This window comes from Ctenopharyngodon idella, chromosome 14 (genome assembly GCF_019924925.1).
Source record: "Ctenopharyngodon idella isolate HZGC_01 chromosome 14, HZGC01, whole genome shotgun sequence".
Lineage (NCBI taxonomy): Eukaryota > Metazoa > Chordata > Actinopteri > Cypriniformes > Xenocyprididae > Ctenopharyngodon > Ctenopharyngodon idella.
The window spans coordinates 21,415,640-21,487,728 of record NC_067233.1 but is presented as its reverse complement, the minus strand read 5'-3'; the positions used below and the strand labels follow the sequence as shown (position 1 = coordinate 21,487,728).

Sequence of the window (72,089 nt, the reverse complement as noted above, 5' to 3'; positions counted from 1 at the left end):
GTTCACTCATGAAACATGAGACGAGAGCAATGTGACTGTTAGTCGTCTTTTAATGCAGCACATAAACACAGTGCCATAAGGTAACCACTTGCCTACATTGTAACACTGCCCTCTAGTGGGACGTTGCTGTAATAGCATCAAACTTAGACAATTACTTCAATAGACTATATGCACATGCATATACTACAAAGACAGACATTTGCAACAAGGTTAAGCTCATGAGAGAAAACCTTCAAGGTTCCTTTGTCTGCATGTTCCAGATTATTAAGGATCTTCTGCATCTACTTCAGCCCCTCATCTGAATGTTCCAGATTTTTGGACCCTTTGGTGCTCCAGATGATCAGCATCCCACAGAGCTTCAAGTTCAAGCCTGTTGAAACAGATTCTGACTCCTTTACCGACTGAATTTTCACCCAGAACAACCAGTGGAAGACGTCACTGGCATCAGACTGCTCACTCAACCACGTGGAACATAAATATCACTTAACCAAACCTCTTTCCAGAGTCCTTGACATTGTTGTATATTATTAATATATGATTTTCTAATGTACATTACAGGTAGCTGATGCTAGTTAATAACAAATAATCTTTCATTAATTTGTTTGATGAATAATAAGGTTCTTCACCTAATTAGTTTCAGAGGAACAACAGTTTATCTTTCCATAAAATAATGTAATTCTGCCATAGCCACACCCAAATTAATCAATAGTTTTTGTTTTCTTTTTTGCATCTTATGCACTTTATTTATCATTCATGGTATTCATTTAGTAAAGTTGATTTACTCTTGTTGATCTTTTTGTTTATAAAATGTATTTTATTACACTCATGTCTTCCTTGTGCTGAATCTGATAATACAGAAGAGGCAAATCATTACATTTCTGAATGGCTGTTAATGGATAAAGATGTTCTTTGCAGTCAGATGAAACATCACAGCTCACAAACAACACTCTCAAAATCAATACACCACAACCACTTATAAGAGTAAGTTATGTAAATTATTAATCTAGAAAAAGAGATATCGATAAACGGATCACTGGAGAGAACAAACCTGAAGCAGAATGAAATGCTATCTTGATTTGAACAAAGACAGCTCAGCTAAATATATCTTCTATGTCAGAGACAGAAAATTTACAGAGACATTATTTCAAGCTCGAGTTGTCCTTGCATTTTCCACAGACGTTTCTGGTGTGAAGGTAAAAAGGAAGCACATATACACTGCTTATCAAGTCCACGTCAAGTCCAAAGATGATGAAGATAAGCCTGGGGTTCAAAAATAGCAGTTAGGTTAATTTAAGCATGCAGAGGTGAATAAGGAAACAGGAAACAAATATGAGCAAACTAAAAGTCCTTGAAAACGAAACCAAAACAGATTAAACTGAGCATAATTGTGACATAACTACCCCTCCCGGGAAATGACGTCCACGCGCAGTAAAGTCCAAGGAGGAAAGTTAGGTGGGGGCTCTGGAGGTGGATGAAGGGATGATAAAGGAAGAGGCTCCGGCAGAAGAAACCAGGGTGGCGATGATGGTAGGTGGAGCTAGGAAGGCAAGGATAGGAGGAGTAGCCAGGTGAGAATCCAGAATGCAGCCAGGATGAAAGCCCACGGCGAGGAGTCAATGGAGGGAGGAGCCATGGTGGAGTTTTGGCTGATGACACCAGGGGGGTAACTGATTACAAAACTCCGCCCCGCAACATGTGCACAATGCGAGCAATAACAGCCAATGGCGAGTTTTCCCAATTTCCGTACTTAAAGTGCTGTATTTTCACACACTAATTTTGTACTTTAATATACTAAAAGTTCTTCTTTAGTACAGGCGGTGTACATTTCTGAGCGTTTTCCTGTGTTTATTGCCTGCCTGTTACTGATCCTGTTTGCCCCTCGATTACGATTCTCTGCCGCCCGCCTTTTGGACTGTTTATTGTTATCTGGACTGTGAGTGTTATCCGCCTGCCCTGACTCTTTGCCTGTACCCTGACTACGATTCTGCCTGTCCTACACCATTCCTGTTTGCCCCTGTTTGACCCTGCCTGTTGTACAACGCATTTCTCTAATAAAAGCCTGCTTATGGATCCCAACTCGAGTGACGACCCGTTACAATAATAGTATAAGTACCTCTTAGTTCTAAAATACTTACAGTATAAATAATTTGTTATTTTCCTGGTTGTTCCCCCTTTATTCCCAAGACTTTACATATTGTTCCCCTATACTTACACGTACTTACTTTATAGGTACACTATAATTATTGAAAGTTATGCTGTAAATTCGTTGTAATTACGCAGTACTTTCCGGGAAGGAAGTTTAGATCATTTACTGGAGAATTTCAAGCACGAGGATACAAAAATAACTAACACATACATTTCTTTTCTATCCTGCTGAGGGTTTTCCATCGACTAATGCTTCTGCAGTTTTTCATTTTCATGAAGACATTATCATGTTAATAAGCTGTTTTTGTCACCCACTGGTTATTTTTTATAACCACAGGATCCAAAATTAACACTCGACAAGCATCGACCGTGGTTTGGTTGTGCTAAGCATAAAAACATTGACGACTAACAAACATCTACTAAAACTTTACACACGTTTGAATCCACAAGGCCTGGAACAAAATCATAATGGATGATGTTTCCTGTTACCTTCACTGACAATGGAAAATTTACCATCAGAAGTTTATCTAAGATAAAATGTTTTTCTACAGACACAAATGAGGAATATTCCTAACATTAAACCACTGAAACTGAAATATGAGGGACACAATGACCAGTGCTGCAAGTCAAATATAAAAACAAACAGCTAAATAAGCATATTAAGTATATTTATAATATCAGTTTTAAACCCTGCGTTTGTTGTTGCATATGTGTGTGTACTAAAACATTTTCACTGGTAAAGAAGTACTCATTTGTACTGCTGAAATGACACTCATTACTCGAGTTCACCACACAAGGTCTCCATCAGCACACTTACCAATCTGTTGCCATATTAATAAATGAGGCTTTTATCATGCAGAAAAAAAATATACCTAGTCAGAAACAGTTGTGTGGTACATGACTTCCATAGTATGGAAAAAAAATACTATGGAAGTCAATGGTGCCACACAACTGTTCTTCATTCTTCAAATCATCTTCTTTTGTGTTCAGCAGAAGAAAGAAATTCACACAGGTTTGGAACAACTTGAGGGTGAATTTATGTGTTGACAGACTGTTCATTTTTGGGTGAACTGTCCCTTTGAGATAGCTTCATCTATATCTTTAACAGCTTAATGTGATGGTGGTTTAATACATACATACGTATGATAAACATTGGAATCACTTTCAGAATGTTTTTTTTTTTTTTCAGCCAGTGAACAATAAAAACACTGACAGCCAATCAGAATCTTCCAACTTTAGAGAGTCGTAGAATTATCAGAATGTTATCGTCTGCTGGTGTGGATGCTGATATAGTTATGGTTCTTGTTGCAAACGGGTCTTTATTCCTTAAAAATATGCGTTACTTTATCTGTATAGTGTCTAAATAATCATTTTGAGGCGGAACTACTGTTCTAGAGACAAATAAATAAATAAAAAATGGTATCCTTGCACTATTGTATGAAAATTAGATAAGGGCTTCAGCGTTAGTTAAGTTTTGGGTTAGCACCGTATTTTGCAATGCAGAAAAAAATGTGGGAAAAGGGGAACAAGACACTGCGCCCAAAGACACATTGGGGAATGCCTCCGGCGTGACGGTGTCTGAAGCACGTGATTCAAACGCGACAACATCATTGGCCGGTGACAGCCCATGACGTGGCTACGTGTGTAACCGTAAGTACAAGAGGGCACCTGTAGTACACGTCAACAACTTTTTTGTCTGAAGGAGACATTACTAGGTATGCTCGAAGCATGGCAGCGAGACGCAGTGTCTTGTTCCCCTTTTCAGGGAACCATGGTTGTATGCGGAACACCTCCACGTTTGAATGGGAAGACATATTGGGGAACGAATACCCACTCCGCCATGCTGAGGGAATGACTGTCTAAATGGCTAAGATAAGCAAAAAGAAGACTCAACGGACTTAGATGCTGGAGACCAATCCCTCACTCAGGTCAAACACAGGGCTGGCAGTGACACTATTCCCTAAGGCACCAACCAAGGCCCAAGTCCTATGCAAGGAAGAACCCTTACCGGGGTGAGCAAACAGCGCCTGCCCCAGGGCAGAGCTCAAGGTCTGGTAATGCCAGTCCCAGACAGGCATTATCTTTAAGGGAATAAAGGCAAAGTGAAAAGGTGAGTTCCTTCGCCTTGTCACGATACTGGGGGATCTGGTTCAACCCCTGAGGACCCCAGGGGAGCTGAAAAGACATATTCAATCCTGCCTGACTCGAGGTCAGCATCTCTGGGCCAAATAAAAATAGGGCCCCGAGACGGGTCTAACGAAAAACAGTTTACCGAACACTTGATGTCACCGTCTAACATGAGCCCAGGTAAGCGGAGGCCTCAGCAGAACAACTCTCTATAGTGAGAGGAGGCCAAACACACTCGATTTCAAAGACAGTTTACCAAAGTGGCCTTAAAGAACAATGAACACTTGATGTCACCATCTAACTTGAGCCCAGGTGAGCAGAGGCCTCAGCAGAACAACTCTTTATAGTGAGAGGAGGCCAAACACACTCGATTTCAAAGACAGTTTACCAAGGTGGCCTTAAAGAACAATGAACACTTGATGTCACCATCTAACTTGAGCCCAGGTGAGTGGAGGCCTCAGCAGAACAGCTCTTTATAGTGAGAGGAGGCCAAACACACTTAATTTCAAAGACAGTTTACCAAGGCGGCCTCACATAGGGCCGAACACTTAATGTCACCTGTCTAACTGGAGCTCGGGTGAGCGGAGGCCTCAGGAGAATGACTCTCTATAGCGAGAGGAGGACAAACACACTTAATTTCAATAACAGTCTACCAAGACTGCCTTGCGGAGGGCTAAAGTGAGCTGCGACCTCAGCAGAACGACTCTCAAATAGCGAGAGGAGGCCAGCCCTACTCAACCTTAGAGACAGCTTACCAAGGTGGCCTACATTGGGCTGAACACCTGATGTCACTGTCTAGCTGGAGCTCAAGTGAGTGGTGGCCTCAGAAGAATGACTCACGTAAGCCAGCCAAACTCAACTAAAAGACAGTAATCAAGGCGGCCACACAGAGGGCCGAACACTTGATGTCACTGTTAAACTGGAGCTCAGGTGACCGGTGGCCTCAAAACTCTAAAAGAGAGGAGGCCAAACACATTCAACCTAGAAGACAATCTTTCAAGATGGGGAGCTCAGATGAGCGAAGGCCTAGACAGAATGATCCTCAGATCATGATGAGGCCAAACAACACTCAACCTTAAAGATAGCTCACCACAGCGGCCCACAGAGGGCCGACACTATAGAGATACTGTCTATATAGAGCCCAAGAGAGCAGAGGCCTCAATCGAACGATCCTCAGATTGGGATGAGGCCAAATGACACTCAACTTAAAAGACTGTCTTTCAATGTGGGGGGCTCCGATGAGCAGAGGCCTAACAGAATGATCCTCAGATCAGAATGTGGCCAAACTATACTCAGTCTTAAAGACAGCTCACCACAGCGGCCCACAGAGGGCCGACACACTTAGTGACATTGTGTATAAAGAGCCCAACAGAGTGGAGGCCTCAATCGAATCATCCTCAGATCGGGATGAGGCCAGATGACACTGAACTTAAAAGACAGTCTTTCAATGTGGAGGGCTCCAATGAGCAGAGGCCTAACAGAATGATCCTCAGATCAGAATGTGGCCAAACTATACTCAGTCTTAAAGACAGCTCACCACAGCGGCCCACAGAAGGCCGACACACTAAATGACACTGACTATATGGAGCCCAGAGCGGAGGCCTAATGAGAACGATCCTCAGATCGGAATGTGGCTAAACTACACTTAATCTTAAAGGCAGCTCATCACAGCGGCTCAGCATGCTCAATCTCAGCCAACAAAGTGTACTACTTAACACTCAGAGGTCAGCTGGTCGCGCCGGCGATACCACCGTGCTTTTTTCTAATCAGTATGAAAGAGACTCAAAATACTCCGTCAATGTTGCACATACAATTAAGAGTTATACACCATTTTAATTTGTGAAATATCTTCTTTTATTTGTGTACACTCAGAGTAAAAATAAAATGTTGTGCTTTTTGCAAAATAAAGAAAACAAACATGATGCGCGAGCCGCAGTCTCTCTCTGAACGAAGTCCAATCTGATAGTTCTCATAAAATGAGCTGTAACTTAGTGAATACTAATCACAAAAAAAATTAGACTTATGTCTAAAGAAACATTGAAATGTCAGGTTTTAAATCATGTAAGTCAAATCGAAAACAAAAATTCTCTGTTTATGTAATCTGAATGAAAAGAGACACATGTCAGACGCCCGTGATTCAGCTCATTATCCGCTAATGCGGCCACGCCCATGCCTACGCAGCGAGCGCTATTCAGACGCAAATTCTGAGGCAATACATGTATACATCGTCGCAATCGTGTATTTATTATCTTCAAAAGTGTCTATCTGCATGTTATAGCCATGGTTAGCGATCTCTGGAAGCCTCTGTTAGTTCCTGGAATGTCACATGGTATGGCTGTTCTTCACTGAGACATTTGTGGACTAAATGTGCACAGAGCGCCCTCCGGCTGCAAGTATGAATTGAAAACACAGTATCCAGTGCCCATAGTGATGACAATAAATATTGAATAAATATTTTATATTACTCCTCTGTATAGAAAATTGACATAAACATATGAGAATCCATCAATATTTCTCCAAATGTGCATGCTTTTAAGATAAAGCCCTGATGGATGTTGTTTTGTCAAAGGTAACAACTCCGTTTTTCATATTCATAACTCCTGACGCATAGGCTATTAATAAATTATGGTCACTATAAGAGTAAAACAGAGGTCAAAATGTGAAGCTTGAGTCTTAGATCTTTTTAATGATGTATATGTAACCGGGTGATGTATGGGTTTGGTACTGCAATTCCCATAAGTCTTTAGGGCAATCATAAGACTTGCGTCATTACGTAGTTGGCGCGCTATAAATAGAAGCATGGAAGTATAGCGCGTCCTCATTTCATTCATTCATTGACTCTGGAAACAAGCGTGAGCTAGCATCAAGTAATTTATGGTCTGTGTTTATAAAGAGATGCACGGAAATGTAGTGCGCCCTCGTTTCATTCTTTCATTGAATCTGGAAACAAGTGTAAGCTTGCATAAGGTAATTTGTTTGTTCTTAATAGTTATTTTAATGTTTTAATTGAGGGCTGTTTCTATTTGAGCAACGAGACACTTATATTGCTTTATGCTGCTCATGCTTAGAATTGTTTGTGTGTTTCTAGGTCACCTTCATGTGATTTGAACGCAGGGCATAAGGTAGTCGTATGTATTTGTTTTATCGAGGTGATGGGTTTATGCAAAGACAATAGTAGGATAATTAGGGTGGGCAGAAAGTCGTTTTATCTTGTTGTTGCATTTCAGAAGTCCTTGTGTGTTGATGGTGATTGGCCTGGTGACACAGTCTTCAGAGTGTTGAATGAGTTGAGAGTGAATTAGGTAAGAAGTACTATTTAGTTTTTGTCTATTTATGTGTTTGAAGGTGGTTGTTTTCATGAAAGTTTGTTTTGTAGGTTTCTTTTAAAGAACCGTCTGGTTGACTCATTCTTCTCTTTTCTTAAATCCAGTTAATTTAAAGGTATTTGATTAGATTAAATAATTTGATTCATGCAAATGTGTATTCTAGTTATTAATAAAAGGTTTTTATTTTGCAGGACTAGCACGACTATTGTTACTATTTATTTTCTTTTAATTTTGGTGAATTACCCCAATCTTCCTTTGGATGTTGTGTGTTCATATTATTGTATATTTTTGACTGTTTTCTTTGTTTTCTTCCTTTAGTTTTTCATGTTATTTCCGTGGCAGCTGCAGGGTCTCCTCCAAGGGTGTGACTGGCACTGGAGAGGTGGTGGGCATTCTTCTGTGGTTCCTGGTGATTTGTTTATCCTTTTGAGTGTTGTGGATTTTGTGCTGCATTTGGAGTGTGAATTGCAAGTAGTGGCTATATTTTTCTACATACGTATGGTTGTGAGCCCTGTGTTTTGTCATAAATTTGTTTTGTTTTTCTTTTTCCTTGCTGAATGATATGTGTACTAGTGTTTTAAACATTTAATTGTTTTTTATACAAAATCTGGTGTTTATGAATGTGAATAAAAGCTTGTACAAGCGATACATTTTCACTAGTCTGTGGCCAGTTATTAGCCCACTTGTGGTGGGTTACATATAGTTTGTCAACTGCACATTAACATTTAGGCTATATAATATAACAAATATAATAGCCTATATGAAATGCCATAGAGGTAACATTAATGTTCAGATGCTTTGCATCACAGAAATACATTATATTTTAAAGTATATTAAAATAGAAAACCATTATTTGGTTAGAATTCTTTTGGTAGAGACTTCTTTTAAAAACATTATAATAGTAATGCGTCCAATCTTTTGACTGGTACTGTAATTTAACATAGGCCTATACAAAATTTTCTTCACATGTGCAATAATACGTGCATGCATGAGATCACAAAAATCATGTTTTTTTTTTTGTTTTTTTTTGTCAAGAGTGGACATTATATTAACATATTCCTGTTATTAGCTTGATCACAGAGGGTTTTTTCACATAGCCTACCTGACTGAAAGGGCTCATTATGCGGGTCATTATGCAGGTCATTATGCGGGTCTATGTCTTCTCAGGTGTGAATCACAGCATTATTCATGAAGATTCACTCCTCCACACATCCACTTCCACTCCACTTCTTGACAAAAAGTGTCTTACAAAATTTAAATCAATATATTGTTTTATATGAACGAGTAGGCAGGATCATTTTTACATCATTTTGAAGCAAAAACTCTAGTCTACAACCTCCAATACCTAGAAGTCTTGTGAACACATATATAATATTAGTTTTGTGGCCTTATTTCAGTGACTTAAGTTTTTTGTTTTTTTTTCAATAACCACGCATAAACGTTATTCCTTCAAAAATACAAACATGTACATACATGTTGCTCACATATTATGGTAGCCAAGTTCGTGCTGAATACAGTGTAATGACACTTTTTCCATTAATACGTTTATGAACAACTGAAAAAAGCACAAATGTCAGGGCATGTCAAAACTTCTCCAGGGCCCCAAAAATCCTCAGACCCCAGAAGGTTAATTTAAAAAGCTCATAATTCTTCAGAATTACGTAAATAAAATTAAATAGCAGTACCAGAACTAGCAAAGGAGATCTAACAATAATATTCCTGTTCGACTCCTGCTGGGCTCCACCTACAACCCCTGCACTCGATCGCGCCTAACCGCACTGGCAGCCGCGGGATCCAAGACGCAGAGAGTAGGTGCTTAACTCTCATCCCTCAAGAGAGAGTAAGCCTGTGTGGAACAAAAACACAGCGACCGCATCACACAACACGCATTTGACCCCCTTGGGAGTAAATCACGCTAAATTCAAACGCTAGAAACGCTAAAATAGAGTATTCAGCCTCTCTTCCAGACCGTTTTTACTTGTCTGGCTGATATGGCTGCATTTAATTTGTGAGGAATTAAATGGTAAATACTTTTCAGAAGTTAGATGTTTGTATTAATACACTATATTCAGCCTTTCATCCAGACCATTTTTACTTGTCTGTTTGATATTTGGCTACATTTAATTCCAAGGATTAAATGACAATTACTTATCTGTTTTTGGGGAAATTAGATGCCTGTTTTATTCACTTATTCTGCCTTTAGTCCAGACCGTGTTTACTTGTCTGGTTGGTTTTGGCTGCATTTAATTCTCATCAGTGGTGTCAGACCTCTGAGGGCATCCCTTCTGGGGGGAAATGGATTACACCTCATTTCACGGTGCCCATCTCCCTTCAGTGCCCTCAGGGGGCAATGCTGCCAACCCCGCCACCTCGAGGACTGTCATTATCTCCAAGAATGCTGCGTGAGGGCAATCTCATCTGGGGGTGGGGGGGAAGCGGAAGCTGCGTTGTCATCATATCTAGAGGCAGGTCCTCGATCTCACCTGGATACGGCATGGATACGGCTGACTACGGTAAACCTCGGGTTAAACAGAGAGACTAATATTAGCATAGATGCCATTCTTCTTCTGATGTAATGAGTTCCCGGTTCTGGCTGACCTAATTTATGCAACCTAACAATCCTTTAATGGATTTGAAAACATAAATTGATAATGTGTCATGTGTATGCCAGGTTAAAGAGATGCGTTTGTAGTCTAGATTTAAACTGACAGAGTGTGCCAAATAGGAGAAGGATCTACCACCTGTGATTGATTTTGATATTCTAGGTATTATCAGCTGGCCTGCATTCTGAGATCGCAATAGACGTGAAGGACTATAATGCATTAAGAGCTTGCTCAGGTACTGAGGAGCTAAACCATTTAGTGCATTGTAAGTAATTAGCAAGATTTTAAAATCTATACGATGTTTAACAGGGAGCCAATGCAGTGTTGACAGAACCAGTCTAATATGGTCATACTTCCTGGTTCTGGTAAGAACTCTAGCTGCTGCATTTTGTACGAGCTGTAGTTTGTTTATCAAGCAAGCAGGGCAACAACCCAGTAGAGCGTTACAGTAATCTAGCCTTGAGGTCATGAATGCATTTGTCATTGAGAGCATATGTCGTAGTTTAGATATATTTTTAAGATGGAAGAATGCGGTTTTACAAATGCTAGAAATGTGGCTTTCAAATGAAAGATTGGTATCAAAGAGCACAACCAGGTTCCAAACTGACGACGAAGACTTAACAGAGCAGCCATCAAGTGTTAGACAGTATTCTAGGTTATTATGTGCAGACGTTTTTGGTCCAATAATTAGAATCTCTGTTTTTTCTGAATTTAGTAAGAATTTTAGTAGAATTTTGGTAGAATTTAGTTTTTAGTAATTTAGTAGGCACTGAAATGGTTATTCAGAAACTCCGGAGGCCAGTCTCGAGAGACTGGTTCCCTTAATAGATTTTTGATAGTGTGAAGACTGCCAAAATATCTCAATGGGGTGGAGAGTGACGTCACAGCTCCTGAATTATATTTGTTATTACTAAAGAGGGGAAATAGATACAGTGTTCATTTTAACGGCACAAACCGGCACAAATCGAGCACAAACCAACGACACCGGTTTTGTGCAATTTAGACGAAGTGGGGTGGAGAGTGACGTCACAGCTCCCGAATTATATTTGTTATATCCATGGAAGGAAAACAGTTACAGTGTTTGTTTTAATGGCACAAACCAGCACAAATCAAGCACAAACGAATGGCACCGGTTTGGAGCGATTTGAACGACATGGGGTGGAGAATGACATCACATGACCAAAAAAATAATGCTCAATATCGCGAACACCAAACCAGCACAAATGTTCATTTTTGCGGCACAAATCAGCACAAACGTAGCACAAATGAATGGCATAGTTTTGGGGATTATTTCGTTTTATGGGTGCCAACTTCACGGAGGTACCCCTAAACCTACCCATCACAGAAAACTGTCTGCATTTTTACATTTTCAAAAAAAAAAAAAAATCATTCTGTATGATTTATAAGCTTGTTTCCTTATGGGGACCAAAAAATGTTTTTTTGGTCAACATAAACATTTGGTCCCCATAACGTAGGGAATACACACACACACACAAGCGGAAATGACTGTGACTCACATCCGCACAAACATTGTAAAGCAGATGCATTGGGCTTAAGGATCATACAGTATCCACATCATGTCCATGTGTCCCTGTGTGCTCATGCCATCTCAAAGGTCACTCATAAACAGATCTGAGACTATAGAATTACAGCAGTTTGACCTTTGACCCCATGATGTCCAACAGGTCTGGAGTGGCCATTGGAAGAATCTGTAGATTTCCCAGTAGGGCGCTCATAAATTGGGCCAGCAGTAATACTTTGACATTAAGGCAGTTTCACACGGGACACGGAAGATTCAAGTGTCTAGTTAATTTTCAATGAAAGACAAACCAAATCAGCAAATCACAGGTGTTTCCAGCTGCGGCGAAGACGGTGTGCAAGCAGTGCTCGTACAGCTGAAATACAGCTGAATTCATACATGCATTTATACAAACATTTGAAATTTTGAAATAAATATATAAAATAAATAAATATTTCTTTGAAATCTAATCTAACAGTTAATTCAACCCAAGGCTGCTTGGAGAGATAACAGGTAAAAAAAAAATGCAACATTAAAATTGCAAAACATCCGTTATGGAAAACTCAACTCATTGTTGTGCTTCAAGTTCATCATTCTAGTGAAGTTGCTTTATTTTTCTTTGTTTTGCAACTTGCTCAAGTCACTGGTGTATTTATAAAACTTGAGCAAATAACATGTAGACAACAGAGATACTGCTAATAGCTATAATACAATTTAATGATGTCAAATGAATATACAAAACAAAAGTAAATGCACTAATAGGCCTATAAAACAGTATTTATTCCATGAACACAAAGATATTCCAAACAAGGAGCCGATGGCAATAAATACAAACATGATGACAAACAGAACACAGGAGCTTTACAACAGATGTATGACAGATGTAAGACAATGACCGACAACTACTGACTGAAACATAAGGGTATAAATACACAGAGCCTCTTGAAGGCAAGCCTGCAGCCTTTTGAATACTTTCCTGTGGCATGCTATGCTTTAATGATTTAACTATAGCGAGGATTGCGTGGTGCATGATAATTCCTCTTTAAATTGTTTTGATTTAGCAGAAAATATTTTTGCGTGAATAATAATCAATGTTGCACAGATAATATAATGACTGAAAGACTCGCTCTGTGATCTCGGATTCTATGTTGAATCAAATAAAATGTTTACTTTTTGTAATGTCTATTTGATGCTTTTCTCATTTAACACAATAATGACTTTAAATGATCTTTTGGAGGTAATTTCTCAGCCAAATGTTATGTGTGATTACTTAGATTAATTAATTGGCACATCATAAAATATCAGAATGAGTGTGCATACAGCTGATAAAAACATCAATCAACGTCAATAATCCACACGACTCCAGTCCATCAATTAATGCCATGTGAAGCAAAAAGCTGTGTCTTTGTAAGAAACAAAAATGAAAAAGCTCATGTTTATTAGAAACAAATCCATCAAGACATTTTTAACTTCAAACCGCTTTTTCCGGCTTGTTTTTGAATGTTGAATTATCATTACAACTAAAAATTTTGGGAGAACATCACATAAGTTGACTTCATAAATTCATGTTGATTTCCTAAAATTAAAAAGTGATCTAATTTGGCACTAAATCTTGACTTCATGTAGAATTTATCAGATTGTATCGCTAACACATATATCATAAACGCCATTCTACTGTGAAACATCAGACATTTAAGGGGGTTGATTCCTCTCTAGTTGAGCCAGTGCTTTGCAATCGACCTTGCTCAAGTCACACACAGACATCAACATTCAGCATGCAAAACACAACAATGGTAACAGTTTTTTTTTTTTTTTTTTACTTAATAAGACCATTACAATTTTGTTTGCTGTCGTTGTTGGGGTAATACTGACACAAGACAGCAAATAAAATTGTAAAATAAAGCCAAAAATAGTAAAACAAAGCAGTTACTTTATTCATACTTTACTCACTCTGGGAGAACACTTCCTCAGATCACAGATAGAATTAAGTTGACAAAACTTAAATAGTTTAAGTGAATGTGACTCAAAACAAGTAAAGAGCATCCTGATACAATTAAGTTAAGCTTACTTAATTCAATTAAGGCAATGAGTTTGAACAATTGAATTAAGTGAACTGAACAAATTTGTTTTTACGGTGAAAGTCCATAATCCATAATATTGTTTTCTCTAGTGAAAAAGTTGTTTCATCTGAATCAGGAGAGAATTAGAGATCTAGCAATGTTTTCAAGTGAAAACCATCCAAAACAGCTCTAAAGAAACATTTTGGTGGATTTTGATGTGACAGGACAACAGAGGAGAGAGCTTTTTCACTGGAGGAAGCGTTATTATGAATTATGGACTCATATTTTGGCCAGAAGCAATGGTTTAAAGTTCAAATGCCTTAATGATGGATTTGTTTCTGACGGACTGGAGTCGTGTGGATTACGGACACACATGCTGAAGAACAGCAGACTGTTCTCTGGCATCTGAGTGCAGAGTTCACAGCTCGTCTGGTTGTCCGTGACCTGGCAGGGGAAAGGTTGGAGGTCAGCAGTGGACAGAAAGCCGCAGTGGGTGATGAAACATTTGAAGAGTTTCAAAACATCTGATATGAAGACGTCGATTCATCATCAGAGTAATCGTTGTGCTTCAGCTTATAGCGATGGTAAGCCTATCTTGAATATCTTTCAGTGAGTCAGCTGTCACTGAAGGAGAAGTTGGCTCTTTTTGCAACCTGCTCAAATCACTTGTATCTTCGTTAAAAAACATTAGCAATTAACCAGTAGACAGAGATACTGCTAATACAGTGCAATTTAATGATGGCAAATGAGAAGTACAAAACTGACTAAAGTAAAATGCACTAATTTAAAAACACTTAATTTTTCCAATATTCACTCAAAATTAATTTTCAAAACAGAAATTGTGCATCTTTCCATTTACAAATCTAAATTTGACTCTGACATGCTGCTCAAAAGTCGGCCTGACTGAGAAAAGTCTCAGTTCTATTACCAGTCCATGGTTATAGTCCAGATAAACAAGATAAACAGTACATCTATATATATTTCAACAGGGTTTTACATTTTTTAAGGAAAACTGAGCCTTGAAAGTAATATTTTAAAGTAAACCTTAAAGCCTGAATAAGGAATAAATTACTATAGAAAACAAGTACATATATTTTTGCATGGTATGATGCATGACGTAATCACACGAGTTTGCAGAAGTAGAATGTGAGACACTTTGGTGACACGCGAAGTGGAGCGGAGATGAGAAATAACCTGAGAAATGAACGATGATTGCTGATTTAGAAGCAGATACGAACCGATCGTGGAATCTCGTGACTATGTGAGAGTGTTTATTAGAATGAGAAACTGGATTGGAAATAGCAGAGATGTGAACACAAACTCCATGAAACTGAGATGGTGGGCCACCCACGAGTTTAGCTTGGGACAACTGGACGAGAAAAATCTTCAATCTTTTTCCCTACTAAATCATCTGTTCTCCTTACGAATCTAGATATCTGGTCCACCCACCCTTTTATGTTTTTTCCTGTTAGGCCATAGCAGATCGTGCACTAGTCAGCCAAGGGGGTCTTACACGTTACAATTATCTCTTCATCACGGCACCTGTTAGTGGGTGGATATATTAGGCAGCAAGTGAACATTTTGTCCTCAAAGTTAATGTGTTAGAAGCAGGAAAAATGGACAAGCGTAAGGATTTGAGCGAGTTTGACAAGGGCCAAATTGTGATGGCTAGACGACTGGGTCAGAGCATCTCCAAAACTGCAGCTCTTGTGGGGTGTTCCCGGTCTGCAGTGGTCAGTATCTATCAAAAGTGCTCCAAGGAAGAAACTGTGGTGAACCGGTGACAGGGTCATGGGCGGCCAAGGCTCATTGATGCACGTGGGGAGCGAAGGCTGGCCCGTCGGATCCGATCCAACGGACGAGCTTCTGTAGCTGAAATTGCTCAAGAAGTTAATGCTGGTTCTGATAGAAAGGTGTCAGAATACACAGTGCATCAGTTTGTTGCGTATGGGGCTGCAGAGCCGCAGACTAGTCAGGGTGCCCATGCTGACCCCTGTCCACCGCCGAAAGAGCCAACAGTGGGAACGTGAGCATCAGAACTGGACCACAGAGCAATGGAAGAAGGTGGCCTAGTCTGATGAATCACGTTTTCTTTTACATCACGTGGATGGCCGTGTGCGTGTGCGTCGCTTACCTGGGGAACACATGGCACCAGGATGCACTATGGGAAGAAGGCAAGCCACCGGAGGCAGTGTGATGCTTTAGGCAATGTTCTGCTGGGAAACCTTGGGTCCTGCCATCCATGTGGATATTACTTTGTGTTGCGAATCAGCTCAAAGGGGAAATATTAATACTTAATCATAACTCATTATGATTATTCATTATGATTAATTATGAATATTTGAAACAGTTTCATCAGATTAACATGATGTAGCTATGTTAACATTACACTTAATCAATCAGTTTATCCTGTGAACACTCAGTATTGATTATTAATTAATTCTAAGAGAATGGTATTTTTCATGGCCACAGAAAAATAATTCTTTCTTAGCATTGACAGTGCTTAGAGCTGGTAATAAGATCTAGATCATTTAAGAGACAATCTATTGCAGACAGGGAGTCAGAACCAAATATGTATTGTGCACAAGTTTTATTAACTAAATCACGAGCACATAACTAAACTAACAAACACATACATACAATTCACGCATACATAGGAAATGAGAGAGTGGAAATGAGTTGGAACCATATCATAACAGTGGAATGGAGCGATGAGAAAAGTAAATTAAACAAGCTGGAAGGACCATCAGTTTTCTCAGTAATATAGCACCTTTGCTAACAAAAAGGGGTTCACAAATTAAAACTAAATCGCTGTTTAGTGTTTAAATGTGCAATACTTGCAAAATGCCTTCAGCTGTTGAGGAGCATTGGATCTGCAGGCTGAGGAGAAATCCTTGATGGTTCGGTCCGAAGTTGTAATCAATATCTTCTGAGTTGAATGAAGAAAAATGAAACAACTTAAGCTGTTAATTTGACTCTTGTAGTAGGAAAGAGTTCTTTCCTACTACAGGCCCACAGGCAGCACCCTGCAGCTGCAGTGTCGTCAGAGTAGGCAAGCGAGAGAGAGAGAGAGAGGAGCATTGTGTGCTGGCTTTTAAGGTCCGGCAGAAGTCACACCCCTGAGGGTTGACCTGACCAATGAGATGGGTAGGATTTCTGAGAGGCAAAACTCCTCTATGGGGGCTTTTATGAGCCTTTGTGTTTCTAGCAGGGCACCTGCATATGAAACTGGCTGAGTTGTTCTGAAGAAACTATTAAAGATTCTTGTAATACTGCTATGTTGCACAGGTATCAATATATCATATACACGATCATCTAAATCTTCAAAATACAAACTCATAGACTCCAAACTTGGTGTAGGTGAGGATACGTTAACCACTGGTTCTTATCATAAAATATGCATAAAAGAAAAATACCATCCAAAACACACTACACAAAACAGTCATAATCATATACACAATGTCATGGGATGCAAGTTCATTTATAGATCAGTTCATCTATAAATTAATGCAGGAAAGTCTGTTTTGAGGACTATGGGTCTCTTTGCCTCTGTTTTCCATGTGGCCACATATTTCAGGACAATAAACTAAGCCTTATCTGATGGTGTCCATGGTAATTGAGGCCCTTGCACAGGCTGGTCCGTGGAGGAGGGTCCCACAGACCTCAAAGTGAGTTTTAAAGATTATTTGTTAAATATGACAAATAATTGTGTCTGATTTGTCTCAGTCGTTACATTTGACACGTACCACCTACCAAACACAATATTAGGAAGGTGGTCATAATGTTATTCCTGATTGGTGCATACCGTATATGTTGATTTTGTACTTTGAAATCCATTTTGAAATTTTGGATTTCTTCTCTCTTCAATTTAAATCAGTTTCTTTGAAATCTAACCTCAATTGTTATTTCAACAAATGTTCACCCAAGGCTGCTTGGAGAGATAATTGGTCGAAAAAATTCAACATTTGAATTTCAAAACATCTGTTATGAAAAAGTAAACTCATTGTCAGAGTCATTGTTGTGCTTCAAGTTCATCATTCTAGCGAAGTTGCTTGTTTGCTGTGTTTTGCAACCTGCTCAAGTGACTGATATCTTGCCAAATGCCAAATGAGAAGTATACAAAACTGACAAAATTAAATGCTCTAATATAAAAACACTTATTTTTCACCTAATGTTCACCTAAACATTTGAAAACAAAGATTTACAAAGCTATCAGTAGATTTTGGAAATGTTACACAAACAAAATATAATTGTATCTAGTTCTTTACTTGTTCTGGTGTTCAGGACTATAGTTTACTGTTTAATATTGTTTACTCAAATAACTTATAAGATTCTGTCTAATAATGGCAGAACTTTTTATCCCTTTAAATCTTTGTACATTTACACTCTACTGTAAATTTGTCACGGGTGTAGCAAGGACGGGGAGAGGTGAGGATCCTTTAGAAAGCAGTATTTATTCCATGAACATATAAACACAAAGATAATCCAAACAAGGAGACGATGGCAATAATCCAAACATGATGACAAACAAAATAATGGATCTTTACAACAGATGTAAAGACAATGACTGACAACTACTGACTGAAACATAAGGGAAAATACACTGATGCTGCCTTCACATGCTATCAGAAACTTCCTACTTCCCACTTCGGAAATTGTGATTATGAGCTTGTCACAGTCAAGTGCATCATTGTCGGAAAGAACAGGAATCATAGAGGACACCAGGTTTATTATTGCCTATTTATTGGAAAAACCTTATTAAAGCCAAAATTATAATTATATCTTGCTGACAATTCTGGAATTTCTGTCAATGTAAATATGCACTAGTTTTTTTGTATTTACTAAATCGGGGAACAGACACAGTCTCTATATGATGATATCTAGGTGAAAGAGTTTCTATGTGTTGGGATTTATCTGACTTCTGTGACGTGAGACAGCTAGCAGACAGTTGGTTTAGCCAGTCTGTCTGCTTCCTGACCTGGGTCCCAGTTTGTCATGTTTCAGCTCTAAGACTATGTGCCATATTACTAGAGAAAAGAGCGGCACCATCCCAGGAGGGATGAATACCATCTCTGTTCAACAGGTGAGGTCTGCCCCAAAAACTTTTCCAATTGTCTATGAACACTATATTATTCTGCAGACACCACTTAGACCACCAGCCATTGAGTGATGACCATCTGCTAAGTATCTCATCACTGGAAGGGGACCAGAGCAAATTACAGTGTCTGACATTGTACTCGTGAGTTCACACACCTCTTCAATGTTAATTTTAGTGATCTCCGACTGGCGAAGTGTCGATGTGAATAATAATCTTAGAGAATTTACGATTAGCATTAGCCAGCACTTTTAAATTTGCTTTGATATCAGGCGCTCTGGCTCCTGGCAAACATGTGACTATGGTGGCTGGTGTTTCTATTTTCATGTTCTGTGTAATAGAATCGCTGATAACTAGGGCACTTTCAAATAGGATTCTCAGTGGGTGTGTCACTGAGTGGGGAGAACCTGTTTGCAGTTCTAATCGGAAGGGAAGAGCGGTGTTTTGCCCCATGACTATGCCGTCTCACAGTCACCCAGTTGCCCTGCTGCATGGGCTCTACAGCTGGAAACGAACAATGTACGGGGTTCACTAAGCTAGTCGCATCCAAAACAGTATCTAGAGCCCTTGCATTCTTACTATCCTCGATTAAAGTTGGATGCATTTCTCTAATTCTGAAATCTTCTCTGTCAGCCTATTTCCCTGCATTTATGACATGTGAATCCCTCATTGCTGACAGAGACAGCTATACTAAATGTGACAGGCAGTGCAAGTGACAATAAAATGAGAGGATGACATGACTCACCGTGTTTGTAGACTGATTCCGATTTACAACATCTGTTTGATGGACTCGTAGAAAAAGAGCACGGGAGAGAAAAAGACGGTAGGCACGGATGACAAGTTAATAGGCTAACAAAATGCTAAAGCATTGTGATAGAAATTTAGATTAAAGATTAAAAACTTAATGTGATGTGCAATATTAGGCAAAATCAGATTTATAGTGATGAGTAAGTTATACTTAGTAATATAAACAACAAGGAATAATAGTAAATAGAGATTCAAAACAAAGCTATACGGAGCTACAGACGCAAGTAATCCAAGTAATCCATATGACTCCAGTCTATCAGTTAATGTCGTGTGAAGCGAAAAAACTGTCTTTGTAAGAAACATTAAGAGATCATTAAGATGTTTTTAACTTCAAACCGTTGCTTCCAGCTAAAAATTCACAATCCATAATATTGCTTTTTCCAGTGAAAAAGTTGTCTCACCTGAATCAGGAGAGAATTACAGAGATGTTTTCAAGTAAAAACCATCCAAAACAGCTCTAAACAAACATGTTGGTTGGTTTTGAAGTGAGAGGACAACAGAGAATAGAGCTTTTTCACTGGAGGAAGCGTTATTATGAATGATTTAATGATGGATTTGTTTCTGATGGACTGGAGTCGTGTGGATTACGGACACACGCAGAACAGCAACGGTTTGTTCTCTGTGATCCATGTGCTGAATTCACAGCTCATCTGGTTGTCTGCGTCCTGGCAGGGGAAAGGTCAGAGGTCAGCAGTGGAAAGGTCGGAGGTCAGCAGAGGACAGAAAGCCACAGTGGGTGATAAAACATTTGGAGAGTTTCAAAACATCTGACATGAAGAAGTTGATTCAGCTGTCACAGAAGGAGAAGTTGGTTCGTTTTGCAACCCACTCAAATCACTTGTATCTTCGTTAGAAAACTTTAGCAAATAACCAGTAGACAGCAGAGATACTGCTGATACAGTGCAATTTAATGATGGCAAATGAGAAGTACAAAACTGTCAAAAGTAAAATGCACTAATTTTAAAAAACTTATTTTTTCCAATATTCACTCAAAATTCATATGAAAACAGAACTTGCGCATTAGATTAGATGCAAATCTAAATTTGACTCTTACGTGCTGCACAAAAGTCGGCCTGCCCACTGGGAAAAGTCTCAGTTCTATCTATCGCCAGTCCATACCTGGTTACGGTCCAGATAAACCAAATAATTAGTACATCTACATATATTTATATATGTTACTAGCTTCCTCTCATAATGATGTTTTATTAACAAAGTTCGGGAGGAACATGTTCAGATAATTAACCTAATTAACACGAGAGGAGTGTGTTGCTGAATTTTTACTGATACCTCATCTCAGTTAATGTTAAGAGGTATATATATACAGCAGACTTACCTCTGTTTGTTGACAGTTTATCAGCATTATTCCCCACCCCAAATTCCCAACATGTCCGAAATCGAGCTATTGCCGTCCGATGAAAAATCTTTCATCCTTGAGGAATCTTTACCGCAATCCTATGGCCTAAAGAGCGATTATCCTCTGCCTAGCACCATCGCCGACTGTAAACATCAAACAATGATTACAGTATCAAATTGAAGCCTCAGAGGTGAAAATACACAGGTTATAATACGTTTTAAGCTTCTCGTCATGTACTGTAAGCACGTTATCGCTTTGAGAAAACCAATGAAAAACCAGAGAAAATAAGACTATTTACAAAAATGTTTAATGATTGAATTCTCAGCCCCGCAGGGTTTCCAATGAGCTCGGGATTCCAATTGACCAGGATAAAACCATGGGTCCTGCCACGTCCATTGAATTCTGTGCATTAACTTGGATACAGTTAATTTCCAGGCCTCACTGCACAAGGAAAATCGATAGGATATTTCTGGTCATGTCCACCTTCCTAGACAGTGTTATGAGCCGGAGTCACTTATTTATTCCATCCTGTCCTGTGTGTATCTTGTGTATCTCTTCTGTGTATGTGCCTGTGCATGTTTGTGTTACTGGTGGGCGGTGTCTAATCTGTTGGAGGCTGAATTGGTTCTTCTTCACCTGATCCAGATATAAGGACCGCCCCAAACACTCAACTTCCGCCATCGTGTCATTGATCGAGTACCTCTTTGCCATTACTTCGTATCGTTTTGTTTAGTCTAAAGTGTCGTGCCAGAGAAATTGATTGTGAGTGATTATTTGGAGTTTAAAACAGTTCACATGAACTGTTTTAAATATGTCTTTCTGGGCATTGAAAGTGTTAATTGTCTTGCTGGAGATGCAGGCTTCACTGAGCCATCAGATTTTATCAAAAATATCTTAATTTGTGTTCTGAAGATGAACGAAGGTCTTACGGGTGTGGAACGACATGAGGGTGAGTAATTAATGACAGAATTTATATTTTTAAGTGAACTAAAACTTTAAACTTTAGACATTTTTACTGGAAAACAATGAAATGAATTAAAACATAATGGAGCTCTGTTGGAAGTTGCATTTTCAAACTGTTTACTAATACTGTAAATTAATACAACTCCTTTTCTGCTCCATAGACATTTATGTTTATGAACACATTGACATATTATATTCCCTTCAATTTGGTTTTATTTACTTGGTCTTCAAGAGGTCTTTAAATTACCTTTATAAAACCTGCAGAAACCCTGAATAAACTATTTTTCTAATTCATGTATGAAGCCCACATTGAGTATTGTCTATTTAGCTGGTTAATACTTGAAACACAAAGAAACAACATATTGCTTTGAGAATAAACTTTTATTGCTTCAAAGTCAAAGCAGACAAAGCAAGAAAAACTCATGAACCCAATTTCGACACATTTGTATTTAAAAGGAAAATGGATGTCAAATTATTCTCTTTTTTTTTTATGTGCAATTTTCCCTCACTGAAAGCTGATGGGACATGCTGGTCACCATATTTTAAGAAAGATCCACATGAATGCATAATAGTTGTGGATATATGTGCACAAGCTGCAGTCGTGAAGCATTTGTAACCCCTGGTCTACATCACACGTGTGATCTTCATGGTGATGGACTTCAGAGATTTCCTGTTGTTCTTCCAGTGGTACCAGTTGGTCGAAATAAACAAACTACCATCATCTTTCCCCCAGAAATACAGACCAGTGGGGTTTGTGTCATAACAAGTTTTGTACCAAAACCCTCCTAGAGAGTGTTTTAAAGCACAGTTATCATTGTCCCTAAGGTCTTGGTCTTTGTCAAAGGTGGAGAACTTCATTTGATTGTGGTTACTTAAAGAGTCACCTGCAGAAACGAGAAACTTTCATTAAGACATCTTAAAAAAAAAAAAACAGCATTAAACATGGTTAAAACATTCTCTTCCTCCTTCATTACAATAATCTAGTTTGTGTAGATTCATCATTAGAGTCACACAATTGAAAACTGGAAAATGAAACATTTGTAGATTGTTTTACCTGCTCCTCCATCTACAAAGCCGCTGACATGCAGTTTGTACCCATCAGCCTCAGAATCCACAGAGAAGGACTCGTACACAGCGTAAGCCTTCGTCCCATCAAAGTCCTCCAGATCTACTCTCAGTTTATACCGATTCCTGCGTGTCAGCAAGTGAATAAACTCTAAACCTGTTAAAAACATGAAATGAAACCAGTTTAGGCTAACTAATGCCCAAATAAATCTGCATTTATACTATGGTGCAGATTAAGGTCACATTTACATGACAACAATGTACTAAAAACGTAAAAAAAATTCTCATTTACACAGATCCGCAGTAATTACTAAAAACGCTTTATTAAGCTGCCAGGCCAGTAGTTGGTGATGTGACAGTTTTCACAAATTCGTGTTTTTTTAGTTTCCACAGAGACGATAACAGTGTTGTTTTCAAAAACTTGCACTTTTGAATACATTTTCAAAAGTTTGTGTTTTCAGGCCCCCAAAATGCCGTTGTCATGTAAAAAAATGACCAAAATGCATCAAAAGTTTTCCATTTTTAGTTGAAAACAGTGTCGTGTAAGTGGCCCCTTTCCATGTGTCTCTTTGTTTGCTTTTTTTTTTTTTAACCCAAAACATCACAAAAACACTCACCCAGCCAGTATTCGCCTTATTTATTACCAAAACCCCGTTTATAACTGTCCCATGGCCTAAAGAAATTCACCTCACCGTCCATTCGCCTGAGAATCACCTGAAACATTCAGAAATCATTCATCGCTTTCACACATCATTAAACATCATTCATCTTTTTAAATTAAGATGTTTAGGGTGTAAAGCATTTACATAAAGTTTTGCATTTTTTAAGTTGACAGGCTTTCTTTAGCAACAAATGTAAATTCTGTTTACATCACCAAATGTGTGACAGACTTTTATGGAAATATTTCATACTTAGATACTGTATAAGTAAAATAAAAGAGCACAAATAAAGCACTAGGTGACAATTTGGATAATAGTATATGTCACTATAAAATATGCAAGTGGTATCATTCACGCTGCTAATGAAATAAGGTCTCAAGATAAAACACTGTTGCTCAGATTGAAACACTTTACCGTCCAGTGGCCTCTGGCATTTTCTCCTCTGGAGACCATGTCACAGTAGACCTGCACCGGTCCATCTATTGAGAAGACGGTGTACACACCACTTCTGGTTTTCCCACTTGAATAAACATCAGAGCAGTCAGTGGCAAGAGGACAATTAGAGTTGACCACATTCTTACGCACAAAAACTCACAATCATGTTTGCTTCAGAGGTCCAGCTCAGAGGATTCAGTGAGATTTGCTCCTGAAATACAGTTCAGACAAATGAAAATTGCCTTTAGTTGAACATGAACACGTGTTCTTTCATTAAAGAAAAAAGACCAGAGATCTGAATCATTTTCAAAATGACCAAAAATAAAACTCACCATATGAACTGAGAATCTGTTGAATGTTCAGGTGAGAGATGTGTCTTTAAATATCTCTCTGACTGTCAGGATCCTCCTCTGTATTTGCAAAAAAAAATACATGTATTTGCAACCTTCATATCTTTATAGGACAGTCATGGGTTAGATGCCATAAAAGGAGAAGTTTTTGTTTATTTTCGCCCCTTTCTTTGGCAACCTGCTTTATCATCATCAGAGGAATCAAAAGACAAATTTATTTCATCTGAAAGTGATGATAAAGTGATTATCTGGAACCGATTGCAACAGACCCCTTAAGAAAAAGAGTTAGAAAACCCTTAGTGATCATTTGTATTTTCTTCGCTTAAGGTGTTTGTTCCAACCAGGTCCTGATGACTTTTTGACATGCAAACATTCAAAAATCTTTAACACGATGTTGGTGACTAAACATGCAGTGACAAATCAAACTGAAGTACTTTGTGTTCAATGCACATTTGATTAGTGTTACAACTCTGCAATCGTCCCAAGTACAGCTGCTCTTTATAGGAGTCAAACCTCCTGAATGTAAACATTCATAAAGAAGTTAAAATTATTGTTAAGATCAATGAATTCAAAAGACTTGATTGTAAGTGTTAAAAATGATTGTTTTGTTCTTTCCTACCCTTATTTTGATGTGCTTTTATCATAATTGTATGTATTAATGTATTTTTATTCTGTCTGGTTCTCATACCATTCTTTGGTCAGCAGGTCTCTCTTGTAAAACACATTTAAATCTCAAGGGGACTAACCTAGATAAATAGGGCTTAATAGTAATAATTAAAAATATAATTAAAAATTGCAAGCAGCAATTAAGGGGCCAAGCACAAAGAATCATGCCAGCATGGCTGGAAGCATCAGACCAACTGCAACAATGAGCAATTAAAGACATTAAGATGATTTTAGGCAAAGCAGCTTAAAAATCAAGAATACAATCACTGGTAATATGATTTAATGGTTTATAACTTTCCAACCAATAGGTGGTGCTGTTATGAAATTGATGTGGTGTGGTCAGAGTGAGGTGATAATAATGACATCTGCAAAGTTTGGTGTCAATATGCCAAAGCATTGCAGAGATATATCCTCAGAGTTTTTTTTTGGCATCACGCCATCAACTTTGTTCATCAACATGAAATCCATAACTTTTTGCCAGCATGGTGTGAAGATGATACGATTAAATTTTTGTGAAAATTGGAGCAACGGATTTGAAAAAGTGTCGGACAGGAATTTCGGCCGACTATGGCAAAATTGGTATCTATGTTCTCGGCATGACAACATGGAATCTATTTAGACCAGTTTCATTATAATAGGTAAAATTAATCAAAAGTTATTAGCATTTTTGGAAATTTCATTACAACTTTGGACCACAAGGTGACGCTGTCTCAAAACCTTTTGAGTACCTTCAGGGCATGGTGCCGATGGCACATAGCGAGCTTTTAATGATACGCTAATGAGTTTATAAAATATAGCATTTTACAAAAAAATTGAAAATAGCCGACGGCCAAAATGCTGCACTGAATCTAAAGAGACCAGTTTTGTGATATTTGGCCCAGGGTTCCCACTCTAAGCCAAATGTCAAATTCCTTGACTTTTCCCCTTCACTGACTAAAAAGCTGAATTTCCATGACCTATAATGAACGGAAAAACAGGCTGTTGTTGTGCTGAGCACTGAGCAGACAAAAATCAGCCACAGGCAGTGTTTTAAATCCATCCATTTGCAGGCTTTATTTACTTCCTCACAGACGTTTTTAGTACAAAACTAAGTTAAACACTCACACACACTACTTTTTTTTGCGCTTTTACCCGTTAAATGCACTTTGATATTTTTCTGTACTATTTCTACAGAAATTAATTTATAGTTTTTATAATTTCAGGGGTTAAACACTTTAGAGGATTTTCTGACCGTCTTAGACTGTTTGACACTAGGCTATTTCTGTAAATGGTTATGATTATTTAAGTTTTAAATAAATAATTAATAATTATTAAATAATTAAGTCCCATAATATTTTTACTTCAGAATTAATGTTAATTCTGTTAGTTTATCCAATGTGCATTTATTAATTTATTCATATTTATTCATTCTACCGTGGTGGATAAACGAAGGTAACGGCTACGCACGACCAGTTTGAAAATTCTGTGCGATTGCCACTAGGGGGCGAAATGCGACAATCGTGCAGTGAAAAGGCAGCTTACCTAACCAGATGTGACATAGCTACAAGACGACAAAATCAATCATAAATCGCAGCCAATCATAACAGCATGTGGGCGGGCTCTGTTCGCAGCTAAACACGAAAACCAAACTAAATTAAACTAAATAAAATTAAATCATAAAACATTATTCAAAATACATACTCAGTGACTGATACAATCTTTGTCATGAAATACACTTGTTTGAGCTTTGCTTAATATTAAAATGGTTTGAGCTTGAATATCATTTTGCATGACTTTAATAGCCACTATGAGAGCAACAATGGATAAATTACCTCAGAGTTTAAAAAGAAGTAAAAGGAAACAAGAAGGTTCAAACTGTAAGTAATAAATACTTTCTTTGTGCATTTATGTCCTTGTTCCCTCTCTATGACCTGAACTATTAGCTGCAAAATCCCAGAAATATAGAAACCATTTCAAAAATAGAATCCTTTGTCGTGTCGCGACTGGTTAGGACAGTCTTTGAAGTGGTCATTTTGTAGCCAAAGCTCTTGAAATTTTCCTTTTCCTGGCATGTTTCGTCTTAGTTAACAGGTACAGGTGACTGCATTTGACTTAAGTTGACGAGTGGGAAGGGAATAAAATGCTGCTGAAAAATAGCCTAACCATAACAATACGCAAAACACGTGAAACAACGCAATAAAAAAATGCGGTATAGAAAAATTACATTTTGATAAATGGAAACTAAAATTTAAAGCGACGAACAAAAATTCCTGATATTCCATGACTTGGACAAAAAAAATATAGAATTCCCTGACTTTCAATATCTGGAATAGACCTTTTAAAATTCCATGATATTCCAGAAATTCCATGACCTGTGGGAACCCTGTTGGCCAAACCGTTCAGAAGTTATAAGCAAAAAGAGCAATATTTCGTATCTCCTGACCACTAGGTGGCACTGTGCTGAAACTCTGCAGGTTCCCTCAGGTCATTGTTGTCAAGTTTGGTCAGAATTCGCTAAAGAGCTGCGGAGATATAGCCTCATGTTCATTTTGGCGTGCTCTTCATCGAATTCATTTGCGCGCTATTCGAGAACGGTTTGATTAATCGACTTGAATTCTATAACTTTTTGTCGGCATGGTCAGAAGGTGATCTGGTTCAATTTTTGTAAAAATCAGAGCAACGGCCTAGGAGGAGTTCAAAAAAGTAGTTTTTTCGGAAATTTCAAAATGGCTAATCAAAATCTCGGCATGGATGAAGGAACATCATCTACAGCTCAACCTGGCAAAGCTTCTCGTCTTCCCTTCCAATCCGACTCTAAATCACGATTTCAGCATCCAGCTAGGCACATCTTCTATTACCCCATCAAATTCGGCCAGAAATCTTGGAGTAATCCTTGATTACCAACTGACCTTCAAAGACCACATTGCAAAGACCACTCGGTCATGCAGATTTGCACTATACAACATCAGGAAAATCAGGCCCTTTCTAACAGAACATGCAACACAACTTCTGGTCCAGGCCCTGGTCATTTCTAGGCTTGATTACTGCAGTGCTCTTCTGGCTGGACTGCCATCATGCACAATCAGGCCTCTACAAATGATTCAGAACGCTGCAGCACGTCTCGTCTTCAACGAGCCCAAAAGAGCCTATGTCACGCCTCTCTTCATCTCTCTTCACTGGCTACCAATTGCTGCTCGCATCAAATTCAAGGCGTTGACGCTTGCTTACAGATCTACCACAGGCTCTGCACCCTCCTACTTCTACTCACTCTTACGAGTCTACACTCCTACCAGAAGCCTATCTCGTCTGTGCGTAATCAAACTCATCAAGACTGATGCAGGAGCAATTGTTAGATTTTGCATCGGACAGAAGACTTCCCGTGGCAGTGTTATTTTTGTTCTGGAGGCTGAACTCATGCTCTGCCACCAACTGGACAGGGTGGGAATTACAGTTACAGTTACGATAGATCACCCCCTGTGTAATCTGTCAAAATGATGTACGGCCTGCAGATTTAAATCAAATTCTGTCAATAGCCAGGTTTCCATCCAAGGATTTGTTGCGAAAAAATGTTTAGTGCTTTAAAATGTTTAGCAATATAGCTGATGTTGATAAAGTTAATCAAATGTCGACACAGTCTTTTTCTGTTTATTTTTAGGACATAAAATCTATATCGATAGTTCAAATGAGTTTGGAAACACTTTTTGTCTTGAAAAGGGGATTTTGATGACAGAATTAGCCTATACGTACAGCGTCCGCACATTTGTGTAGCTCCCGTTAAAGCTCTGTACTTCAAAGGTGCATCACAAGGAAGAGGAAAATAGTGTCTTGAAAATCTCTGCAGCTCGAGAAAATAAGCGGGGTGTCTGTTAAATTAAGGAAGACTGATGGAGTTTTCAACGCTGACAAAAAGAAAGGTAAAATAAAATACAGAACGTATCTGAAAAAATAAAAGTAATGTCATAAAATCATGAGTCTGTTTCGATTTCATGATCAGAAGCGGTTCTGGGCTACATGACAAATCAAAATCACAAACATGACACTTGTAAATAAAATAATTTTATAAGTGCAATTTATTAATATAGAATTTTATCTCAAATGAAGTCAGACAAGCTGTTCCAATTTGCCCTCGTCTTCTTATATTTCCTATTTAATAATATTATATGTGAAAATACGCAGTAGGCTACTGGCAGATTTCAATTGTCTCATTACTCTGTACATTTTACAAATGGGATTCAACCTTAAGATACGAATTTGCGATATACGCAAAATTATGTATGGAAACGGCTCAAGGGCAGATTTTTTTAGCAATATAAAACTTATGCGACAATGCATTTCTTTTAGGGATGACGTCATTATGCACACCATTTTATCGGTGAACGGCCAAATGGATGGAAACAGCAAATTTCGCAATTTTTTTTTTTGTTGTATATTTGCTTTGTTGATAACAAAACAACAAAAACTGGATGGAAACTTGACTAATGATGGAAAATATTTGATTAACACGACCTTGGCTTCATGTCCAAGTTTCATTGTTCACATTGCTGACAACATTTTCATTGTTGTCAGCACATCTCCTTGAATTCCAGACTACACTCCTAGGGCTCTATCATACACCCGGCGCAATGCGGTGCCAGGCGTGACACAAGTGTTTTTTGCTAGTTTCAGCCCGACGCAGTTATCATTTTCACGTCTATCGCCACATTGTTTAAATAGCAAATCCATTTGCGCCCATGGGTGTGCTGGTCTGAAAACGAGATGTGTTCAGGCACGTTGTTGGCGTGTTGCTATTTTGAGGAACTCAATTAGATTGACTGACAAAAACCTGGTCTAAAGTCAATGGTGCAGTATTTGTTTTGTTATTTAAAGAGCGCGTTAGTAATATGCGTCTATATGCGGGTGCACAACACACATACACTCTGCTTGTTACACACACAGGGACGCGCAGCAGCACACAAACATAAAAAATAAAAGGATTACAATGTAAAAGATTATTATTGTGTACATAAAGATAAAAAATGCTTTGGTGGAATCCAGCTTGTCCTGTAGATGGTCTGCTCGCATGCTTTAACCTCGCACATGGGCAGATTCGTTCCCTCACTAGAGAAGCGTTCAGTTTTTCCACTTGCAAATTCTGCCATGTAAACAGCGAATCTGCCATGGCACAAGCGCAGGGGAATGGGAGATGAGACTCTGATTGGTTTATTGCACGTTACGCCCAAAACACACCCATTACTCATTAAGTGAATAGGGACAACCCTTTTAGACCACACGCCGGGCGGACCATTTTTCCCATCATAAAACTAGCAAAAGTGGATTCGGACACACCCTAAGTGCACTTGCACCGTGCGCTTTAGACCATGCGCTTAGATCGTTAAAATAGGGCCCCTAAAATCAATGCACCACAACCTACTGTAGTAGAATAAAGAAAATGATTAATCTAGAAAGAGATATTTACATAGATCACTGGAGAGAACAAACAAAAACCCAAAGCTGAATGAGATTCTATCTTGATCAAAACAATGTGTAGCTAAATATCTCTTCTCTGCCAGGGACAGAAAAGCTGCTAAACAAAATCTGGATTCAGTGACCACTAGATGGCCATAAAAACAGGAAGGCATAAAAACACATCTGCATATCTGCAGTCTCTGCACATCACGACAGGTCGAGAACCTGTTTAAAGGGTTAGTTCACCCAAAAATGAAATTTCTGTCATTAATTACTCACCCTCCTGTCGTTCCACACCCGTAAGACCTTCGTTCATCTTCAGAACACAAATTAAGATATTTTTGATGAAATCCGAGAGGTTTATGACTCGTCCATAGACAGCAATATAATCAACACTTTCAAGGTCCAGAAAGGAACTAAAGACATCGTTAAAACAGTCATGTGACTGCAGTGGTTCAACCTTAATGTTATGAAGAGACGAGAATACTTTTTGTGCGCAAAAACAAACCAAAAATAACGACTTTATTCAACAATTCCGTCTCTTCTCTGTCATTCTCATACGTTGTTTACGTCCAACACTTCCAGGTTCTACGTCAGAACGGCGACTCGTTATTGGCAGGCTCCTGCGTCAGCATCACACGCATGCGTCATGCTGATCACGTGATCAGCTTCGGCCAATACTGAGCCGGCATTCGGACGTAAACATGGAAGCCTTCACTGTGCTTACTGCGTCACCTGCGTAAGGATAATGACACAGAAGAGTAGAGATTGTTAAATAAAGTTGTTATTTTTGTTTTGTTTTTGCACACAAAGTATTCTCGTCTCTTCATAACATTAAGGTTGAACCACTGCAGTCACATGACTGTTTTAACGATGTCTTTAGTACCTTTCTGGACCTTGAAAGTGTTGATTATATTGCTGTCTATGGACGAGTCATAAACCTCTCGGATTTCATCCAAAAATATCTTAATTTGTGATCTGAAGATGAATGAAGGTCTTATGGGTGTGAACTTTGAACTAACCCTTTAATATGTCTTTGTCATTATCATTGACAGTTTGAAATAGAAATGCTTCAGCAGCTTCACATGATGGTGGTTTGATACAAATTGGTCTTCAGCAGTTCTCAAACTATAATATTTATTGTTAAGCCTATAATTTACAGTATTACAAAACAGCACACATTCATCGTTAAATTAATTCTGTTTTCCTTTAGCACTCCCTCTACTCCACTTTAAGTCCATCAAAATGTCCAAAAAGTGAAACTGAACCATTAATAATTTAGATGCAAATTAGATGCAGCAGCGCCCCCTAGCGGACAGATCTGGAAAGACAGATATCAATACAGTTCCTACAAAAATATTTCAGTGCCACTTACAGATCAACACAATCCTTCCTAACAGTTCAACACAACAGCTTCTTACAATGGACGTAAATGAAGGAATCATTCTGTAGGGTTTAAAACAGAAATGTGATTCTTGTATTTTTGTTAAAGCACTTACATTAATTATTCCCTAAAAAAATATGCATTATTTGAGCTGTCTAATGTCTACATCAACATATTTGAGTTCAGATTACTATTTTAGCCGGATGAACTTCTGGTGATACCGACAAAATTCCCATGTGTATATTTTTCTCAATGTATAACAAGTGCTTTTTCTTGTATCCTTGTATCGTGCAAAGGTTCCAGGGTTTATCAGATTTTGGGTTAGTCTACAGTTCCATCACACAAGGCTTATGTTAACACATTTGGGCTGTACTTACATGTGTTCATTTTAAAGTGTATCGTGTTTGCCCATTTAATTCTATTGTAAGTGTTTCTACACCAAACCCTACCAGATGTAATGCGACACAATCACAGCCAATCTGGAGATATTTGATGCTTAATCGTGTGCGGTGGACTCCAGTGTGTTTATGCACATTTTCCTGTGTTTAATTGTTTCATTTGAAAAAGAATTTGCCGATTAACGGTGCAAGTGCCTTGTTCTGTTTGCCACCCTCATCATGGGGAACCTCTGCTGGACAGCGAGTCTCTGCGGCCTGACGCTAATCGGCATCCTCCTCCTCCTCCTCTTCCTCAGCACAGAGATGATGATGAGCACGCTGAGCATCGACACGCTGACGGACACGCACGCGCTGAAGAACAGCAGCGGTTTGTTCTTTGCGATGTGCGTACAGAATTCACAGCTCGTCCGGTTGTCCGCGACCTGGCAGGGGAAAGGTCGAAGGTCAGCGGCGGACGGAAAGCCGCGGTGGGTGATGATGTCACGGTAAAGGCTGACGGACGCTTTGGGTCGAGAGTGATGAGCGGCGGAGCTGAAGAGGCCAAACTGAAGGTCGTGATGGTCTTGAAGCTTCCAGATATAAAACCCTCTTAGATTGACGCCGTCCAACTCACGAGCTGCTCGCAGAAAAACAGAGAGAGGTTACAATCATCACTAGCACTAGAGCTCATATTGCTATGCAACAAAGTACAGTTTGCATGCAACTTTGATTCACATATGTAAATACAATTTTAAATACAAAATTTACAATTTAAATACATTTAAATATAGAGATGCTATTTTATCTCTGTCTTTCCACAGTCACCGATCGTGAAACTAGTCTAATGACACACTCTTCAGGAACCTTTAACTCTTTCCCTGCCATTTACGGGATTTTCCAGCAATCTACGTTTTCACTGTTATACAGTAGAGGGCGCTATTACACATCTTTTAAATACAGAATCTCCAGATCAAAACACAGGCGAAGAAGCAGCAGAAACAAGCGATAGAAGCATTGCTGATGCTCATGTAAAATAATGCGATCATAAATAATTCAACAGCATTAAAATGTTGAACCCATGAAGAGGAAACGACTGTGAAGCTTTGAGGTGTTGATGGACTCGATCTACTCCATCTGTGTTTTGATCATCTTTCTGGACATAGTCTTTGACAAAAAACAAGATTTTTTCAGCTTTTTGTTCAAACTGTTGATAAATTAAAATGCATGAAGCTAGAATAAAATGTTTTTTTGTTGTTTAAAAGCAGAGGATCTGTTATTTCCTTTGATATGTTGCATGTTCAGATATTCATATAACAAAATATTCTGGGGGCCATGAAAGTTTTGTGAAAATGATCAAAAATGCTGGCGGGGAAAGAGTTAATTGCTAAACAAAATCTGCATTAAAATCACTTTGATATTCACAATGTTCAGTTTGAACAAAGAATCATATAACAGAGGTATTCCCAAACTATTCTATCAACTGAACCACTTTTGACCTAAAATAAGTGACATTTTGTTAATATTTAAATTTTTAAGTTAATATTTAAATCTAAATAATATTTAAATAAGTTTTTATTTCAATAATTTATCAATGCATTCACATGTTCATGGTTCTCTGATTTTGGTTAATGGTCACGAGACATGCAGGTAAACAAATAACTTTTTTTAGTAAGTTTTCTATTTTTTGTTTTTATTTTAATATATTTAATTTAGCATTTTATGAATTATTAGCCAGGGCTCACGAACAGCAGTGTGGGAAACACGCTCAGCACTGTTTTTCAAATATGTACACGGGTAAAAACAGGTCACGTTGTTCACAGCTTAATCACGTAATCTGTCAGGCCGCGCACACACATACACACACACACACACACACACACGAGCGGAAGTGACTGTGACTCACATCCGCACAAACACTGTACAGCAGATTCATTGGGCTCAAGGATCATACAGTATCCACATGATGCTCATGTGTCAATGTGTGCTCACACCATCTCAAAGGTCACTCATAAACAGCTCTGAGACGATAGAATTACAGCAGTTTGACCTTTGACCCCATGATGTCCAACCTCAGAGGAAGCGGCTGATTACGCTGTGCTCTTGTGTTAGAATAGATAACACTAGATGACACACACACACACACACACACACACACACACACACTGCAGCTCTAGCATTCTGCAATATGGCTATTTAATCTCTGATGTTTTTAGATAATAATAGGGACATGTTTCATAATCAAAACTCATTAGTGATGATTGCTGAGGCAAGTATCACTGTTTCTATTGCTCATATTTACAGTTAAATATTTGAACACACGTCATATTATCATGAAGACCAAAATATCAGAGATTTGAGGGTACAAACTTCCATTTTATTTTATTTTTTATTTTTTTGCTTCAGATCAAAAGTTTTGTTCAAAAATAATTGTATTTTTTAAATTAGTTTAAGGAATAAAATTAAGAAATATATTACATTTATGATTTAGTTAATATTTCAATAATTTAACAACACTTTTGCATGTTCATGGTTCTCTGATTTCAGTGAATGGTCACGTGACATGCAGGTAAACAAATAAAAAAATGTTATTTAGAAAGTTTTTTATGTTTTTTTTTTTTTATTTATTTTTATTTAATGAATTATTAGCTAGGGTGTATATATATATATATATATACATTTAAATTGCTTAAGAAAATGAATTGGAAAAATAATATGTACAGTATATAATATATAAAACAATAATGGAACCAAGCGAATGCTAAAAGTGGGACAGTCACTGTTGTGCTTGATACCAAATGCAATAACAAAATAAATAAATAAATAAATAAATAAATATTATAAATGCTAAAAAAATGCTATAAAAAAAAATGCTAAAATAAAATAATAAAATAAACTAAAAATAAAATAAAATACAATAATGAAATAAAAATAAAAATTAAATATTAAAATAAACTAAAAATAAAAATAATATTAAAATAAACTAAAAATAAAAATATAATACAAATTATGATAAAATAATAAAACAAAATTTATAAAAAATAATATAAAAATAATGATAAAAAAATATAATTAAAAACACCCAAAAATATGCTTCTGAAATTCTTAAATCGTTATATTCAGATTCAGCTCACCCTTCAGCGCCTCCTGCAGGTAGTCTCTGATATAGCGCTGTCTCAGCTGGTCATTATGGGGTGCGTGGTCATCCACCCCTGATGCTGTGATAATGATGGGCAGCTCGTTGCCATAGCGATTCTTCACCCACCCCAGCATCCTGCGGAGGCCCCAGGGCACGAGCGCCTGTCTCATGTGTGATGACGGCCAGGTGAGGTCAGTCATTAGCGAGAAGCCGTGGTCCTGGTTCGGCGGTTTGGGTGGGTTTGGGTTCTGTGGTGACGGTTGGTGCAGCGGTGACACCAGACGTGTTGTGAAGTGATTCAGAGCGATGAAATCCAGCGCCCCTTTAAGCTCCTCCCTTTCATCGTCGGTGAAGCCAATCAGAGCGCTGTCACGCCCCTCAAACAGAGGGTCGAGAAAACGGCCCAGTTCGAACAGCAAAAAATGCTGCTGTGCATCTTCATGTGATTCTACGAACGGATTGGCCGGTTCTACCCAATCAGCATGAAGCGCGATGCTAACCGCCGCCCCCTGCTGCAGCCGGAACCGCGTGTCGTAAACGCGCCAGGCCTTCGCGTGCGCCAGGAGCAGGTGACGCGCTACCGTTCGTCTGTCCTCAGCCGTCCCGCCGTACGCATCCGTTAGCCGGTTCGGCTCATTAATGGTGATCCACGTCGGTACCAAGCCACCAAATTCCTGGTAACAGAATGTGGCGAACTTGACAAAGGCCTCCACGACACTGTCGTTTCTCCAGCCGCCGTTAGCGTGCAGCGGTTCGGGCAGACCCAGTGAGGGCGACCTGTTGCTGGGATGATACAGGGTCACGACCGGCTGGATTCCTCTGCGGACGAGCTCGCTCAGCACACACCGGTAGAACCGAACCTTCTCCGCATCCACAGACGACGGGTCGCCGCTGGGCATGAGCTGGGTCCAGTCCAGGGCAAACCGGTAGTGTGATGACCCCGTGACCCCTAGGAGAAAGAGGTGACGCTGAATGTACAGGAAGTCAGTGCACTGCGCCGCCCGCGTGTGAAGCACGATGCCCGTCACGGGTTTGAGAACGCCGTCGCCGGAGTAGTTCCAGCGGTACAGGTGCGGATCGGTGAACTGCGGCGAGAATGGACGCAGATGCACCTGGGAGAATATTAAAGATGAAACGTTCACAAATAGTACAAGTAAAGAGATTTCAAATGTTTAAATCGACACTAAATCACCTGTAATACTGATTCTGACACACCAAACTGGAAGTCGCAGGGGAATCGGCCCTCGATGTGTTTCGTGTTGTCGGCAGGGAAGCCGTTGTCCTGGACCAGCCGTCTGTAGAAGCGTGCGCTGGTCTTCGGGAGCCTGTGGCGCTCGGGTCGACTGAAGTCGATGTAGAACAATCCCCTCCGCACGCTGTAACCGTGATTCCACTCAAAACCGTCCACCAGACTCCAGGCTGTGTATCCAAACACACTCACTCCATCCACGGAAACGGCTGAGAGAACACAGGTGCAAAGATATTGCCTTTCATATGTCATGAAGTGTTTTATTCAGTCAGCAATTTTTTTTTTATTATTATCACAATCTTACAGTGCTGAGTATACACAATTTAGATAAATGCATCTATATTTTAATCATTAACCAGATGTATTGTGATCCATTTATTAATTTAGCAGAGATTTAAATTTCATCCCATCTATCAAAATGGTTTATGGCATCATAAAACACTAAGACAACATTAATGAACAAATGATTAGTCATATATTAAAAGTGCACTGAAGTGCTTCTTCTTCACCCTAAATAAATAAATAAACACAGAAATAAAATGTATTTATTTATATAGAAATTGTATTATTAAATAAATATAATCTATTAATTAAAATATATTTATTTGTAAAGAAAATTGTGTATTAAAAATATTTTTATCATAAATAAATAAATACATTTTATTTACTATAAATACAATTATTAATAAAAAAAAATGAATAAATGAAAGGTATTTATTAAAAATGAATGTATTTATATATAAATAGTCTATTTAGTATAAATAAATGAATACATAAAATGTATGTATTTATAAAAAAAAGCATTAAAAAATAATAAAATAATTAAATAATTAAATATTAATGTAAAATAAACATATTTAGAAATAAATAAATATTTATAAATATGTACAAATAAATATATAGTTTTTGTTTATGTATTTATTAAAAATAAATAAATGTTTATTTATTATAAATAAATATACTTTACTTACTATAAATACATTTATTAAAATAGTAATAAATAATTAATTATAAATAATTTATGTATAAATTAAAAATAAAAGTATTAATAAAAAATACAATTTATTTATAACTCAAATATTTTTTATGTATTTATTATAAATAAATGTAATAACATATAAATAAATAGTTTATTTTGTATAAATAAATAAAATGTATGATGTATGTGTTCATATAAAATAAACATTTAGAAACAAATAATGTATATACTTTTTATGCATTTATTAAAAATAAATAAATGTTTATTTAATATAAATAAATACATTTTACTTACTTTAAATATATTTATTTATAAAAAATAAAATGTATGTATTTATTAAAAATAAATGTATTAATATGTATTTATTCATTGAAAATAAATTTAATTATAACTAAAAATGTGCATTTATCATTTATGTATTTATTATAAATAAATGTGTTAATACATAAATAATAGTTTATTTAGTATAAACAAATAAAAATATGTATTTATAAAACAATGTATTAATAAATCATTTAAAATACACATTAAAAATAAACGAATTTAGAAACAAATAAATATATACCTTTTAGGTATTTTTAATAAATAAATAAATACTTTTTTTTTGCAAATCCAATATGCATTTGAGATGCATATCAATATCAAATGTGAAAAGGGTTTAAAACACTCTCTCTCTCTCTCTCACACACACACACTCATGAAATATCCTCATATTTCATGTTTACGTCGTAATACCAGTGTAATACCCATGTCATTATACAAATTTGTGTCCTCATAAATCTCAAAAACAAGCACACACACACACACACACACACACACACACACACCTTGCATGACTTGGATGATGAACCTCTTCATCATATAAATGGCCACAGTGTCCTCGACTCCGACAGAAGCATCAGAGAACCATCCGCTCTCTGCCACCAGCACCTGCGGATCACCGTACATCTGCTGAACCCAGACCAGAACGCTCCTCAAGTCCGGCGTCACCGTCTGCCCGAACCGGGCCAATCCTCGGCCCACCCTCAGGGTCTCCGGCCCGAAGGCCAAGGAGAAGAAGTCTGCGGTTCCCCTCACATAGAGCCTCTCATCAGGAGTGAACTCTGGGATTACACCTCGGTTCGAGGCCTTCAGGGACTCTGGATAATCTCCACTTCCATATATGGGCTCTGCAAACCAGCCAATCACAGCCTCCATGGACTTCTGACAGAGCTCCACATTGGCTGGCGAGGCCTGACCGTGAAGAGGCTCCACCCAATGAGAGCCGAGAGTGATGGAGACTTTACCGCCCTGATGAGGTCTGAAGAGTTTGTCGTAGATGTGCCACGCTTTAGCATGAGCCTGCAGAGACAAGAGCAAACCATCATCACCACAGAAATCAAATTTGAAAGGAGGAGCAGAGATGTCTCAGTAATGTTCTCATTACTACTGGTCAGATCTGAGCAGAATCACCCTAGATGTAGTGACTAGATATAGATATATATATATATATATATATAAAAATCACTTAATGCAGAACAGTTCATCTCTTCATTAGGCTATTTAACTGATTTTGTACTTTCATTTTTTGGAGCAAGAAAGAACATAGAAATAAAATACATCATTTATCTGAAGGCAGATGAGATAATGCATGGAAAACGTGTGAGTGTGTGTGTGTGTGTGTGTGTGTGTGTGTGTGTGTGTGTGTGAGTGTGTGTGTGAGTGTGTGTGTGTGTGAGTGTGTGTGTGTGTGAGAGAGAGAGAGAGAGAGAGAGAGAGTGTGTGTGTGTGTGTGTGTGTGTGTGTGTGTGTGTGTGTGTGTGTGTGTGTGTGTGTGTGTGTGTGTGTGTGTGTGTGTGTGTGTGTGTGTGTGTGTGTGTGTGTGTTGTTGTTGTTGTTGACTTGCTTTGAGATTTTTGCCAAAATGATTATCAGATAAAATAATGCATGGCTTCTGTAGAATTATATATATATATATATATATATATATATATATATATAATTACACACACACACACACACACACACATTTTAATGTAAATATTTGTAAAAGCCCTTAACAAATCTAGACATTACAGTAATATTTTTTAAATACGTAAATAAAGATTATTTTAATAATACTGTCAATGCAAGAAATTTATGTAAACATTTATGTAAAAAAATATAAACATTTTTAAAAGCACTTAACAAATCTACACATTACAGTAATAATTTTTTTAAAATAAATAAATAAAGATTTTTTTTGGAAAATGGCCTTAATTGTCATGCAATAATAGTGTCAATGCAAGAAAAAAATATTTATATAAAATATAAATATAAAACATATTAAAAGTATGAAAATATTGACTTTTGTTAAATGTAGGGTTTAAATAAATAAGAGGAAAGTTATATATATTTGTTATATAAATATATATAAAACAGTAATAGAAAATACGATTTTGTAACTGGAAAGAAAGTAAAAATGGGCTTAATTGTCATGCAATAATAATGTCAATGCAAGAAAAAAAAAAAAGTGAAATAAAAAATGGGGTGAAATGTGACCAGGATATTTTTAACAGAAAAATGTAAACATTTGTAATTGTATTTTGATTTATCTCACATTTGTGGCTATTAAGGCTCCTAAATGTCTCTAAGTCTTCCAGTACAGACACTGTGAAGATCTGCATCGACTCTTTTCACAGCTGAGGTTAAAAAAAATGAGCCTGACCTCTGACCTCTGAGCCCAAACTCACCCTGATGAGGTTGTGTGCAGCGATGAAGGGGTCGGCGCGGTCTCCGATGACCCCCGGAGCGTGAGCCCCCGTGCCGTAGCCCTGAACGGCCAGGAGAAAAGGGTTATGCATGGTAAGCCAGTATCGAACCTCCCCACCAAACGTCTGGAAACAAAACGCAGCGTAATCTGCGAAGACGTCCACCATGCTCCGGTTCAGCCAGCCTCTGAAGCGCTCCTGCAGGACCTGCGGTAAATCCCAGTGAAACAGAGTCACCACAGGCTCCACCTGAAGCTCCTTTAACTTGCCGATCAAACGCCGGTAATGTTCCACTCCGGCTGGGTTGGGATTCGCAGTTATGTCTCCATCAGGGAAAAGTCGGGGCCAGGAGAGAGAAAAGGTGTAGAACTTCACACCCAAATACTGAACCGATCTCAAATCCTCTTCCCACTGAACATAACTGTCACTGGCCGATCTGTCTGTGCGGGAATGATGGGTGAAACGGTCCCACACGGACTCACCCTTCCCATCTGCATCCCAGGAGCCTTCGGTCGGGAACGCCGAGGTCCCGACGCCCCACAGGAACCCGCTGGGAAACGTCCCAGTCTGCAGGTGCGTCTCGTTCAGCGGCTGCAGCCACAGTTTTGAAGCTTTTCGCAGCAGGACACACTCTGTGCCCCATAAAATGAACACTGGAATTAAAGTAAGAGACACGGATGAGACTCGCAACATTGTGAGCAAACTATCGGAGCAAAAATGCTACTTGAAAACTGCAGCAAAGCATCATTAATGAAAGAAAAGGTAAAGCACATAGCGAGAGAGCGGCACTGATTGTAAACACTGAAGATCTCTGAGTGCAGGAAGACGGACCTCCGATCAATGATTAACATGAACTCTGATCCTCTCATGACTTACAGCGTCTGAGACAGAGAGAAACAAGAGGGAGGGACAGACGGAGACAGATGATGGATGGAAAGAAAGAAGCACAGAGAATGAAGGATGTTTTATCTGGCAGATCAATGGAGTAAATTTAATTTGGCTTTTACTGAAACAGACACTGATGGGTTTCTATAGCACTGTAAACTCTCTGAGATCACACTTTTCATGCTCTCCCTAGTTTACTTTTTCTACTAACAATACCCATAATTATGATTTAACATAATATTTAATAACAACAAAAAATAAAATAATAATTAAAAAACAAAGAAACAATAAATAAATACTTTTTTTCTGAACCATCCTGGACATTTCATTTTAAAGACTCACTGATCTCATAGCAATCATTTTATATATTATGTCTCCTAAATGCATGCAATTAAGCAATACTTGCAACTTCACAAAATTAGAGATTGATTAAAAATGATGCACTATAAAACTAAACTACAGTTTACCGTAAGAAATATATGGTTTATAAAGCTTTTTAACAGTTATCGAGGTTGAGCCAAAAACCTAGGACTAGTTCGCCAAAGTTGGTTTTTGAAATAATCTCCAATATTTAACGAACGATTCGATGGACAGCGGCGCTCCTAGAGGCAAAGTTGCTCAGAATGAGGAGTTCTACCATGTGGTAGGAATGACGTGGGCGTGTGCAAAAAATCGCTCGATACATAATCCTTTACTTATGTGAAAAACGTGAAGGCGCCCCCGGTGGCCGATTTCTTTTGAATTTCTCACAGACCTCTAGGACTGTGAGTCAAACAGGCCCAGTGAGTTTCGTTCCGATCGGCATCCGTTAACCTTGTCTGATAGCTGCTCAAACTTGATTGGCCGATGGCAGCCATGTTTTTTGAGATACGTGAATGTACATAAACATGGCACCTCAGACAAAGACACTGCATGCCAATTTTCAAGTCGATTGGACTAATGGTGAAGTAGTTATTAGCCATTTTCATGTTTGGTTTTTTGCTGTTATAGCACCACCAAGTGGCCAGTCGCTGCGTCCTTTTTCATGCGACCACAGAATGAGCTCTTACATAGGTGTGCTGAGTTTGGTGAAAATATCTCATTCCATTCATGAGTTATAGCCATTTTAGTAAAAGTGGCTCCACCCACCTCAAACATTTTGGCGGCCCTTAGGGACCGTGAATTGAAATTGCAACTTTTTTTTTTTGATAACTATTGACAATGAAACTCCAGAGAATCTCGCTGCACCGGTTTGGTTCCGATCGGGTCAAAAACCTAAAACAAGTTCGAAAATCCAAAATCCAACATACCCGAAAATTTCGGCATGCATTTTGTCCATCTTGAACCAGGGATTCTGACGATATAAGACACTTGAGGCTACGCTTAACGGTTTAGGATTTATACGCGATTTTGTACTTTTCACCACTGTAGCGCCCCCGTCAGGCCGATCGGTGCAAACCTTGGTGACATCATAGACAGTCGTAGTCCCCAAAGTTTCGAGTCTATGATTTACGGTTTGGTCTGCCCAATCACTTTTAGGGGAGAATGCTGATCCTTGGAAAATTTCACAATTACAATAGAGTTTCAGAGCTACACGCTTGACCCCTAAATATTGAGATAGCTAGATTAGTAGTTACTCATTGTTTATATTATTATAGTATCAAAAATGTAATTTTATTACATATTTAAGATTAAAAATGTAGGTCTGGGACATAGTAAAACATTTGAACATAAATGATGTAATCCAAAACTCTTAATATGACCTTCAAATAACAAAGGGTTGAAATATGTTAGTTTTAATACAAAAAACACCTAGTTATGAACATGAGATGTTTGCTAAGATTAAAATAACTCTCAATCTCTCCATCACAAGCTTTCATTTCAGCCTGTCACTTCTGAAGAACAGCTTCAATACTCCACTAAAGACGTTACGCTGCTGTTTTACGTCATGTACTTTTAACAACATTAGGCCGGAAGACGAACAAACAACTGCAATGAAGGCGACAATAAACCTTTGCTTTACATTCAGGGTTGAAGATCAAACCCAATTGAAGTCGATGGCAGTTTCGGGACAGGTGACTGTAGTTTTATGAGGGCAGAACAGCCTCGACGGTGCATGTGATTGTGTTTGGAGACACAATCTGATGCCCAAAGGAACGTTTGATTAGATCAGATGACTGATAAAAGAGGATGCTGAACAAAAATCAGCTTGATCAGTGGAAAACAACACGGGTAACAGCAACACAAACACAGAAAGCACACAGTGAGCTGATTTTGTCAAAGCCAGCATCCTAAATAAATACAACAGAATTAGTTAGTGATTTGAAACACCCTACACAACATATATTATATATAAAAAAATAAGTTAAAATAGTCAATATTTCATTAATTTTTTCTCTGAGCACAAAAACTATTTGTTAATTACATCAAGCCTTCGTTGTCAGGAGCTAGCCGTCGCCTCGTGCATTAAAATGCTTCAAATTATTCGATAAAAGCCACTCAAATAAAATATTATGGTTACTAGTAAAGTACTATATCAAGTAAAGTGCTAATCATGTTTTCTACACCAGTGTTTGAGTAACTCTAATGGAACATTTAATCAGCAGAGGGAGCAAACAAATCCTCTGCTGGTCAAATATGGTACTGCATATTCTCCAAAACAAGTCAAACATACAGTAGTTGCACAACCATGCAAGTGTTCAGAAGGCTATTTCGACATCTAAACCAGATGGGTTTGATCCTTCATACAACACAAATATTCGAAACAAAACTAGCACAAACTTGCTGTGACATGAATTCTTTCTGTGATGGAGAAACTTTTATGATGCCTGCTTTTAAAGTCAAAGTATTACTTTCATATGAAGCTCCATCTCTCAGAGTAAATAACTCAGTGACTGTCAGTAAATGTCTGACGTTTAGAGAAGTGAAACAGCTGGAAAAGCAGAAGTTCAGTAACATCATTTGAATATGATCAACAGTTTCAAAAGACAGTGATCAACCAAGTGTAAACAGTGTAAGCTAACCTCCACAGCGGACGGGTAAGAGAAAAAGATCTATCTATCTATCTATCTATCTATCTATCTATCTATCTATCTATCTATCTATCTATCTATCTGTCTATCTATCTATCTGTCTGTCTGTCTGTCTGTCTGTCTATCTATATGCCTGTCTGTCTATCTATCTATCTATCTATCTATCTATCTATCTATCTATCTATCTATCTATCTATCTGTCTATCTATCTATCTGTCTGTCTGTCTGTCTGTCTGTCTATCTATATGCCTGTCTGTCTATCTATCTATCTATCTATCTATCTATCTATCTATCTATCTATCTATCTATCTATCTATCTATCTATCTATCTATCTATCTATCTATCTATCTATCTATCTATCTATCTGTCTGTCTGTCTGTCTGTCTGTCTGTATGTATGTCTATCTATCTATCTATCTATCTATCTATCTATCTATCTATCTATATGTCTGTCTATCTGTCTGTCTATCTATATGCCTGTCTGTCTGTCTATCTATCTATCTATCTATCTATCTATCTATCTATCTATCTGTCTGTCTGTCTGTATGTCTATATGTATGTCTATCTATCTATCTATCTATATGTATGTCTATCTGTCTGTCTATCTGTCTGTCTATCTATCTATCTATCTATCTATGTATCTATGTATCTATCTATCTATCTATCTATCTATCTATCTATCTATCTATCTATCTATCTATCTGTCTGTCTGTCTGTCTATCTATCTATCTATCTATATGTCTGTCTGTTGTCTATCTATCTATGCCAAAAATGAGCATATTCAACATTTAATTTCTTTTGCTTTCAAATGTCTTCTGCCTCACAGTAAAAGTAGAGCAAGTGCAGAAAAACCTAAATTTACATAGAAAAAAAAAACCCCTAAAAAATGAAAAATACTGCTGCTATGCAACTACAATGCAAACTAATGCTTGGGATTAAGTAAAAGTGAAAACTGTGAGAAGTCAAAAATGCGGTTGACTTGAAATGGGAAATGAAATCAAGAGTGTTTTTTCTTCCTCAGATTCACTCGTGTCAGAAAGATGAAGCCGTCATGCTGGTGGTTGATGTCTGTTTATGTCACGTGTTTACACCCATCTCTCGTTCTGGCCATTAAAAGGATCATAGTGAATTACTCATCTCAGAACCTGTCCTCGGTTCCTCCCGGCCTGAAACCATCTACAGAGGACTTGGATCTGTCGCTGAACCACATCCAGACGCTGAGCGGCAAAGACTTCAGCACTACACCACGACTCCATTTCCTCAATCTGTCCTGGAATATACTGGAAAACATAGACATGGACACATTTAACTCCACACCGGCTTTGGAGATTTTGGACCTGTCGCACAACAGACTCCAGAACCTCTCTGACCAACCATACCTGCTTAAGGCGGGAAATCTGCAGTTCTTAGACTTGTCATCCAACATGTTTTCCGTCATGGCACTAGGGAAGGAATTTTCTACCCTGAAACACCTGCAGTGGCTTGGCCTGAGTGCCATTTCAATCGGCAACGAAGACTTTACTTACATTGCCAATCTTACTTTGAAAACGCTCTTCATTAATACTGATAAGCTACAGAAGTATGAAGAGAGGAGTCTAATGGGTGCCCATGCAGAGAAGGCCGTCATCGCCCTGTCCAACAAAGACCTAGATATTGCAGTCGCTGATGATGTTTTTGCATCATTTAAAGAGGTAGAATTCACCAAGATGGACAGCGAGATGAAGGTTCTCCAGCAGATATGCCAGCGAGGAACAGTACGCACCATTAGTCTAGAAATCTCCAAGGTAAAAACCACCTGGGAAGTTCTGACAGGCTGTGTAAACACAATACTGTCATCTGCCATTCAACAGCTTTCCTTCTCAGACCTTACCATGACAAAAATGATAGACGGCAGGCCTGTGTCCTCGAGCCGCTTGTTGGAGTCCTTCTCTACAAGAAGAGCGTCTGTAACCGAATTCATCTTCAACCAAACAGAGCTCTATGACTTCTTCATAAGCATGCCAGCGAGAAAAGTTAGTTTAACCCAAACGCCCATCATCTTTATGACCTGCCCTCAGACTGTTAGCAAGATCGAGGTGTTGGACTTGTCCGATTGCGCCCTTACGGAAAACATCTTCTCGGTTGGTCCAGATACAGAATGTAGTACACTAACAAACCTGGAAAGTCTGGTTCTGAGGGGCAACAACCTGAAACATCTTGGACCGCTGACCTCCAGAATCCATCTCATGAGCTCACTGAAATACGCTGACTTCAGTCAGAACAAGCTTACTTATTCCGAGGAACAAGGCAAGTGCGTTTGGCCTCGCAAAGTTGCCCACGTGGATTTGTCCTCAAATGGGTTTGACCAGAGCATCTTCAAGTGTTTGCCCGATTCCATAAGAATCTTAAACCTCCGGAATAATCGAGTGACCACAGTCCCTGCAGATGTTGGGGTCTTAGAAGACTTGAGCATCCTGGACCTAGCAGATAACCGCTTGCTGGACCTTCCCACTTGTCAAGCATTCCCAAACCTGCAGAAGCTCCAAGTAAGAACAAACTCCATCCATTCGCCTTTACCGGGAACCCTCGAGACTTGTCCTTATCTCAAAGATCTTGACTTGAGCCGCAACCCCTTCATCTGCACTTGTGCTTTGCGAGAATTCGCAGCTCTCATCAAAAACCAAGCAACACAAACTCCTGGTGTGACTCTCGGCCACTGGCCGGAAGGATATCAATGTAGTTACCCAGAATCCAGGAGCAACACCATGCTAAAAGACTTCTACCTTCCTGAGATATCCTGTGATGGCTGGATCCTGGCTGTTACGATTCTGATCCCGACAGTCACTCTGGTAGTTGCCATCAGCCTTCTTTGCCATCGGCTGGACGTGCCGTGGTATCTCAAGATGATGTGGAAATGGACACGCGCCAAGCACCACGCAATAACCTCCCAGAAGAAGACTGAGGATATGGAGGGGTTGCGCTTTCATGCGTTCATATCGTACAGCCAAAAGAACGCAGACTGGGTCAAAGCTCAATTTCTTCCCAAGCTCGAGGGCGATTGTGGGTTGCGAGTTTGTCACCACGAGCGGGACTTTATCCCGGGAAAGACGATCGTTCAGAACATCCTCCGATGCATCGAGCACAGCAGAAGGTGCGTCTTCGTACTGTCGTCACATTTCGTCCAGAGCGAATGGTGCCACTACGAGCTCTACTTCGCCAATCACCAGAGGGTAATGCGAGGGATGGATAGCATCCTCCTTATTCTGCTGGAACCTCTGCCGTTATATCTCATTCCCTCCAAGTACTACCAACTCAAGGCCATGATGTCCAGACGCACATATCTAGAGTGGCCACAGGAAGGAGCCAAGCAGAAGCTGTTTTGGGCAAATCTCAGAGCAGCTCTGCAGGCCAACCTTCCCATTCCATCAGAGAGAGAAGAAGAGTGATGAGAGGAGTTTTACAAATTTATTTCATAGAGATTGTCTTAGCATATATTTATTTAGAGCAGTGGATCTCAACAAGGGTTCCAGGGTCCACTAGGGGGCCTCAACAAAACAAGATAAAACTAATCTAAAATCAAGATATTTCTAATTTTAATTCACCACCTCAACCTGGATACAAGAGGTAGCCTAATTTTAAAAGTGTGACTTCTAGTCCTGGAATATTGAGGGATTTAGCAAACTAAATAAAATAAATAAATAAATAAATAAATACATACATAATGGAATTCTTAAATAAGCCATGTAATGTTGCAATAAACCTTTAAATGTACAATGACATATAAGCCATAATTAAGGCGCGTATTACATGTAATCAATTAGCTCGATTTCTACTCTCAAAAACAAAGCAGTTCTTTAGACCTCGCCTTCAAGACTTTGACAGGTGAAAGGGAAAATATTCATTTCAATGCAAATTTCATGTTGTTGTTTTTTGTATTATGTAATATTTCAGTCTTTTTAGACATATGTTTACTAACTGCAACATTTCACTATACATTTAATCATTTTGTGATATAATGATTAGATTTATGTCATCTGCTTCATATATCATGATGTTCATTTCAAGGCATATTTCAGGTATTTCATGTCCTTTATCATGTAACATGCAAAAAGGTTTATTTATTCATAAAGCTTATTTATGCTTATATTTCAATGTACATTTATTTCATGCAACATGCCATTAATAATTTCATTTACTCTGTCAAAACTTGTACTAGAAAAGTAAATCAATAAAAACTTAAAAATGGGCATTTTTATAATGAATATAATTTTTTTTCTGATTATGCCAAGCTTTAAAATATTTAATCAGGTATAATTTGAGTAAAAAAAAAAAAAAAAAAAAAAATTTATATATATATATATATATATATATAAAAGTTTGTTTTTAAAATCCTTATGCATTGAAACACAAACGACTGGAAAAGTCATGCAAATTCATTGGTTAAATGAGTGGGACACTTAAAAACTCCTAAATCTGAAATTTATGGGGCCTTGGGGTCAAAAAGGTTGAGAGCCAATGATTGAAAGCTGTTAATTCCAAAGATTGGTACCTAAAAACAAAACTACCATGTATGTCTAGTGATGGATGGCCTGAAACAAGTTAGAGCAAAGCATTTATGAAATTAATCTCAGTATACAACTAGAGAAACACTGTTTTATTTATTATGAGCTGCCAGAAAACATTATATTACACAAAACGCAGTATAGTCCATTAAGTATGTTACAACAATACAAAAAAACATTTAACAGAGCAATCTCCATTTACAGACAAAGAATATGGAAATGCTGAATCTTTCTTATTGTTTGTCAAATTAATACCTGGAATAAAAAATGCCTTAAATGAGTTCTGCTGGATGTGACTTTAAACATGTCTGGAGCTTAATGTAAGAAAAACATGTCTGTTATCATGCCCTCTTACATTATAAGAGTGTAAAGTAACAAAAACGATAGCAAAACCATCTGAAACAAGGTTTAATTTAAGGTTAAAGGTCACAGGTCGCTCAGGGTAATGACTGGATGAGGATGATCTTTTCATTAATGCAGAAACGATGGAGCACCGTTAGCAGGTTTTCTCCGCATCGTGACACCTGACGCTCCATCGCCAGACGAAAGTCCTCTTTCACGCCTTTGGTGATTCCTCGAGTTACGGTGTGATGTCTATGAAAACAGACACACGGCGTGTGAAAAACACAGAGCTGATATGGGTCTCCAAGACATTAAATGAAACAAGACGCTTCCAAAACAGCAGTTTCTCCACATTCAGAACAATAAGAGCTGTGCACATCCCTTCCAACAAAACACTGAACACACACACACACACACACACACACACAAATACTGTGGCAGAAAATACATATAAGGGTGAACCTCACAAAGAAAGTCTGGCTCATATTCCATCCCAAACAAAGCCTATTTTGGAGAAATACTAACATAATAACAAATATTCATATTATGACAGAAGTACTGGGATAAAAGTTTATAGTTCATTTATAAACACTGATGTCTACGGTAGTGATCAAAATCGAGTAAATCACCTTTTGAAAGTAACAAGGCGTTTCAAATAAGGATTGTATTGATTACATCATTAAACCAGTAGGTGGCGACAAGTGACTTAAAAATGTATTTGTCATTGAATCACTCACTCAAGAGATCTGTTCAAAAACACAGATTCATCCAGTAATGAAACAAGTGGAGTCTTTATGAATGAGTCATTGAATCATTCATTCAACCTGATTTTTAAAATAATTAATTCAGATGAATTTAACATTTTAAATAGACTGCAGCAATAACATTCTGTCAGAACCTCTAGTAAATTACATTATTTTGTTTAGTTGTTGTTTAAAATATGATCTCTGTTTGAAACAAAACAATTGTGATTCTCAATGTATCCAGACTCGTGCAGCTCTACTTTCACTTGTTCTTCACAAACACGTTTACAATTTATATTATTAAAATGCAAAATAATTAAATGAGAATCCAAATTCTATCATGAAAATAATGCAAATGGGTTGATTTTCATTATGCATCATTCATTTCTTTTGATCCTCGGGTGAAATGTGACCCAGACGTTTCTTGACGTTTTCTGTGAGATTCACTCGTAAAATGTAAAACGCTGAAATCCAATGAAAACTACAAACACAATGTCATCAAATGAACAAAAAACGTTCTTCAAAGACTTCACAGCCATTTGAGTAAAACACAACGGAAAAAGGAGCCGTATGAGAACAGGAACAATCTTGCAAAATGAAAATGCTTGAACAGAATGAAAACCCAGTGAAAAGAACTCAAAGAAGGAGAATGTAAACGCATGAGCAGGCTGGGAGGAGTTTGGGGGCGGGGTTTCGATGATGGGGGTGGGGTACCTGTCAGCCTTCTGAGCCCCTGGAAGCAGCAGGGTGTTTAACTCCACCCCCAGGGCGGGGCTGGGGTTCCTACGGACAGCAAACACCATTTCATCAGCACCCCGCGTGACAGGGCCGAACTCATAAACGCACCGCCAACACTACCACAGCGGAAACAAACGCCTCATCAAGAAATATGACACGGCTCTCTGAAATGCTTGATTCTGATTGGTCAGTCGCAACATTCCGAGGCCAGTTATTGGCTGATAATGACATCATGCAGACTTATTTCATGTTTCCGCGTATCACACGGCAGATGGACGCACTTTCTCTCGTTTCATTCAAACGCAGCCTCAGTCATCGACTGTATTTACTGTAAAATGAAAATGGAGGACTTCACTATTAATAGTATGCTTACGGTAACGGTGCTGAAGTATTCGTCTTGTTGCCAGAATGACTGTTTTGTAAACTAATGTGTGATTTTTTACATTATCCCCCAATATTTCATTTCTGATTATTTACTGTATTTAAAATAATACAATATTTTAAAAAAAAACAACTTAAACTTATTTTATTTGTATTTTTTGTTAGCTAAAACTAAAATAAAAACTAATAAAATTGTATTAATAGAAAATTTTTTCAAATTTTATAAATAAAAATCAATTAAATTAATTAATAAAAATATAAATAAAAAAATTACTAAAACAGTTTCTTCACAAATCAATATTTCATTATTGATCATTATGTCATTATTTATGAAGTGAAAAGCCACGTAACAAGTGATACGACTGTACATTATTTACTATATTTAAAATAATAATAAAATATTAAAAAAACTTGTTTCATTTTTAGCTAAAACTAAAATAAAAACAAATAAAAATAAAATAAAAATAAAATTAATAAAAATATAAATAAATATATAATACATATAAATTACTAAAAATGAAATTACTAAAACTTTAGCTAAAATGAAAATGAAAATGGAAAATATATAAATAAAACCTAACTCTAAGTATTAATAAAAACTATAATAGTATCTCAATGATAATAAAGTGGCAAGAAGCCGTGTAATAAGCGGGATAATGTACATCCAACTGGTTATAACCGGCTTAAAATAACTGAGGGACACTTTTCTTCCAGCCCATTCTTCAACTAAAATACCACTATAACTAAACGCTGTAATATTCCTCATAACATTACAGTTCTTGCTTCATTTTAAATTGGACATGACGAAAGTAATATATTTGTAAGTTATCTCATTTTTTTAAAACTATGCTCTCAATTCCCAACCCTAAACACACCTCAACTTCATTACAGAGCTCGAGACTCAGCGATTCCTCTTACACAATATCAGACACAGCCCATAAAACTAATCATAAAAGAGAACAGCACTTCAGACGTCAGCACAAACAATCAGAAAGCAGGCTAAGGAAAACACTCCCTTCCTGTCGTGGTTGTATGTCGTAACCGCAGCCTATTCATTGTTCAAAACAAAAGGAGAGGAAGCAGGAAGGAGGGAGAGACCTTAGATGATCACTTTTCATCATTTAAATCAGTTCTAAAGGCTGGTGTGTGTGATGTGGGCGGGACTTACTTGATAAGCATCCCCTGATTGGGCAGCAGCTCCAGCTGGACCCGCCCACCTTCTGTAGTGCGGAGGTAAGCAAACTCTTCTAACATGTCAATGTCTAGTGGAGAAAGCTGGTCAAGGACAAAACACTTATGAAACTTGTCTAAAAGGTTCAATAAACATTCTGACTATTATTTTATATGTCAGGCTTTACAAGGTCATTTTTAGTAGTTTATCAATTAATATAAGAATATAAAACCTGTATGCGTAAATAACAACGTGAAGGATACTGGTGACGTAGTTGAAAAAGTTCTCGTACTGGAAACTGCCCTGCTGACAGATCTTATCCACCGCCTTCAGGAAGAGATTCTCACCCTGTGGCCAATCGTGCTGCAGGAGAACGATCACATGACCAAGAGCGAGGTCATCTCTGTTGTCTGTGAAAGCCCTCAGCTTAGAGAGAGAGACGAAACACGTTAAAAAACGAATTCAAATGTTGACCTGTGACGTGAAAGATTCAGATCTGGTACCTTGAAACACGCCAGCATGAGCTGCAGACAGAAGGGGAGGATGGATTTACTGGTGCAGGGGATGAGCCTCAGATCATTACCTAGCAACAGAGGAGAGAGAGAGAGAGAGAGAGTGATGTAAAACTTGGCTCATGAATATTAATTAGATGACTCGGCTTGTATATGCTGTATGACAGACGCACCTTTCCTGGTTTTGCTCCGGGGTTTGCGCTGCTCCTCGCTGCTCTTCACTGCTTCCTGATTCTGGGGCGTCAGACCAGCGACCACCTCTAGAAGCTTCTCACACGCCATCTGACAAACCACAGCATGAAGGAGATGAGACACGCTGAATACAGTCGGTGTGTGTGTGTGTGTGAGAGAGTGTGTGTGTGTTACCCTGTACTCTCCCAGGGCATAGTGACAGGAGGCCTGCTGTATGATCGCCCTGTGTGTCTCCAGGTTTGAGGAGGTCGAGAGGGAGTTCTGGTTCTGGTTCTGGTTCTGCTGGATCTGCAGTGATGACATCAGAGCTAGACTGGACAGAGCCTTCCGGTACTGACCCTGAACACACACACGGACCGATAAAGAACAACTTTAACACAATTTTTGCCACAGAAATTACCTTAATTTTTTTATTCCTATGGGTTATTATCGTTAACTAAAACTAAACTATTAAAAATATTTTTGCTTATTAAAAAAAAAAAAAAAATGGAATAAAATAAAATATAAATATTAGATGAAAAACAAACATTAGCTAACTAAAATAAGTTTAATAAACTACAATTAAAATGAAAACATAAAAATAAAAGGCAGTTCAACATTTTCTCACACAAGAGCAAGATTTAGCTGTTGATAATATTTAACTAGAAACCGTTATATGAATATATGACTTAAGATATGATCTATGTTATCAATTAATTAAGCAACAAAACAATAAAACATCAAACCCAAATCATACCTGATAAATGATCATATCTGTGAGGAAAATCCGAAACCACAACCACATCTCAGTTTTCCACGATGAGCAGATCTTAACAAACTCTGGAATAAACCAATGACACAAGAGTTCCTCATTTACAGTTTAAAACTTATCATGACCGGTGGAATATATTATCAGCTGTTGAGTCAGGACACAATTTTATACAACTATGAATATTTGTAAATGGTTTCTCTCAGACCTGTCTCCAGGCTCTGGTGTGAATGCAGCAGATCCCAGCTTTCTCTGGCTGTACGGAAGTGCTCCAAGGTCTCGGCCCAACTCGGCATCTCTGTTTTATTCACCACGATGTACCGCCCTCTGCCTTTGGCCAACACATCCTCATCATCAGAGCTCTACACACACACACACACACACACACACACACACACACACACACACACACACACACGGTCAGACAGTCAGCAGTGATGTACTCCACATACATTCACACAGATCAATAATGACCTATAAACGTTGACCTCTGTGACTCACCATGGTTTTCTCTCGTCCGTCGGCCAGCTTGCGTTTCTTGTGCGCGTGCTTTCGCTCCACTTCTACATCCGTGTAAACACTCGACAGATCCTCCAGCAGAACCCAGGGACACGAGCTCAGAGACGCGTGACCTGCAACAACATCTGGCCGTGACATTTCTACAGTTTAAAGAGAGATCGCTTAACATTACCACAAAATTTTGATCGGTTTGAATTCATACAATAATTGCATGAATTTTCTACAACCCGAATGTTTGGACGTTTTTTAAATTTGAATAAAATGAAAACTAAAAGACTTTCAAATCACATGAGCCAATATTTTATTCACAATAGAATATAGATAACATAATAAATGTTTAAACAGAGAAATTTTACAATTTTATGCACAAAATTAGCTCATTTCAAATTTGATGCCTGCTACAGGTCTCAAAATAGTTGGGACGGGGGCATGTTTACCATGGTGTAGCATCTCCTCTTCTTTTCAAAACAGTGTGAAGATGTCTGGGCATCGAGGTTATGAGTTTCTGGAGTTTTGGTGTTGGAATTTGGTCCCATTCTTCCCTGATATAGGTTTCCAGCTGCTGAAGAGTTTGTGGTCATCTTTGACATATTTTTCTCTATAGGTGAAAGATCTGGACTGCAGGCAGGCCAATTCAGCACCCGGACTCTTCTACGACGAAGCCATGCTGTTGTAATAGCTGCAGTATGTGGTTTTGCATTGTCCTGCTGAAATACACAAGGCCTTCCCTGAAACAGACGTCATCTGGAGGGGAGCATATGTTGCTCTAAAACCTTTATACACCTTTCAGCATTCATAGTGCCTTCCAAAACATGCAAGCTGCCCATACCGTATGCACTTGTACACCTCCATACCATCAGAGATGCTGACTTTTGAACTAACACGCTTGAAGGTCTCCCTCCTCTTTAGCCTGGAGGACACGGCGTCTGTGATTTCCAACAAGAATGTCAAATTTGGACTCGTCTGACCATAGAACACTTTTCCACTTTGAAACAGTCCATTTTAAATGAGCCTTGGCCCACAGGACACGATGGCGCTTCTGGACCATGTTCACATATGGCTTCTTTTCTGCATGATAGAGCTTTAGTTGGCATCTGCAGATGGCACGGCGGATTGTGTTTACCGACAGTGGTTTCTGGAAGCATTCCTGTGCCCATTTAGTAATGCCATTGACTAGGGCTGCACGATTTGGAGAAAAAAAATCGAATTGTGATTTTTCTGGTTAAAATTGCGATTTGTGATTTAAAATTCGATTTTATGAAAAAAAAATAATAATAAATAAAAAATTATAAACAATACTAGGCTTGTTTTGCTTGTTTATAGGGCTGCACAATTTGGCCAGAAATTTAATTATTTTTATTATTATTATTATTATTATCATTATTGCTAAATAAAAATATTAAACCAAATAAGAAATATTACTGTTGTAATAACTTTCATTATTAAAGTATTTAGCATTAGTATTTAATTATAAAATAAAACTATAATAATTAGAAAATAATATTTAAAACTTGTATGACAAAATGTGGTGTTACCTGTTAACATGCAAGCAGTATATCTATAAATCATTAGAAAGGTCTAAGGATTTATTATCAAATATTATATTATTATGATAAAACTGTCTCAATAATTTCTTTATTTTTGTCAGGAGGTATGCAAAATCAAAAATGGAGTCCATGTATTTAATATGAACTACGTGCCTCTTTTGCATCCACTGTGGAAAAAAACCCTGTACATATATGTACGCTGGAGAAAAACATCTTGATTATATGTTCCCCTCAAAGTTCTTTAGAGAGAGGAATTATTTTTCTTATTTTTACCCTGAATAGGATTGAGTGAGCTTTACTTGGGCTAAACATGTCTGTTTCATACTAGACGCCGGAGGGCGCCCTTGAGCAGATACTCCAAATACTCCAAATATATGCAATATAACAAACGCTCTTCCAGGAAATCCTCAATGGGCATCATGCTATCGCTGTGACTGAATAAAAAGAAGGTAGAAACGCTTTGATTGATTAAACATGAATAAAATAAACAGACGACTACAACAATACATTGTTTATATGTTTTCTTCAAGCCTTCTCGGGTAATAATTTCCATAATAATAAAGTATATTTATAAAATGCTATTTCAAACACTCAACTGACTTTATGAAGTGAGTTTGGAGTAAAAACACATTAAATGTTGTCTTTTGTTAGAAAAGAAGTTCATAAAGGCTTCTCATATTTGGAAAGTTTGTATATTTAACGTGTGTTGCTTTTTCTAATGCAGTGTTCTCAGATGGAGCGTCATTTACTACTGATCACAGAGCAGCTCTTCACTAACACGCTGTGTACATATTTATATAATTAAAAATCGCAGCCTTTGCGATGTCATAATCGCACTAAGCCAAATCGCGATTTCGATTCGATTACGATTAATCGTGCAGCGCTATCATTGACACAATCATGCCGATGAGTGATGCAGTGTCGTCTGAGGGCCCGAAGACCACGGGCATCCAATAAAGGTCTTCGGCCTTGTCCCTTGTCCCTTACGCACAGAGTGTTTTGATGATGTTATGCACTGTAGATGATGAGATTTGCAATTTGACATTGAGGAACATTGTTTTTAAAGTATTCCGCAATCTTTTTACGCACTCTTTCACAGCTCTGCCCATCTTAACTTCTGAGAGACTCTGCCTCTCTAAGACATCCCTTTTATAGCTAATCATGTTACAGACCTGATATCAATCAATTTAATTAGTTGCTAGATGTTCTCCCAGCTGAAGCTTTTCAAAATGTCTTGCTTTTTCAGCCATTTGTTGCCCCCATGCCAACTTTTTTGAGACCTGTAGCAGGCATCAAATTTGAAATGAGCTCATTTAGTGGATAAAAATGTAAAATTTCTCAGTTTAAACATTTGTTATCTATGTTTTATTGTGAATAAAATATTGGCTCATGTGATTTGAAAGTCTTTTAGTTTTCATTTTATTCAAATTTAAAAAGCGTCCCAACTTTTCCAGAATTCGGGTTGTAAGTGAATGTCAATGTTTGCACACCCACACACACACACACACACACACACACACGCACACTGACCCTGGAACAGTGATGGCTGCACAGCAGAGACGTAGTGAAAAGCGCTGTGAAACAGCACCAGCGTGCAGCAGGTGACGATCTGACCACAGCAGCGGGCTAAACCTTCCCCATCCGCAGCAGACATGTACCGACACAACTCCGTTATACGCTGCAGGAGCTCTGAGTATGACCTACAACACACACACACACACACACACACACACACACACAGATATAGATTAAGAGCTGATCATACACATCAATCATTATGACACCGTTTTACAGATTCTCACCGGCTTCCTTTCTCTCCCTGCCAATCACAGAGCGAGCCGACCACGCCCACCATCTCCAGCAGCCGCTCCCATGGCTCTGTCACCACCGACGACTTCTCCGACAGCCCGTCAATCACATACCGCTGACCCCGCCCCCGTCCTGGAGACTTTAGACCGCCCACTTCCTGTGAGCCTGAGAAAGTACAAACAAGGTTTTCATTAGAATAATGACACTGCTGTCTTCTGTAGAGCTGCTTTACAGCTGAAATTTAATCAATTTCATAACTGATCAACTTTGCAACATTAATGCTGTTATTGTCCTGTTTACTTCTATGAAGCTGCTTTGAATCTGTATCGTATAAAGCGCTATATAAATAAAAAAAAAAAAAAAAGTGCACTTCTATACAAAACAATATTTTTGCAGTATGCAAATTCATAGATTAATTGCAAAATCAAAAGCATGCTTTTACCCTGCATCTGTCCGTCCGCCGACGGCTCCCGTGTGACGTAACATATATAAAACTCTGCTGCTTTGTGCATGTACTTATACAGCAGACTGACGGGGAGACACATTTCTGGATTATTCAGAATCAGCGGCAGAACGTCACACACTGAGAACGAGACCAACAAATGAAAAACAAAGTTACTCAAGGAAAAAACACAAAAACACAAAACTAAAATAATGAAGAGAGGATAAATTTGTACCAAACAACTTCCTGAAGCAGTTGACGGGCGTGTCCAGGTCCTCTACAGTCTCCGCCTCTAACAGTGACTCTCCCAAACTGACCTGGAAGAGAGGTCAAGGGGTCAGGGGTAATGCAGAGTTTGCATTAGGTTGAAAAAAATTATTATTTCTCAAAAGATTATGCATCAACCCACAAAAGAATTATTAGTATTAATGTGTACTTTCATATGTGAAGCTTATTTATATTGCACATTATGTTTAATGTTAATTCAAAGTGCTTTACATAAAAAGGACTTAAAAATAATCATAACAGAGGCATACGAAATAAATGTATTTATAAAGGAATCACAAATGCTTCATTTACACAGAATTATTAAAGTTCAGGTTGCCTTTTTAAGAAATGACCAGAGACAACAGATGAATATTAGCTTATATGGCTTATTTACAGTCTTGTTTCTAATCATTACGGAGCGCTGTCGCTGTCAAATAAATGAAATAATATAAAGCAAGAAAGAAAGATCAGTGTGTGGATGATTCCACTCACTCCATGCTGAACGACAGACTCCGGGAATCTCTTGAGTAACAGAAGCAGCATCTCTGCTTTCTCCAGCGTGTTGAAACACTGTTCTGTGGCCTTCAGGAGCATCTTACACTGAACTGGACCTGGAAGAGTCTCAAAAACACCTGCACACACACACACACACACACACACACACACACACACCCCGATTACTGAAGAAATTACAATAATCACATGCATATTACTCAACAACAGTACAGTAGTTGATAAACGGTTATTATTATTAAAGTGCCCCATTATGCTTTTTTGAAAATGACCTTTCATGTAGTGTGTAATAGAGCTGTTTGTGAATGTAAAAGGTCTGTAAAGCTTCAAAGATCAAAGTGCATCTCAAATAAAGTTATTGTGTCCTAAAAGAGACAATGACCAATGCCATTTTTACTGTTCATATCACTGTGTATCAAGTGCTGAGGAAGAGCTGAAAACCATATATGGTAATGGACGTTTGGTTTCTGACCAATCACAACAGACTGGGCCATCTGACCAATCAGAGCAGAGCAGCCCTCAGAAAGGCGGGGCTTAGAGAGACCGAATCTTCGAACAAACCGTTTCAGACACTGAGAGAAAAGAGCTGATGCTGCAATGGATATTATGAGAAAATTAAAGTGTTTTTTGACCTTGGATGAATGTAAACCTGTTGTAGGAGACTCTGAAACAACATCAGGAGCCTTCAAAATTGTATAATGGGGAACTTTAACTAAAACTATAAATAACACATATTGATGTACGTCACGCACCTTTGAGAAACTGTGCGTGTTTGTCTTGGCTGTCGTTTCGTAATGCCGCAGTGATCACTGCAATCTCACGCCAGACAACCGGCTGCTCGGGGAAATTCACGAATCTGTGAAACAGGAAGCACCAATGAGATCATCAAGGACATTAAAGGATTAGTTCACTTCTGTATTCAAATTTCCTGATAACTTACTCACCTCCATGTCATCCAAGATGTTCATGTCTTTCTTTCTTCAGTCGGAAAGAAATGAAGGTTTTTGAGGAAAACATTCCAGGATTTTTCTCCATATAGTGGACTTCACTGGGGTTCAACGGGTTGAAGGTCCAAATGTCAGTTTCAGTGCAGCTTCAAAGAGCTCTACATGATCCCAGACGAGGAATAAGAGTATTTTTGACCGCCTACGTCACGCGTGACCTTTCCAACGTGATTGCGTAATGCGTGGAGCATCACAGAGCAGTGCAAGATGAGCATTTGTGGTTAAAACGTATAGAATTTTTATTTTTTTTAGAAGATGGCCGAAGGTTTCTCTAGATAAGACTCTTATTCCTCGTCTGGGATCATGTAGAGCTCTTTGAAGCTGCACTGAAACTGACATTTGGACCTTCAACCCGTTGAACCCCAGTGAAGTCCACTATATGGAGAAAAATCCTGGAATGTTTTCCTCAAAAACCTTCATTTCTTTTCCACTGAAGAAAGAAAGACACGAACATCTTGGATGACATGGGGGTGAGTAAATTATCAGGACATTTGAATTCTGAACTAATCCTTTAAACACCTGCAATCATGAACTCATCCACAGTGAATGTGTGTATTGTGAACTCACATGTCGTACAGGAGTCTGCCGGCGGAGGCCGTCCTCTCAGCGTTGCGCTCGATGCTGTACATCTCATACTGAACACATGAACATAACACACATCAGACACAAAACTGCCTGCAAACACACACGATGCACAGCTCCTTCCATCCGCTTAGAGGAGTCTAATGAGCACATTCAGATACGCAAGATATACATTTAATTAGTTCATGGATTTCCTAGGAATCGAACCCATGACCTTGGCGTTGCTTGCCTGCATCAATCTTATACAGTAATCTATAAGATTAAACTAAACTAAAATAAATAAAATAATTAAAAACAAATAAATTTAAATTAAATAAAGAAGCTTTACATCTAACAGTACAGTACTATAGTGAGCCTCATAGAATGTATTTTACAAATAATATTTTACATATATTTATAATATTATTTTCACAATTTAAACTCAAGAAACTATATATAGGATTTTAGGATGAGGATGATGATCGTATTTGGAGGTCCGTGACATCTAAAAGATTGAAAACCCCTGAATGATGTGTGCAGTGGTGTCAAATGCAGTGGGATTGTTGTTGCTGCGGGACAGAACTGTATATGATGATCGTGGGGTGTTTATCATCACCTGAATGTTGAAGTCTGTGGGGTAGAGGGTGCGCGCGGTGATCAGCCAGGCTTTTGCAGCATACGGGTCCTGCGGCACGAGCTCCCGCGCGCGCTTCACCAGGAACTCACAGTCGCCCTGCGCGGACATTTTCTCCCGTTAACGGGGGTAAATAAAAATAAAACCCCTTGGATGTTCAAAGACTTAAGCACAGAGTGAAAAACACCGGGACGACCGCCGAGTGTTTAACTTCCGGGTGGAAGCTGATCATTTCAAAATAAAAGTCTATTTCTGTTTGCTCCCTTCGCCACTACTACACACATAATAAAGCACGAGACTCAAACTAACTTAAAAATACTGAAAACGTGTTTTGATCTGGTACTCAGTGTGAACAGCACTGGAAAGCGAATTCAAACGTGAATTTTCAGCTGCTCAGTGAGTTCAACACTCAAATTTCAGCAAACAAATATGCCGTTTTATATAGAGTAATTTAAAGGTAGGGTAGGCAATTTCGGAGAGGCTAGCAACAGCTTTGAAAGCTATTAATATCCCACCCTCCCTTCAGAGCGTCTACAAAGCCACGCCTCCTTCAAAACACGTGAACGCACACAACAGAGATGGCGGTAAATTACCTCGCACATAACATTACCATAATAATGAACGTAAACAACTTACAGAGCTCTAGTTATACAAATGTTGACAGGCAGGTAGGACATCGGACCGAATGCAATGATTGGATGAACATTTTTTAGTCCTGAGAGATATATATATATATATGGCTAGGCCTATACCCTACCTTGCAATGGTGGAATTTAATCGAGACAAAAAGGTAAATAAAAGATTATGTCCATGAATTTGTTTATTGTATTACTGTAGGTGTAGGCTACTACAAATTTAACATTATTTTTTTTTTACTTTGAATTCAATTTGATGAATATAAAATTTGTGAGAACATAAAAGATAATTCGCACTGCCACAACAACACAAAAACATGATTGTGTTGGGAAACAGCCAATTCTGTTTCCCAACATAAACTTTAAAATTAATGAAGACTACAAAAACGAATAGAATGCTAGTATTCACTTCCAGTATGAATTTCTATGAGTTTATTCAGTGAAGAATTCATCAGACTGATTCAAACAATTAACCCCTCATGAGTTGGTGAATCTTTTAACGATTCATCAAAGATTTGGCTCACACGAGTCATTTGTTCGTGAACTGGACTCTGCAGGTTGTGCTGTAGCTTTGTTGTTTATTGGAGCAGTACCGGAAACAGTTGGCCACACTCTTGTGCCGCATCATGTAAGAAATGTGTAAATAAATATAAGTTATGCCAATAACAAATGGCATGAATGCACCAGCATTCTCACATCTGCCCACTTCCTGTTTCAAACCACAGGGGCTAATAAAATTCTCATGAACGTTGATGTTGACAGGAAGATATCTTTATATTATATATTAATAATTTTGGTGTTGTAAAAATTCTATTAATACTCAGGTAGGTGTTAGGCTATATCTAGAACATTTCTGCTGTAACCTCGCTGAGGTGTGGGTGGAAAGATGACATTTTTATTTGTATGCAGTATTCTGTTATAAGGCACCTGATGTAATAGGGTTTGGTCTGTTGCTTCGGTCTGTCTATTTTACTCAGTGTTCTGTGGTTTTAACTGTACACTGGTAACATGCATGTTTTTATAGAAGATGATTTGTGGTTGGTGACACTTCTTTTGCTCTGCGCTTCTGCTTTTATGCTGGCAGAAATAGTTTGTCTTTTCTGAAATCATAACCTCCAAACGATTTAACAGATAATAAACAGATGAACGTTTATTTGATTTAGACTAAGAATAATCTCTGGACACAAAAAAGTACATTTGCACATTTTAGATGATAAATATATAGCCTGGAGTTGCTTGTTTATTCTTATTTTAGTCTTCAGTGCTGAAAAGTGTGGAAACTGCTGACCCACAGCGTCTGTCTCTCCCTGAAATGAGGAAACTTCCTCTTTCTTCTTTCTGTGTAGAAGGCAGATAATTTCCTGATGTGTCAGTAGAGCTGCATGAACACGAACGGACAGAAGTCGCCATCTGAAGCAGCTTCTTCTCTCTTCTGCTGGATTATTGGGCTCTTCTGGACTCTAGAGAAATGAAGCTCATCTTTGGACTGATGCTGCTGCTGAAAACTGCTGCATGTGAGTCGACTTTCAGCTCAATTCTACGGCAATTCTATTCACACTTCTATGGCCTAGGACTTAATTTCCCAACTTATATGAAGGTCACATTACAGCTGTCTTGGAATCGTTTATCTTGCACTTATCATTTATTTATTTTATTCTATTTTTTAAATTGTGTTTTATTGTTTAGATTTTATTTATTTACCCTTGTCGTATACTTTTGATTTTCAACTATGAAAATGCATGACATACATTTACATTTGCACATATTCATTTATCAGATGCTTTTATCCAAAGTGACTTACAAATGACGAACATTAGAAGCAAATTGTCACAACCATGTTCATATACAGTGCCAGGTTTATTAGGCTAGATTAGGAATCAAGCTAGAGCAGAAGTGGAAAGCAGAAAGAAGAGAAATACGATTATTTTAGTAGTAAGTGTCGGTTTAATGTTGTGCTGTGGTGAAATGTTTGTGCATGGTACATTAAATGTTAATTATAACCTTTAAAAACTATTATGATATAAACCAAGAGTGAAATGTGGTGGAAATATTTATAAAGGGTTCAGGAAAAAAATGTATAGAATTCTCCTGTGATTCATGTATGTTGACTGTTGGACATTTAGCAGACAAATTAAATAGTCTGAAAATTAGTGAGGTTTTTATTGATTTATTTTTAATCTAAAAGTGCTCATTGCTGAACAAAAACAGAGCTGACAAATAAACTTTTGCGTTGTAACATTACATTTTTGAAAAAAGAAATTTTATTTTTCAGTGATCTGGTAAAAGCAGTTGTGTCTCTATACCCTACACTCTTAAAAATAAGGATTTCAAAAGGGGGTTTAACATTTATACACTAAACGCATAGAGTACATATAAGTGCCTCACTCTTAAAAATAAAGGTTGTTTATTGGCATCAACGGTTCCATAAAGAACATTCAACTTCCATGATTAAAGCTGTGACAGTCGAGAGCATGAAGTGTTTGACATTTCACACTTAATATTTTGAGTTAGTGCGTAAGTATGTGCAATTTATCTTTTTGGCATTTTCAGTGTGAGCACACTAATCACACATTCTATACTACAAAATGCAATAGAAGTATGCACTTTTTTTTCTGTCTCATTATTATTATTATTCAATTTATTATTTTAATTGAAATATTAATAAGTGAGTAAAAGAGTAAATCAGAAAGGGTGGATCGTCTGCTGAAGTCTGAGATTGATGATCAGAGTTCAGATGTTTCAGTGAGATCAGATCAAGTGTCTGTTTATTCACATTTATACTGTCGAAGTTTAATTTTGTGAAAATATTTGTCACTGTTTTTCTGATTTTATTTTTTATTTTGTGTGTGTGTGTGTGTGTGTGTGTGTGTGTGTGTTTTGTTCTTCAGGTCTGGAGAGGAACTGCAGTTTTTATCAGTCAGTTCCCTGTTATGCAGCTCTGGGACACAAACTCAGTCTGCAGATGGTGGACGCTAGTAGATACAGCCTGAAGATACAAAAGATAATAAGCAGCACAGAAAAAGATCCAGTTTGTAGAGTAAAGAATGACACAATGAAGAACTGTGATCTTTTCAATAACAGACCTGAAGTGTCAGTCATTAATGGGACTCTGATAATAAACCGTGTGATCAGAGCAGATTCAGGGACTTACAAATTATATCTCGAAGACTCAAAAGGCACAGAAACATCTACAGATCTTCAAGTGATTGTTGAAGGTACAGTAACTCTCTCATCAGACTCATTACAATCTCATGTTCTCCAAAGATCTCACTCTCATGCAAATCAATGCTAATAAAACATGAACAGATGAATAATAAAAAGACGCAGAAACATCTATACAAGTATGGTCATTGCCTGTTGAACTCTTATTTAACTGGGAGGGTTCAAAGGGTAAAAATTAACAGGATATTCTCTGAGGAAACAATTATTGATAACTGAGTTCCTCAGGGAAGTGTCTTAGGTCCCCTTTTATTTCTCTTATACATAAATGACATGCAAGCCGTTTCTGAATGTAATTTGTTTTTATATGCTGATGACTCTACTCTACTGGTTTCAGACAAGGACGCTGGCAAAACACAAGTGATATTAGGTGAGGAGCTTGGTAAGGTGAGAGACTGGCTCTCTGAAAATAAACTCTTATTGCATTTAGGTAAATCTGAATCCATTATTTTGGTCTAAGAGTAAACCGAACAAGGCTCCTAACTTATCTATCAAGGTAGGGGACTGTGTAATATTGAATAGAACCGCTGTTAATTATCTTGAATGTGTTCTTGACAATGACTGAAGTGGTTATGAAAACTTTAGGTAAGGTTAATGCTAGGACAAAATTTTTTGCCAGATGTGTTAGTTTTTTGGATAACCAAAATTTAAAATTACTCATGTTTAGTGCAATGTCATTTTGAGTACGCATGCATTTCTTGGATGTCTGAGTTGTCTTTTGTATGGCTGGATGAGTTACAGAAATCTCAAAATAAATCAGTAAGGTTGGTTTTAGGCTTTAGTAGTTTTACACGTTGATGTTTCCCATTTTAGACATCTTAAGTGGTTATAGAAAGCAGAGTCGTGCACCTTAAATTAAAGATGGTACACAAGTTAATTAATAAAAGAGCTCCATATGTATTTTTCTAGGGTAAGTGAGAATCTAATGGATATTACATTATGTTGTTTTAAAAAATGTATGGTCGCATTGGTCTTTCGAATACTCAGGGGCTCAAGACTGGAAAAAGTTGCCTCTAGATGTAAAGAGTATGTCAAATATGGTTGGTTTTAGTGTGAAAGTTAAAAGTTGGTTAATAGATAGGTTGTTTTAGTAATGAATTTGTTTTATTTATTTTATTTTTTGGGATGTTTAATTGTGATGTAAAATTTGGAAGTGTATGTTCTTACTGTAGTGTTGTAATTATAATAATAATAGTATGCAATGCCGGTGTAACCCTAGGAGTGAAGTTTGTGCTTTACATCAAGGACCACAATGGAAAAAAGTTTTGTTTAAACTTTATTGTGCTATCCTTGACAAATGAATGTATTTTAACTATTATGTTGTCTAATGAATCAAATCAAATCAAAATATATAGTAAATTTTATGATCAATGTGTGTTAACAACAGTTTTTCATTTTTATTATAACACTTGTTTAATCCAGTTTCTGTGGTTTCTATTATTGTTGCTGTTGTTATAAATGAATGAGGCGCTTCGGTGTTTAACTCTTAATAACCTTGTTCTGTGTTTTTCCTTCCATAGGTCCTCCCATCACTCCGATCGTTCTCGGATGTTTTGCTGTAATTCTTATAGCTCTGGTCATCATGGCATATTACTTCTACAAGAAGAAGAATCAGCTCAAACCAACAACAAGTCAGTCTTGAGTTCATGAATCTATGAAATGTAGTATTGCAGCACTGCTGTATTTTACTGGCTTTATCACTTTATTCACTCATTTTTGTCCTCATCTGTAAATCAGTTTAGATTAAAGCATCAGATTTATGAAAATATAATGCTAATTAATCTACTGTTCATACACAAACTGTTTTGATTCGTTCACCCAAACATCTGTCATTATTTATTCACTCTTATGTTGATCCAAACCCATGTTGTATTTTAAATAATGTAAATCATGTATAGTGAATAATGACAGATATTTACATTTATACATGAAAAACATCAAATATCTTACAAGTTATTTTAATAGAAAACAGGTGAAAGCAGAAACAGTTTGGAGGCAATTTATTGGTTAGCTTTAAATGACTGATAGATCATAAATCATTATTTTATGTTTTTAAAGATGCTTAATGTCCGTGTTTTCTCAGCAGCCCCGGTGTCAGACGGTCCAGAGCCTGTGAATGAACACATCTCTCAGAAGAACAGAGAGGAAGAACAGAAGAGAACAGGTAAGATTCACATCGTCAGGTTTAATGAAGCTCAGAGCGTCTGTGACTGAAATTCTGATTCACCAAGAACCAAAAAAAAATAGCTTTGACGAGTAAATGACACACAGTTTCAGGTACTGAACATAATGCATAATGGTTTACAGTAGCAATGTGAAAATGTAAATCTTGCCCTCGTTGTTGTCAGATAAACAGTGTCAGTGAATCAAATCAGAGATGCAAACGCTCTACTATAGCAAAGATCAGTGACTGTCATGTTTTATATCAACTAAAAAAATTGTAGGATTTCACATGTTTATGGAGATTCATGGTCTTTTTATTCTCATCAGTATGATATTGGTCAGTCTCAGTCTGATTTGTGATATTATGAGTTATAGAGCCGAACCGCATGCTTCTATTAACAAAAATTGCATGAAACTGTAAGTGAAAGACAACGTGATAAAAAAAGCATCTGTGGCTTCAGTAAAAACACCCTGTCCTAGTGTCGAAAATTGACCAACAGCAAGTCTAGCGAGGAAGCTGAACGTTTTTTTCTGTTTGACTGTTGTAACACCATGTCACACAGTCCTGACACTGAGTCACAAAAATGAGATAAAGAGTACAGAAGAAAGTCATGATGAGTCTCAATGTCTGTGTGTGAGAATAAATAAATAAAATAAAAGTAAATTAAATAGTAAAAATAAATACAGAATAAATAAATAAAGAATATAAATAAGTATGCAAATAAAATAAATAGTAAAAAGAAATTAAATACAGTATAAATGTCACGTTGAGTGGCTGTAATGATCGCACAAACAGTCTTTAATAATAAATCCACTAGATCACAGGTAAGAGAAAACTCAAGAAACAGAGTAACCGCTTTACCATAAAAGATACCTGAGATCTGAGATCTTAAATTACACAGGGGAGTAATCACGGTAAAACAGAACGGGTGCAGGAACTAATTAACTACCAGAGAGACTAGTAATGAATCAAAAAGAATCAAAACACAATGAAACTAGGGTCCATTTCCTTGACACCGTTTTCATCTAAAAAATTGTGTGTGTTTTGGCTGATCATTTACACGACAATGGCCTGAAAACGCGAACGTTTGAAAACAGATTTCAAAGTGCAAGTAAACTGCAAAAGCGTTTGTGCATATTACGTGTTCAGTCTATAGGAGCGTAGTGTTTCTTTACAAAGTGACATCGCCATCTACTGGCCTGGCAGCAGAATGCAGCATTTTTAGTCGTTTTCACGGATCCGTTTGAACGTTTTGAAAGCAATGTCGTTATATGTGAAAAACGGAAAGGAAAAACTTTTACATTTTTACTACATCATTGTCATGTAAACGTACCCCAAACAGACATATAACTACACGTTACAATAAATAAATAAAGAGTATAAATAAATATTCGAATAAAATATGTTATAAATGGTAACACTTTATTTTGATGGGGCCCTTTGAATATTCTGTTGACTTTTAAAGGGGACATATCATGAAAATCTGACTTTTTCCGTGTTTAAGTGCCATAACTGAAAGAAAAAGTGAAAAAGAACAACCCAGTAACTTTGTTTTTGGTAAGCCTTTCTCTGCAAACATGTGAAAAAAGGTGTCAGATTCAGTTTCATTCTAAAAGTTGTAACTTCTTCCTGAGTCTCTCCATCAGTGTCGACTCCGGTTTGAACAATGTAAGGCTGAACACCGTTACTGACAATCCTCATTTTGGCTGCGTGAGATTCTCCAGCTTTGTTGTTGTTGAGCGACCGAAGCGTGAGCTGTTAAAGCTGTGTAAAAGGATCCATAAAAATAAAGTGTAACCATATAAATAGACATGCAAATAAAATAAATAGTATAAATAACTTATATACAGTATAAATAAATAAAGAGTATAAATACATATTCAAATAAAATAAAGATTATAAATAAACAAATACAAGTAACTTTTTTGTCATAGGGACAAAAATATATTAATCTCCACTTCAGGTAAAAATTAGATTTTTAACCCTGTTTGTAGGTGACTTCATCATTTTCTATCAACATCAATGCAACAGAAATCATCTTGTTTATAATCTCATCTGTTCATTATCTGTCCTCTGTGTCTGCAGATGAATATGCCACGATCGACTCTCAGAACAAGAACAAGAAGAAGAAAAAGGAGGAAGAGGTTCATTATGGAGAAGTGACGTTCACCAACTCAAGAGTTCAACAGCCGCCTAAGATGCAGGAGGATTGTGTTTACTCTGAGGTTCAGACACGCTAGTGTGAAACAGCCACAAAACCCACAGATTGTGAGTCTGCATGTGTCATGAAAACACAACGGCCCAGGTCTGAGCTGCTTATGATGCAATGCTGGGGTTATTGCGTATTTCTTTCCTGTGTGGGAGGAGAAAAAAACTAAAGGGAGTGTCTGATGCAACCAGAACAGAAATATGACAGGACAAACACTGACTGATGTGAACAAATAATGGCTTGTGCTAAATACATAATCATTTGTTCTTTATATTTATCTGTGCAAAACAATGCATTTAAAATACACACGTGTTTCCTGCATCCTTGTTCTGCCGTTTCCTTCATTTTGTCGCCACCGAGTGAACAACAAAACATCACAAGAGAAACATTGAGGATTTACTGACCGCTGAACAACAAGGATGTACGATCATAACAAGAGCTGAAGCAGAAGATCACCTAGTTGTGTTTCAGTGTCTGTTGGTAGATTTGATTAACTGACTTGTAACTACACTGTTAAGAATTCATTAAAGCTGTGACATTATAGAACAGTAATTATTTACATGTAACATATACACGCCAGTTGAAAGGGCTTTCAGTGAAATGTTACAAATGTTACAAAAGTTTCAAATTCAAAATAGGTGACAGCACAGATAACATGAACAAAGACTGGATCCTGAGAGCTGCTGTTACTATGGCAACAGACAGAAGTGTGCTGATGGAGACCTCGTGTGGTGAACTCGAGTAATGACAGAGATTTGGCACAAATGGAGGTTGTTTATCAGGAAAAATTTTTTTAAAAACAGGTTTTTAAAAACTGCAATAATTAGGTGGTTGTTAATATAAATGTACTTTTTAACTCAATGCATTCATGCTTTTAATCACTCAGAAATGTTTCACGCAGGGCCGGATTTACTTCATATTTGTGGGTTTCAGTGTGCAAGTTTTTGAAAACAATACTATCTCTCTCTCTCTCTCTCTCTCTCTCTCTCTCTCTCTCTCTCTCGTACTGCTCAAAGTAACACGATTAGGTTTTAGCAAATTTACACACTTAAAACACCTCAATGATCCTATAAAATACTATGAATGTTTGAGTAATATTTTAATTCATTGGTGAGGTGTGTGTGTGTGTGTGTGTGTGTGTGTGTGTGTGTGTGTGTGTGTGTGTTAATTTTTTATTAGTAAACTTAATGTATTAACATGAACTAACAATGATTAATACATTCGTTACAATATTTATTAATCTTTGTTAATGTTAGTTAATGAAAATACAGTTGTTCGTTGTTTGTTCATGTTAGTTCACAGTGCAGTAACTAATGTTAACAAATAAAAAATTGATTTTAATAATGTGTTAGTAAGTGTTGAATTTAACATTAACAAAGATTAATAATTGCTGTAGAAGTATTGTTCGTTGGTAGTTCATGTTAACAGAAGTAGATAACTAATGTTAACTAATGAAACCTTATTATAAAGTGTTAAATATCTGCTCTTGATCTTTTAGTTTTGCGGTGTCTGTTTTTTGCTCTCTGTGGTTTTGAATTTGCAGTTTTTTTTAGACGGATATAAGCATGTTTAGCCACATTCGTGCATTTTTCTTCACAAGATCTTTGTCATTATAGAATATTGCTCAACACATCGTTCTTTAAGAATTGTAAATGGAGTCTGTGTTGAAATTCAGATGAACTCGGTATTGAGTTAAATTAAATTTGAATTTTTCCTGTCAAAAGCTGCAAGCTTGTTTGATTTTTTTAAGCAATTTAAATTAATATAGTACATTTTTATTTTAATTAACAGAAAGCACTCATTAACCCTCTGGTCCTCTTCCCCCCCAAAAAAAAACAATGAAATATATTTTTGTTCAATAATATTTTAATTATTATTTAGAGTTTTGAGGGTATTTTATGACACTATGCAATATTTAAACAATTTTTATTAGCTCTTTTTCCCCATTGAAAATAATACACAATTTTTTTTTCTAATATTTTTTTTTAAAATTATTTTTCAATTAAAGTAGTATTCCATGTTAAAATAGAGACATGGCATTTAAAATCCAATTTTTTGAAGGTAGATTAGTGCCATCTGGTGGGAGTAAAAAAAGAAAAACTTTTGTAACGCCATGGTGTAACCACTAGTTTCCTCCTGCAGATGTCGCTAGTAACCAGGAAAGTGTCTCTCCGCCCCGGTTCTGTTCTGAAATGCACTAGGAGATCTCAAAGTCGTGGAAGACACCTTTTTCTGTCAGAACATGCTTTGCTGGCTCCTCCGTCCTCACTACCCTTGATGGTGGAGCAGCACAGGGGTACTCTAATGCTTACCTACAAGGCCTTGCAATATCTGTGGTGCTAAACCATGCACTAAGATTCTCTTCCCACTGAGATTAGACATGCTGACTCTCTTAGTGTTTTTAAATCTTCACTTAAAACTTTTTTTTTTTTCATTTTTATTTATTTATTTATTTATTTTTACATTTATTTTTATACATCTTTGTCTCTTAAATTTGTTTTGATGTACAGTATGTTTGTATTTTTTATTTCAAAGTATTTTATTTGTATGTTCCTGTAAAGTGCTTTGAGATGCAACTTTTAAAGGCACTATATCAAATAAAGTTTATTATTATTATTATTATTACTCTGAGGTTCCCCAGGTGGAATGTGTGATTGCGGTGCATTTATGCCCGCAAAACTCCGCCACTTGGAGGGATCGTCCGAGGCTCTCGTCCAAAGCTTGTAAGTTTACCTCGTCCCTGACCAATGGTGCTGACTCCGCCTTATCCTGCAAGTCTACCAGGCCAAAGCATCAAAAGATTTGTATGAGGGTAGTCCAGAGGTAATGCAGGAACTGCATTCGGCAATT

At 37.7% G+C, this 72,089-nt stretch overlaps 4 protein-coding genes across 15 annotated transcripts; 2 read left to right on the top strand and 2 right to left on the bottom strand.

Moving 5' to 3' along the window:
• Positions 1-31,718: 31,718 nt before the first annotated feature.
• Positions 31,719-42,600, bottom strand: klb (klotho beta). The gene is made up of 5 exons (XM_051861041.1): positions 40,435-42,600; positions 38,551-39,064; positions 36,688-36,953; positions 35,491-36,607; positions 31,719-32,996 (listed from the first exon to the last, which is right to left on the bottom strand). Exons 1-5 carry the CDS (start codon positions 41,143-41,145, stop codon positions 32,560-32,562), a joined length of 3,045 nt encoding a protein of 1,014 aa, XP_051717001.1. The 5' UTR covers positions 41,146-42,600; the 3' UTR covers positions 31,719-32,559.
• Positions 42,601-44,093: 1,493 nt separating this feature from the next.
• On the top strand, positions 44,094-48,574 carry tlr1 (toll-like receptor 1). Its single transcript, XM_051861044.1, has 2 exons — positions 44,094-44,354; positions 45,370-48,574. The coding sequence occupies exon 2, from the start codon at positions 45,389-45,391 to the stop codon at positions 47,771-47,773; it is 2,385 nt and encodes a 794-aa protein (XP_051717004.1). The 5' UTR covers positions 44,094-44,354; positions 45,370-45,388; the 3' UTR covers positions 47,774-48,574.
• A 392-nt stretch (positions 48,575-48,966) lies between these two features.
• ints10 (integrator complex subunit 10) lies at positions 48,967-61,414 on the bottom strand. 5 transcript variants are annotated; one of them, XM_051861045.1, is made up of 18 exons: positions 60,995-61,414; positions 60,385-60,452; positions 59,566-59,669; positions 58,793-58,932; positions 58,269-58,350; positions 58,034-58,174; positions 57,585-57,756; positions 57,313-57,482; positions 54,218-54,375; positions 53,925-54,078; positions 53,705-53,787; positions 53,143-53,307; positions 52,950-53,058; positions 52,768-52,847; positions 52,528-52,690; positions 52,262-52,355; positions 50,689-50,757; positions 48,967-49,483 (listed from the first exon to the last, which is right to left on the bottom strand). In XM_051861045.1, the coding sequence occupies exons 1-18, from the start codon at positions 61,121-61,123 to the stop codon at positions 49,327-49,329; spliced, it is 2,238 nt and encodes a 745-aa protein (XP_051717005.1). In that variant the 5' UTR covers positions 61,124-61,414; the 3' UTR covers positions 48,967-49,326. The 5 variants fall into 5 exon arrangements, with proteins under 5 accessions (XP_051717005.1, XP_051717006.1, XP_051717007.1 ...); XM_051861046.1 differs by having other exon boundaries at positions 54,218-54,360; positions 60,995-61,413; XM_051861047.1 differs by having other exon boundaries at positions 54,218-54,348; positions 60,995-61,411.
• Positions 61,415-62,975: 1,561 nt separating this feature from the next.
• si:zfos-741a10.3 (uncharacterized protein LOC796591 homolog) lies at positions 62,976-69,560 on the top strand. Of its 8 annotated transcripts, none has more exons than XR_007924998.1 (6): positions 62,976-63,161; positions 64,536-64,862; positions 65,204-65,253; positions 66,387-66,497; positions 66,953-67,030; positions 69,116-69,560. XR_007924998.1 is itself a non-coding variant. In XM_051861059.1 (6 exons), exons 1-6 carry the CDS (start codon positions 63,116-63,118, stop codon positions 69,268-69,270), a joined length of 762 nt encoding a protein of 253 aa, XP_051717019.1. In that variant the 5' UTR covers positions 62,980-63,115; the 3' UTR covers positions 69,271-69,560. The 8 variants fall into 8 exon arrangements, 6 of the variants coding, with proteins under 6 accessions (XP_051717019.1, XP_051717021.1, XP_051717018.1 ...); XR_007924997.1 differs by having other exon boundaries at positions 62,980-63,161; positions 66,950-67,030; XM_051861059.1 differs by having other exon boundaries at positions 62,980-63,161; positions 65,204-65,248.
• Positions 69,561-72,089: the final 2,529 nt, after the last annotated feature.

Bases quoted from the DNA above. Each gene is read 5' to 3' on its own strand.
- ints10 (XM_051861045.1), bottom strand. From the start codon at position 61,123: ATGTCCGCGCAGGGCGACTGTGAGTTCCTGGTGAAGCGCGCGCGGGAG. The intron at 59,670-60,384 runs GTGAGTTCACAA...CCTGTTTCACAG, and splicing joins GGCAGACTCCTGTACGACAT to ATTCGTGAATTTCCCCGAGC. The intron at 53,308-53,704 runs GTATGATTTGGG...GTGTGTGTTCAG, and splicing joins CAGATATGATCATTTATCAG to GGTCAGTACCGGAAGGCTCT.
- tlr1 (XM_051861044.1), top strand. From the start codon at position 45,389: ATGAAGCCGTCATGCTGGTGGTTGATGTCTGTTTATGTCACGTGTTTA.
- si:zfos-741a10.3 (XM_051861058.1), top strand. From the start codon at position 63,116: ATGAAGCTCATCTTTGGACTGATGCTGCTGCTGAAAACTGCTGCAT. The intron at 64,863-65,203 runs GTACAGTAACTC...TACTGGTTTCAG, and splicing joins TCTTCAAGTGATTGTTGAAG to ACAAGGACGCTGGCAAAACA. The intron at 67,031-69,115 runs GTAAGATTCACA...CTGTGTCTGCAG, and splicing joins GGAAGAACAGAAGAGAACAG to ATGAATATGCCACGATCGAC.
- klb (XM_051861041.1), bottom strand. From the start codon at position 41,145: ATGTTGCGAGTCTCATCCGTGTCTCTTACTTTAATTCCAGTGTTCATT. The intron at 36,954-38,550 runs GTGTGTGTGTGT...GTGTTCTCTCAG, and splicing joins CATCATCCAAGTCATGCAAG to CCGTTTCCGTGGATGGAGTG. The intron at 32,997-35,490 runs GTGAGCTGAATC...TTCTGCGAGCAG, and splicing joins CCTGCAGGAGGCGCTGAAGG to CTCGTGAGTTGGACGGCGTC.